Below are 69,734 nucleotides of genomic sequence, written 5' to 3' on the forward strand. Positions count from 1 at the left end.
AAATAAGTCGACGGTCTGTATCAAGGAGCCATAATGATGGACATTACCGCACGTTGGTCATATCCATCATTATTATTGGTTCTTTGTACGTCCTGCAGTATTTTTGAATGTTTGACAGACTTTTATGAGAGTTGATACGTAGCGCTGGTAGTAATGGAAATTACCTCAATTGTAATTGGTCATTTCCATAGCCACCAGTTCCATGTACACCTCAATGTGAATTGGAACTTAAAAAGTATTGGCTTTGCAAATATAGGGAGGACGTGTACCACGGAACTTCAGCAATAGACGTTACCATATCTTGGTCATGTCCAATGCTGCTTGTTCCTTGTATGTCCTGTAACAAACTTGAATGTTTGACTAGCTTCCGTGAAAGCTGATACATAACGCTGGTAGTAATGCAACTGCTCTTAATAACTATTGGTCGAATCCGTCGTTGCCGGTTCCTTTTGCGCAGAGTGCGTTGTGGATTTCCAGTAAGTAATCAAATAGATGCAAAACTTTAATCAACTTTCACCAGAACATGTTGTGGCTTACTCGTAAACTAAACAATTTTATAGGATAAGGTCTGGGGTTCAATCCCTGGTAGCTTAACATAAAACAAAAAAAATTTCAGTAGCAAGCCACAGCTTGTTCTTTTTTTTATCAAAAATACACTGGCAAGATTTTTTTATGACGGAACGACACATTGGGCAACCATCACAGTCCTTCACACAACAGTTGCAAACAACAAAATGACCACATGGATATAGAACCTGCGTGATGACATTTGTGTAACAAATTTTACACAGCTTTTCGTCTTTCACTTCGGCCAGATGATCTGCTGGAGAACGTAGGAATATTCGTCGCCAATGCTCTCTTACTGCCCGCAGATGTTCCTCGCTATTACCCTTCATTCTCGCATTTCTGTTAATACCACAAAACTGATTTACCGTTCAGCAATGCAGGGCCACTATATAAAGCCAATAACCTTTCACGCCTTTCGCTGTCCCGGCAACCCTGTTCAAGCCAGGGAACAGACCAGGGAAACCCCAGCTCCGACTGGGCCATGATTCTCGCACTCGGACGCCGGCGTAAGGCTTCCATCACGTGCTCCCAACTATAGAACTGTAAAGCTTGTGAATTTTTTTTCTTCGGCCACGTTGTCTGGCCATTACACAGCGCGTCTTCATCTACAATATCGAAAGCTTAGTTGTAATACGGTATTTACTCTTTTACTGCCAATCTAACCTTCTTTAGATGCATTTCTATATTTGTTCTGTTTCTTCTGCTGAATCGTATTTATAAAACTTTCCCCTTCTGCTCCATCAAATACGGACACTGCGGTCTTAAGGCAGCATGAATCTCCCAAGGGTCTTCATTTTCTCTCCAGCAATCTCTTCCCATGCCACAGTAAAACAGCGTGTCAGTATACAATAGTTTATAAAGTAAAAACCCGCTGCAGCCATTTCTTGTGGATGTTGATGTGGACTGCTTGGCCAACGAGCAAAAGTAGCGAAGCGGCTTTCATAGGATTGCATTTTTGGGCAGTAAACCTTGGTAATGATGTCCTTGCTGTACACCTCGAATCCAGCAAATTCCTCCTCACTAGCCTCTCCATCATAAACGTCTGCGTCCGCTTCGGTGTCACTACAGCTGGTAACTTCACTTTCTGATCTCGACATTTTACAATCCGGAAAATAAATTTTATGTGTTGCAACCGGTGTACCCTTTATGTTCCGTGCACTAATAGTTCCAAGACAATAACTACACGTAATTAAGTCCTCATAACCAGTACATTCAAAGCCAGCCTTAGCCAGTTCCAAAGGGGTCCAAGATGAACACCCCCATTCAAGGAACGATAATATACGATTGTACAAGTCCATCAGCTAGTAATTAACTTTCCGTCAGTTCCTATTTTGGCTATAAATACCACCGTTGCATTCAAGCTTTCATGTTCAAACACGTTTCTCTATTTAACACATATTTACCCTATTTTTACGAATTTTTCTAGGTCATTAGGAATTTTTTCAGAATTTTCTAAATTATTTTTGAAAAACGGGACGTCATCCCGGGACGCTCTTATCAGCGTCCCACATCTAAAAGCCGGTCGAGACAGGCATATTACTACTCTTGCCAACAATCCAGGCGTTTTCAGTGCTTGTGAACCAGGTGGAAACTTACCCAGCAATGCTAAGGAAACATGTCCGCTTTATGACGGAAGAGTGTACTACTGTGGAATTCTTTACTACATGGACAGAAGAAACAAGAATAACAAAATCCCGATTACCCGAAGCTGCATTATGCCGATTTATGCTACCCCTCCCGGTTTTACAGTTGCACAATCCTTATTTTGTAATACTATCAAGGACGTCAATGCCGACAGACGCTACGCCTGCATCTGCCGTGGGTCGTATTGCAATAATTTCAGCCTAGCAGCGATTGGCATTGGCATTGGCATTGGCATTGGCATTTTGACAACACGAATTTACCAGACAATCAGGTGCACCAGTTATGGGTTTCAATCGTTACGAGTAGCCTCTGATTACAAACTGGTTTGAAAATATTTGTTTAATAGATAATTGCTTTGATAAATACATTATGGCTGCGTGCACGGGTGACATTTTTGGGTCCGCACGGGTGTTGGCTGCGTGCACTGAGTGTGGAAACGAGTGTTGGCTGCGTGCACGGGAAATTACTAATTGAATTGTTTAGTTTAAATTTAATTGTATATTTTAGTTATAAATTTTTTACATAATTGCTACTTAGGGAAACCTACTCACTTAACCCACAATTTCTCAACGAAAATACCTACCGCAAGTGCTGCAAAAGTTGCTGTACATAGCAAGTACAGAGTACTATGTTACGAGTTAATATCTATACTTGTTAGTGCATTACCATGAAGTACTTGAAAGTCACCGTAAGAAGAGTCGAAGAATCTCTGTAGTGTTTTTTTCCCATGAAGATTTTCCATGCCATTCCTGTGTAATATAGCCACGTAAGAATTTCTGTAATACTGCCAAGGCTACTGCGTTCCTTTTCGGGATGGATCCTGGAACGGCCACTTTTGAGCAGGGTCTGATGCGAAATTGCGGACACACTTGGTGGCCGCTTATGAAGCATGCAACGGACACCATTCCCACTTGCATCAAGCCGCGTTGAAAACCTCTGAGTCGTAAAAAAAAGTATCTGTAACTATTTCTATGAGTAGATTATGATGGCACATGAAAAATATGTCAGAAACCGGTCGAAAAACCTGCTGTGGTGGAATAAGACCTGGAAAATTATAAATGTTACGACTAAAATTCGAAATCATAAAAATTGAAGTAGCCGTGCACACAGCTAACACCCGTGCGGATCCAAGAAGGTCACCCGTGCACACAGCCAACACCCACTCCTCGCACGCAGACAACACCCGTGCAAGCACCCGCGCACTCAGCCAACACCCTTGCTTCCCCGTGCACGCAGCATCGATTTATAAATACTGTATCCTGTTGTTATGAAAGGCCTATCAGTTGCCTGATGGTTATTCGCGCACTTTTATAATTTTAAAACTGATTACCGAATATGATCGTATATATGTCTTTTAAGATTTATTATGTATTATTCTGCTTTCGTTTTCAGTTTTGTTATCATTACTGTGAGTCCATAACTCATAAATAATTACCAATAATAATCTGTGATCGAGTGGTCACTGTGACTGCATTTCTAAATCGGGTGCGGGAAACAGTTTTTTTTACAAACGTTTTGCGTAAGTTAAAACGATAACCGAATTAAAACAGTTTTTTTATAAAAGCTTGGTATATTATATCATCCAGATTTCACTGATACGTCGTAAACTTCAATTCCATCGAGAGGCTGACATGGTGGTAATACATATTCTGTAAACAGAAAAAGCCGATACCAGCTGGATCTTCACTATCGCCCGTTATGCCAAGCAGTGGGTCAGGCAGTACAGGCAGTGCTTCGAACAGTGCGGACGACCCAGCTCCACAATCCGTTGCTGGTAACAAGGAATCTGGAGACAGAGTGGTGGCTAGTGGACAAAGCCCCACCTCAGCCGGCAAAGGTGATTCGACAAATGGGAGCATCAATGCTGGGACTGGATCAAAAGGCATGTCATTCGCTGTGATCCGTCATACTAAAACAAAGTCACATACGAACACTATGACTTTTCGTAGAGGGTGGACCAAACATGATTGTTATTATCGCCGCTGTTGTGGTTGCGATATGTTACAGTCATTCTACTTTGATCTTGGTTTGCACTGCAATTTTATAACTTTAACAGGCCGTTTTGCTGCTAATCGGAGGTATCGTGCTCTATAAGCACAACCATCACAGACGACGTCGTCCGGAAGACGAGGATGAGGATGAGGATGACGAGCAGTCGCAGAGATGACAAGGAGGTTGTGGACGAAATTCGGTTGGACCCCGTTTCATGAACCGGTGTGTGTGCAGTGTGCACCGGCGCACGATATCGGTAATGCGAGTAAAACGCACATCCCGAATCCCGATAGTGCCCATGGGCTGTAAACTTCTAAAAATAGATCAACCATCAGGAAAAGAATCGCTAGTAAGGGTACGAGTATAGGTGAGGATATCTTCGAAGTAAGCTTTTGTGCTCCATTTCGGCTGCATGGCAGTTATACCTGTTAATAAGTTGGTTTGCAGTACGTACATACGCAGTATTATATAGATACGTCTAACAATTGTAAGGCTATTGTTCTCTAAAGTGAAAAATTTACGAACAACTACAATGGTAATGATAGTGAACTGTTTCCTTATTTTGCATGCTTATAAGATAATTGTTTCCTGTTTGTGAACAGGAGATTTTGTAACAATTATTAGTTTGTTTCTGTTTTGCATCGGTTCTGTTTGCTCAAAATTCAGATTTCTAATCTAAAAAATTCTTGTTCAAAATAACCAAAGAACATTTCCACGGGTATATTCTAATTTGCGAGTTATGTACTCAGTGAATTTTGGATTGTACGATGATAGAATGCTTTAACGATACTCGTGCAACTGCACTCCATTGCACTAAAGATATCGAATCCGTATCGAATTTCTGCAAGCGACTGTTACATCAATCACGTCCAAAACGAGCATTTTGAAACTGTCAGTAGCCTGAACAATTCACATACGACTTCGCAGGTTCCATTCGAGGACAGAAGATAACGACCGTTCTGGTCACCAAATCCATTTAGGAACTCCATGTTTTCATGACTGATTTTCGTGTATTGAAAATTCGCAAATCGGCGCCCGTAAAGTTGTTTAACACACTGCCACCCTTGTGAGAATTCGACGTTGTAGAACCGCTGCACAGAAATCCGATGATCCAGCTGCTGACCGCCAGTAAAACAACCGTTTTCTGTGACATAATCTTCGGATATTGATGCGGGTAAACGGTGGCAGCAAAGCGATTAGCCGCCAGGAATAGCAGGAACAAAGCGAACGCCGCCAGGAACGGTGGCAAAAAAGCAGTTAGCCGTTTTCCATGGCGGTGGGTATTGTGAGACTATAATGACCTTCTGCTGTATTAAAAATCTTAAGGCCAGTGGTCACTTAAAAGCTTGTTACCATGGATGCCATAGAGCTAACGTGGGGTGGTGTGTTACCACGGTCATAATACAAAGTATGCTCCCTCGTACTGTAACGTTTTTTTGCGTACGACCCTTCTTTTTTATTTCGACTGTCTACTGTACATTGTACAATAAGTAAATTATGCAAGTGCATAGCCGCATAGGTAAACATCAAAACATCCACATAAAAGTTAAGCCCCATATTAGAAAGAAGGAAAACCGGCCTCTGGACAAAATGCAAAGTCATTTTTGCCCAAAATGTATCCATTTCTTCAAAAATCGCAAAACGGTGCGACGAGAGTCCATTATCTGAAGGGATACTGCACTTTAACGATATGTTAACAATATCACCCTTATAATTTTCGGTTTTCTAAATTCTTAATTTAACAGTCTTCGTTCTATCACAGCTGCAAAGTAATTGCAACACAGTAATTGCTAATAGTCGTAAGCCAATACTGTAGTTATCCGTCCTCCGCTTGTATGGTTATACGAATACTAAACATCTCTAGCCAGGTGTTCGGCCTCTCCTCATTGTCCCGCCTCATTTCAGCTCCTACTAATCCGATTTTCCTGCTTCAAAATATTTAGAATCCTCTCAGGGCAGCGGGTGTTGTGAAACTAATAACCTTTTGCTGTCTTAAGAATCCTGTGGCTAGAAGTCACTCAAAAACTTGTTACCATGGATGCCATAAGGCTAAAATGGGCTGGTCTCTTACCACGGTCACACTGTACTTACTATACTCTCTCGTACTGTAACAAGACACAGCTTGTTAGAGTACGAGCTTTTTGTCCTTTATTTGATACAGTAAAGTGAGTTGCAACTGCAGTCTTAGGAAAAAGTAATAAAATGGCGCTGCATTTACTGGGGTGGTAGACTGGTAGTAAACACCAAAAACACTCAAATTTGACAGTTAAGCTCATATTATTAGAAGGGCGGAAAAGAATTCCTTGGGGAAGCTGCAAAATACCATTTCTGTTTAAAATTAAACTTTTCTCCGCAGTCACAAATTGATCCGGTACAGATGCAGCAAAATAATGCATAGTAATGCATAAGAACGCATAATAATGCATAAGAAAAGGCAAAAGCAAACCAAATGCTAATAAGTAGTCGTAAGCCAATATTCATCCGTGCTCAGCTTGTACCGTACATCCTCATCAGCGTTAACATGACCGAGGACATGTAGGTACTGGCATCTACACGGCTGGGCCACTCTGTTCCGCTTTCAGAAGGCGGTTTCGGATTCGGAGTCTTGGGAAGCTAGTGCCCCGGCCTTTCTGGCCCCGGCTAGGGGCCGGTTTATATTTCGAAGCACCCATTATTAACTAATAAGTCTAATTTCGATATCTGAACACATTAAGTTCGAACCAGGCGTCTGCTGGCGGTGCGAGGCTGTGTTGCTCAGTGGAAAGAATTACCAAAACAAGACCTCCTAACTACTGACTCGCGAAAAATTCGGAAAGCAGGGCACAAGGTAATTGTTAAAAGCATCGAAAAGGGAGAGGCGACATTCCACTCTAACATCTCAGGTGAAGCACGGTTGCGAGTGCGAAGGACAACAGAGCCTAGCTGGGAGCAATCTAGGAGCACTCCCGGCTACTTCTCCCGGTAATTGTTTCACTGATTCCGCTTTCAGACTTGCTGCCGGGTTTCGTCTCGGAACAAAGATAATTTATTACAGTCCACATCGCTGTATGTTACAACGATACTTTCAAGCAATCCAGATCAAAATGCTTATTCACAACTCGCCGCTATGAGGGATCTAACGACTGTTCTGGTATGAAAAAAGGTCACAAATCAACTAAGCATGATTACTTACGTTTACCAGAAACGAGAAACACCAGTTGTCTGTGTGGCTGGATCGCAGGCCCAATGTAATTGGGGTCGTACCTTACGAAGAACGAATAGTTAAATCAGGTTTGGAAACCGAACGGGCAGCTTCATGATCATGCGCGAACACAAGGGCCATATCGCCCATCGCACTGATGTATGGACACGCGGGAGCAGCAGCAGTGCAGGCTGCCCAAAGTAAAGCTGAGAAATAGTACCAAACAGGACTGAAGAGCAAGTCTACCACTACTTCCGTTGTGTAGTTATAGCCCACGCGTTGAAGATACGGTACAGTTGAATTTGGCTAACCATAAAAAAAAGAAAGTATGTACTTACGAGAAACATACACAATCATATCATTCTGTATTTAATCACAACGTATTTTAAATAATCTCACAAGTTTATTACACTCTTACGTGCACCCTTTTTTTAGGATGCGAATGATTTTTCATGCATTACAATGTATTGACCCTTATACGGGCATTTAACTTACAGTTGATTTTACTGATTCCTGTGCCGGTTGATGTGGATACATAAGGTGACCATGACCTATGGCAAGTGCTTGCTGCGATCAGTATTCGTCATCACAGCAATGACCTTCCGGTCGTTCAGTGTTGTTGTATCATCACTTTCCAACTTTTGCGTGATTTGTATTTTTCTGGTTCTAAGTACCGGTACAACCGTCACGACCCTACCTTGACAGAAGTTTAGGGGCGTACCTCAAAATTTCCGGGAATACAGTAGACTCTTACTCTTTATCGCCAATCTGCATAATCAGTCCGCGCTGTTGAATGAATGTTTCTACCCGGTACATACAGTAACTGTACTTGTCAGCTTCGAAGTTCGTTTATTACTAGGTGTAGTATTATGGTGGACTTGCCAAAAAAGGATCGGATCTTTTTTTTATATTAGGTTATCTTTATTCTTTTAGATTGGGTTACGGTATCTTTATTACTAATAATTTTGCTTACTGTCTGCGCAGGCGATCCAGGACTAGACTGCTGGTTCTGTACCACCGACAACACTAATACCAATACAGAACCAGACTTGTCAGAGCTTGCCACAAATCGAGCCATTTTCAGTGCTTGCGGACCTGGAATCTTAACAACGAGCGCATTACGGAGCTGTCCACTCTATGACTTACTACTGTGGAACCTTATTACTGTGGAATTTTCTACTACCCTAACAAGAAAAATAAATATAACATAAGATACCGATTTCCAGACGCTGCGTTCAGATTTTTTCTTCTCGTGGCTATCCCGTCTTTACAGCTGCACAACCTCTGTTCTGTCATATTCGGGAAGACGATGCGGGTTTAACATACACAAGTGTACGCTATTCCTGCATCTGCAGCGGGTCTTATATTGCAATACTTTCTCTCTAACAGCAACTGGCACTGCCGTCAGCAACGCGGATCTAACAAACAATGAGGTATATCATGCATAAGTGTGCTCAACAATTTATCGGTGTTTCTCAGTAAGTTTGAATTGACACCTACATATAAACAATTTTGCTTTATGGATAATTTCTATCCAGAGCTCATATCCATCAACTGCTTGCCTGATTAGTATCGCCATTTTTTATTTTGCTTTTCTACCCGGTTGCGTGTCTTCTTAAAAGCGAATGAAAATTTACTGGTGTCTTAGTCTGGAGTCGCTTTCAGTCATATTATTATTACGGTCGTCATGCTAAACTTTAGAATCGAGTCCCTTTCGTACATTCCGAATGCCTTATAACGTCTTTCGCAAAACATGTACCTGCCGTGCCAAGTAGCTTTTGCAAATGCCTTCGCAATACCTTACGAAATGCCTTTCGTACCTTCTTACGCTTGGTGCAGAAAACAATTTTTTACAAAATGATCAAGTCAAAAATTGCCACTAAACAGTAATTTTCTATCTGAATTTTGTCCTCATTTTACCTCATTATATTTATTATTGATAAGTAGATCCCAACGATCGATCGAAAGTATATATGACGTGGCGGTAACACTTTTATGTACAGAAGAGCCCAGTACCAACTGGATCTTCCTTCTCACCAAACAATGTTATTATGCCAGGCAGTGTGGCAGGCAGTGTATCAGGCAGTGCGGATAACCCGGCTCTACAATCAGTTACTGCCCCTGCATGGTAATGAAGAATCTGGAGATGGAGTGGCGGCTAGTGGACAAGGCCTTGCCTCAGTCAGCAAAGGTGGGGCGACAAATGAGAGCAGTAATGCTGCGGCTGGATCAAAAGGTAAGCACGTTTCGATGTGATCTGTTATGCTCACACAAAGTCACATGTAAACATCGTGACCTTTCGCAGAGAGTGGTCCAAACATGCTCATTACAATCTCCGCTGTTGTTGTTGCGGTACGTATGTTACCGTTGTGCGACAGATCTTGGTTTGCACTGCATTTATGAATTTAACGGGCCATTTTGCTGCTAATCGGAGGTATCGTGCTCTATAAACACAACCATCATAACAGATGACGTCGTCCGGAAGACGAAGAAGAATATTAAAATGAAAAACAATCACAGAGATAACCTTCTAAGGTTGTACAAACATCTGGTTGGACCCATTCCTGCATTTTTGTGCGTGTACCGGTGTATAAAATGGTAATAAGAAGCACATGCCCAGTTTTTACGGAACGTTACATGAAATGATGATAACGGCTCCAGAAGTTTTGATTTTAGCTTAGAAACCATTTGATGAGTCACTCACTGTTGGTCGCTCACTTTTGGTGTGAAATACATAACACGTAGAGTGGAGAAGCTACTACTAGGTTGAACTACCAGCATTCTTTTACATCCTTGGAAGGCCACTGTGTGAAGGTGGTTCGTTTTCAGATCAGATGAGCTGTTTTGATTCTACTCGTACTCAGTGGCCCCATATTTTCGCTCGAATCTCCTGTACAGTTTACATAATATTATTAGTACAATTGTACATACAGAGTGCGTGCCGTAAAGCTCTCCGAAGCTTGCAGTCCGATTTGCCGTGTCTTGTTTTATATCAACCGTTTGAACAAGCTGTTGGTTTACTGAAATTAGGTGGATGTTAACAAGATCACTAGGTCGAGCCGAGCGATAGTCGCTGGGAACTGAGCGCATCTCAAATACTACTGAGAAATAATGTTGGCCAATGGTTTTGAATGTGCGCATCAGTTAAATTCCGTCTGCTATACGGTGCGAAAATGCTGGTTGTGTGTAATTGGGCATGTGTTTTACTACACGGTTTGTGTCCACCCACTGTCAGTCTCAGCAAGTTTTTGGTAACGTTCTCGCACCATAAAGCCTAAAAACTTCTCAGTTTAATAGTGGTCCCAAAACCAAAAAGAAAAATGCGGTCAAATTTCCGGAAAATGCCAGTGTTTACCTGAACATCTCTTGGTGATGAGATGTGCAGTGATAAGACATGTTTTTATAGTAATGTTATAACAAACATGGGTGCGATTGATGGCCATGGCCGTGATTTAAATCAAACAAATATTTTGTGCACAACTTCTGTCGAATGCAGCATAGTACATTCCATGCAAATCTGCCGTACTGATAAACCAGAGACGACGGGAAATACGGCTGTACGAGTGCCAATGAAAAGCTACATTCATCTGTAAATTCCAGGAGTCCATCGCGACTGAGCCTGTCGAGGAGGGTAAAAGCAGTCCAGAAAAATAAAGTTTACAACATGCAGTTTTGTTCAACACTCACGACATTACTTTGCTTCAGACGCGCATCAAGCGGAAGCTTGTGGAGCTGCCTTTACTAAACCGCATATTGCAGTGCCGGTGTAGCACGTTGCGTAGCAAAAACTAACTGGTAAGCAACACATTGCAGTATACTTCTGAGAAAAAGCAGTGAAATGAACATGTTTTGCTTCAAGACCAGGCGGTGTATGCAGTGTAGCATATACGGTGTAATCTCGCACGTATCCATATTGTTAAAAGTACAAACCGTGCTTTGAGATTAAAATATTAACAATGCATTTTATACGTAAGCTACGTAACTACTTACTAGTACTAAATTACAATACGTACCTGTTTGCAGCCAGTTACATTAAAGGCTACAGGTATGTTTTAATCTCTGAATTTTACCACGATATACCTTCTTTTTAATTTTTGGTTTGGATGGTGATGATTATTCATACTGTGTCCAATGGCCCTTTCTCAAGCACTAAAATTACGGTTATTTCTACTTATACCGGTGGTGGTGGATGTGAATAGGCAAGGTAACCGTATGTCATATTAAATGCTCACTGCTCAAGGTTAGTAATCGTTATCACAATTACAGTCACAATAGTTACTGTACTTTACGACCATTTGGTCGTTCAGTGTTGCCGGCGGGCGGTGGCGGTACTTATTAGCAGCTCTTGCACGATCAAATAACGTTCGGCGGTTTTCAGTGCGATTAAGTGAGTTTACGAATAAACCCAGGAACATTCCGAGAATAAACTCTCGCCGATATGCGTAGTCAGTCAAGAGCCAAAGTCAAACGAATTAGTTAAAATAATTGCACCCTCCGACCTCCATGCTCGTTTATGTGTGTTTTCTGGCATTTCCTCTGTCTGAATTCGGTCGATAACAGTTGCGGTAAGGAAGCGGTTTTACTTTACCCGCTAATTTTCCAAACAGGCGCTTCAGGACTAGACTGCTGGTTCTGCACGACTGACAACACTAACAACGAGCCGGAGCTGTCAAAGCTTGCCAACAATTCCACCATTTTTAATGCCTGTGAACCTGGAACCTTACCCAGCACCGCAGTAGAGCATTGTCCACTCGATGACCTTCGTTACCCTTTCATGTGTGGAATATTCTACTATCCGGACATGAGAAACAAGAATAACAAAATACCGATTTCCCGACGCTGCATTCAAAAGACTTATTCTGCCACTCCCGCCTTTACAGCTGCACAACCGTTATTCTGTTACACTTGGTTGAATGCTGGCCCGGAGGGCACACGCTACTCCTGTATCTGCAGCGGGGATTACTGCAATAATTTCCCTCTAGCAGCGATCGGAATCGCCGTTGACAACACAAATTTATCAGATTCTCAGGTATTACGATTTTTTTAAATTCGTGGCCACTTTAAAACACCGTTATCATTCTTTGCCAGCTGCATATTAGCAACCGACAGCCGATTAGCCGGCTGTGCAGTTATAACGACCCACTGAAAGAAAAATACCTTTCGACTTGGCGCCACAGTAAACGACAAAGTCTCAAATCGTACGGTTACGCACGGACTACGGTTTCACCCGACGATTCTACGGCTACCGTACTGTTACGGCATGAATAACCGAAGTGACCGCACCATACACGGTTTACCCTATTTAAACTGTTTTCGGCTTACGGTTACTCACGGAAAATTCTTGACCTTGGTCGCTTTTTATATAGTCCCTTCGGTTTGCACCTACCAAAAAGCGTTCAAATTCCCAAATAAAATTAAGAAAAGTCGGAACTGGCGCAACGGTTCCATTGTTCTCGCTCAGGGATAATAATTGTGCGCCCCTTCCTCTTACCTACGAGCATGCGATGACCCGGATTAAACATTATAAAAAGATACAGTACTCACTCGCTCATGACTGTACAGTGTACAGATAGAAGTTCAGTACTGCAATACTGTAACGAGAGTAATCGAATGACCGCCTTGTTTACAGTGTTGTTGGTTTTCCTTACTGTTCATTGGTTGTTGTTCTCACCGTGTAACTGAGTGATTCATCCTTCTTTTTCTCTACACTTTTACCGGGTAAATGTCTAAGAGAATGGAACACACTTTCATTTTGAGAATCCTCTGAATGGATGCTTGCCACGCTTGCCTAGCTTGTAACCCGCTTGTCCTGCTTGTACGCTTGTTAATTAAATGCCTGAAAACGACGTTGCTTTGTTTGACTCCTCGGGATGATGCACCCATCATCCCGCTCGTCATTGTCACTGTAAAACCACTTCCGATTCACTGCTGAGCTTACGCCCGGCAGTGCCGACATTTCCATCAACAGCCGACACAACATCGTGGTACGGTCAACACGCCAACCCACTAGAACGCCGGCACAACCGCCCGCGTTACATGGCGCTCCTGGGTTAAAACCAGCCCGGAAGCTTCACATCGCAACCATTCCCACCATCCCCACTCGCTCCACCGACTCTCCTTGTAGCCGGATCAAGGCAGCCAAGCGCCTGAATTGCCCGGCCCACAGACGCACTCCAAAGAGGAGCGTTCGCCCATTCCATACCGGACCGGAAATCCCGTCCTACCTGCAGCATTACAAGATTCCACGACTGCAGTTAGGTGAGTAACGATAATATTATTCTGTTATGTCGAGGTTTCTCTTTCTCTACTGTATCTTAACTGAATGCAAGTACTGCACTTACATACGCACCAATTACCAGTCGTTTTCTTTCTGTGCAAGCACTGCAATCTACGTGCGTAATTAATTACAGTTCATCTTGATTAACCGTGTAATGGCGACTTGACTGGCGCAGATAGCCACATAGGTAGTACACCTTCGCTGTTTTCTCTGCCAGAGCATCTCACTCCAGTAGTTTTTCGAGAACGTTATTGAATTTGCCGGCACGGCACCACAGTTTGGTTCTCTGTAATCTGTCCCTTACACTACGTCTGTCACATTTGCTTTGTCTTGCAACTTTCACATTCCAGTAGTCTATCGTTTTGGCGCCGATTTGCACTCAGATCAAACCCATTAGCTGTCACGCTCCGCGTACGCAATGGAATCTTTAAAGCAAGACCTTAATACTGCATTCACTCGGATTGCAGTACGTGACATTTGTCGAAATCTCAATGTGCAAATCTCTGCAAAAGACACCAAGGCCAAAATGATAAACGCGCTCGCTGCACATATGTTTGTAAACCACATTACTGTGGATCAGCTCCAGCGCTCCCGGTCTCCGTCTGCTGATGAGTCAGCTGCGCCGGCTGTGAACACTGTACAGAGCAACGCCGCATCGGCCACACGTTTGCACACTCAGAGAGACAGCCTACAAGCACAGGCGACTGCAGCGCGTACTGAAGGCGCTCAATGCAGTTCCAGACCGCACGTCTCACAGTACCCTTCACATATTCCAGATTTCGATCTGGACACAGTCGACGCAAGTACAGGCAACTTCCGAGACATCCGATCACTATATCGCCGCATAGGTGAATCGCTGCCAGAACACTTGCTTGAGGATCTCGACAATTTGTTGAACCTCTCGCATGCTGAATCAGTCAGCCAGTTCCGTCAGCAAGCAGGGCGCACACAAGCCGGTACACACAGACTTTCCCGCGCAGCATCGCCCGCTATTGTACATGGTGGGCCTAATGCACGCATTCGTTCACCAGACGTCCAAGTGCACGAGCGGTATACAGCACAACCATCCGCTCACACTGATGAACCGGCAGCACACAACGCCTTCGCACAGACAGGACGCACCGATCAGAACAATCTTGTCGATATCTTGCGCAGTTTGCGACTGGACAACAATTCCAAGTTGAATGTCAAAGACTTTAAAATTGAGATTTTTAATAATAAGCCGGAATATACAATCACGGCCTTTTTTTCAGCAGTTTGAACGGGCAGCAGACACTCTTAGCTGGGACAACGACCGTAAAGTTAAAATGCTACCCAACTATCTCGGTGAAGCACCACGCCGTTACTTTGAAGGTTTATGGCCTGTTAACAAATCATACTCGTATGATCAGTGGAAATCAGTTTTAGTTGAGCGCTTTCTACCAGAAGATTACGAAATGATTAAACGACTTGAGTTATCGAAAAAAGTTTTCAAGAAAGGCATGGACATCAACCAGTTTTTGGACGAAATGCAAATACTTTTTCAGGACATTGATGCACTCATGCCTGAAAAGTATAAAATCGCGGAAATAAATCGTGCGTTCTCTGATGTCCCTGAGTACCGAAAGTTTCTGGCTATCACAAAAACCAGCACGGTTAGTGATATCCGATCCGTACTTACGAAACTCGCTGTTGTAGATCGCCCTGACGCTAGCGGGTCTGAATCCAACCCGATCGAAGTTAAACATTACAGTGAACGTGGTACACCGCAGCAGTACAGCACTACCCAGCGCTCCCGTTCACCCGGTCCCTACCGATCGCGTAGTCCGCCCTTTTATCGGGGCAGTGCAGAGCGTCCTAGTCAGTATGGTGACCGTAGCCGCTATCGCCAATCAAGCAGCGATCGCCCGGTTGACCGCGACAGGCGCCGGTCTGATGACTCTCGTGACCGTTTCCGCTCGCGCAGCCGTGATCACACTGATACACGTTATCGTCACCACGCATACAGCGCCACCTCTGACCGATACCGCTCGGGTAGCCGCAGTCGGGATGACGCCCGGTACAGTACACCCGGCCGCACCGGCTATCGTTCACCAAGCGCCGATCGCTTTGGTCAGCGTGGGCGAAACTCCGATCCCCGCCCGCCGTATGGTGATCGATATGCACGTGAGCACCGCGATGCACGATCAGACCGCCCCAGTGGTCGCGAGCGCCGGTCATCCCGTGATGACCCGAAGCGCATACCGCCCAAGTTTATTGACTTCGACAGTTACCGGTTGGACAACGGCAAGATCTTTTGCCCGAAATGTCATGATTTTGCTCATTCGTACAAAGAGTGCCCAAAGGCTGCTGCCGACGATAAGTTTCGCATAGAACGTATCTGCCCCCAAGATGTCAAGAGCAAAGTACAGCGCGATTACGATGACTATGTGCAGTATCGCCTTTCGAAAGAGGGCAATGCGTTCTGGGCTACCGCTCAGGGAAAAGAATGAGGCCTTACGATGTCGGAGGTCCGTACGGCCGTAGCTATCAACCTCCCAAATTTTACTCGCAAGCTGAAATTCACACCTTTGACGTACAAATGCACACAGATACAATACCTATGCTGCCCAGCACGGTCAGCCCGTACGCCGGCCTCCCAATGCCTCAAACTGTCAGTCCAGCTTACATACTCATGAATATCAATGGGCACAAGTTGAAAGTACTAATTGACACTGGTGCCGGTACTAGCATAATGTCTGAACCCGTCGCGGCGCGTCTAAAGCTACAGTTCCGGAGGTTTGTAAAAGGTGCACCCGAATTACAATTCGCGACCATCTCTGATCGATTTACCGCACGTGAATCGTATTTCGCCGAAATCACAATTAGTCTTAGCGATCGCAAAATCAGACACTTAATCTTTATCGTTTGTGATATACCGTACGATATGATCATTTTGGGTAATGATTTCCTTAAAGAACATGACATATGGATAAGCAGCCGCAACGGTGTATTGTGTTTCGAAAACGTTTCGCCAACTCGTAAAGTACACAAGTTGCTGTCCCGCGAGCCTATAATATCAGACGTACAGGATATGATGGTGGCTGATACACTAATCCCGCGCACGCGTTTTGTTCAGCAGCACCGTTTAGACGTCTGTAAAGAACGAACTGCTGACACAACATTAAACCGCCCACTTCCCACACTTGTCGAGCTGCCGCGTTCACGGCCATCATCGCCGCTGGCATCTCTGTCTGGTTGTACCGCGCAGTCAATAGCACACAGCACTGCGCCAGGTACTGTACTGTCCAGCATGCCAACAGGGTCACTTCCGCCCTCAGCCGTCCCTCTACTCGTCGACAGTACAGTACAAACATGCAATACTGTGCAGTGCAGATCGGCCAGCACACAAACAGACTTCATCCTGGAACCCCTTTCCGTTACTGAGTGTGAACGAGCACCGGTCACACATTCACACATACCCTTATACAAAATGCAGATTCCCTCCATTCTCTGTCCTGCAGGCTCGGTAACGCAGCACCAACCGATATGCTTCCGGTTGATAACAATTACAGTACCGAAGTCTGGTCGACAGCCAGTGCACCCACTGCACCGGACACTGCTATACAGTCCCTATTAATAACATTTATATGGAAAGACAGTTTTATATGTTTCGGATGAGTGATTCACAAAAAACCGCATCCGATACACAGGTTTGCATGTCGGTTCATGCAAATCGCTTTCAGCGCTGACTGATAACGCCTGGATAGTTATAATTTTATCTCGTTCAGCATGAATATTGTCGTGATTCGGCAAATTTCATTCGAAAAATACTAAAATAATTTTAGCTAGCAAATTCACCTTAAGCTTCTACAGCTTCCCATAAACTTACAAGATTAATTAATCTTGTTGAAGATGTACGAGCATCATTTGCACGAGTTAATGTGTATACGTAGAAGCTAAGTCAATTGCGATACTTCGACCCTATTACTAAAAAAATTTGTATTACACCCTGAAAGATTGGGCATTCTTGTTTTTTATGCGTAGTAATCCGTAATTGATTACGGAATGTGCGCTTAACACTGTAATTATGCATAAGCGCAAATCACCTTATTTTTTTCCCTGCATGCTAGCCAGAAGCTTAGCCAAAGATGTAATTATAATATATTTTATTGCATTCCAAAAAACTCCCGGTAGTAATGGTAGCGCCAAATTAAGTATTACTTAAATTAATCTCCTTCAGACTCAGAGAGAGAGAGAGAGACAGAGTGCGCACAATAACAGCGATATCGCTAGCTGATTTATTTTTGTAGCAGCTAAATTATTAAAATTTACAGAGTATACTTACTTTGTAAATTGTAACAAGGCACTGTAAGTAATAATTATTACGTAATAAGGCACTGTAAGTGTGACAGTCGGCAGATGAAATTTTTCATTAGCGCCGCGAAATGCTAATCGATAACGTTAATTACTGAACATTGTACTACTTTGTACTTCTTATAATTATGCATCCATTGAAACGGTCCGCTTTTGTATGCAGTACTTCAAACTAACACAATCAATCCAACAGAAATGCCTGATTATCTGATAGTTTGCCGGTGGTAAAGCTAAATTCATCTATATTCATCTACACAATAAACCTCTCTATAATATAACAACATATACATTGTTCATATTATACATAAAGATAAAAGAACACCGCGCAAGTTGTAATTCATTTATTTTATTATTTAGGCATGTTTCTACTTGTACTGTATATTCATTAATCGTTATGGTCAATCAACAGAAGACATTCAACGGTTCATAGCTGAAAACGCAATGTCATAGCAAAGGGGCACGTACGCGTACATCACTGATGTCAAAAAAAGTCTCTTATCAGGATTCACACAGAGTGACATCCCAACGGCTGCGTGTATCATACAGTTCCATTGCGGGTGCAGCACTTGTTAGTTGTTAGTGAATGCGCTCGACAAAACTTGATGTTTCAGTCGAGCGCAATCTTCGTACCGCGCTGCACCAACACGGAAATTCTTGATTTCCCTTTGTTTTCCAATGCTACTAATTATCCGGCAGGCGGCAAGGAATTTAACTGATGGTATTTATTGGGATGCATGTAAACTGACAGCATCCGTGTCTATCCTTGACTCTTTCAGGCAAAAATTATTTACACCGCCTGGCCAGTGCAGCAGTACGTATCTTATTACAAATTAATACCTATTTCTTTGTTTTGGGAAGTAGCAATTGCGAATCGTTGTACTAAAAACTGCGCACAATGTACCGGTATTCTCTAACTGCATGACAATCGAACTGGATGCTCAGTGCTATCAAACGAAATTGGTGTGGATGGTTGGGTGACATATAGAAACTGGCAGTTGTCCACCGAGGAGGAAAAATGCATTTTTCAGAAAAGATATGCAAAGCGGGATTACTGACATGTTCGTTGCCAACTTGCCGGTATAATTTCGAAAACTTTTCCATACACTCATCCCCAACAACTACTGAATCTAAACCGTCAGTAAATTCATGTTGATTAAATACGAAAAATGGCTACGTACACAAAACGGTCTTCAAATAACTAATTAGTATTCCAATACAAAGTACAGAAATTTAGGAGACAGACGCAAAGAGTTTCAAGAGAAAAAAGCAGTATTTTTACCTAGATATTTTTGCCGGGTTACGACAGAATAATTCCAGGACAAATTTTGTCTTTTTCAAGACAAAAAAACACTGATTTAAGGGTGATTGTGATCCATACGTTTTCCATCTGAGTAAACGTCTAAATCAATGTACCGATATTACTATGATTCATATGTTGCTTATTGATGGGGAGTCAGTCAATGTTCAGCCGCCACCTCCGGACGCAGAATGCGAGTATTACGGCACCGCAAGTACCACATCAACTCCCCTCTCGTCGTGCGTTGACCCCGCAGCACATGCACTATGCTGCTTATGTCCAGTTGTCGCACCAGTCAACGCTGCTCGCTATGTTCAGCCGTCCACGCTGCTGTCGCATGCAGCCTCTCCGTTCGCAGCCACTCCGACAGAATCGTCGACCGCAACCAGCGAGCACCGCACGTTGCCCGTCCGTTCGGCGTCCTCCTTGACGGCTGATCAGCACACCCCGTCGATGCCCCAGCAGCTGCCTGTTGATCCCCTACCGTTTTCCTCTCAGTACGAGTCTGACACACTCCCAGTCTGTCCCCCGGCGTTTCCCAGCACACCCATATCCGACGTAGCGCCTGTGACATGGTACCGTTCTGGTATACGGCTACAGTCTACAACTGTCTTACCCCCTAAGCACGGCACCGTTCTCAATGTCACCGCACCCGACTCGTACAGTGGCGACGTTATGATCACCGGTAACAAAACGCTGCTGACGAATTCTCTAGTAGCCGTCCCTAATTCACTGACAACCGCTCGCGATGGTTGCCTGTCAGTCATGATTACAAACTTTTCTGATAAGCCAGTACGGCTCAAGAAAGGTGTGATAGTCGGATACATGGAACCTGTCGATACCATTATAGAAGTACCTGTACACAATGTGGAAACCGCGCAGATGACCGATGCCGATCGTACAGAGCTGAACAGTCACATCCGCGCAATGAAGTTTAGCAACCGTTTAAGTACCGAACAGCGCAACACTCTTGTTCGAATGCTCGTAAAATATCACCGCATATTTCCAAACAAAAATCGTCCCCTCGGTGAATGTGGCAAAGTGCAACACGAGATCGATACCGGCCATCATCAGCCGATAAAGAAATTACCGTATCGTACATCTTATGCACAACGCATACAGATACAAACTCAGATACAAGAAATGCTCGATCAGAATATCATCCGCCCCTCAACTTCGCCTTGGGCGTGTCCTGTCGTATTAGTCCGTCGAAAAGACCCTCAGGCTAGTGCCAGATTTTGCTGCGACTTCCGTGCACTCAACGCTATCACCGGCCGACCCATGTGGCCACTGCCACGGGTGGACGATGCTATTTCGTGTTTTGGGACGTCAAAATTCTTTTCCAGTCTTGACTTTAACTCGGGATTCTGGCAAATACCCCTTGCCGACAACGCCATACCTAAGGCGTCGTTCGTCACCCAAGACGGGCAGTACGAATTCCTTCGTATGCCGTTCGGGTTGAACGGAGCTCCCGCCACCTTCCAGCGCGCTATGGACAGCGTCCTAGCACACCTCAAATGGCAAGGTGTAATATGTTATATTGATGACGTACTTGTGGGTGGAGAAACTTTTGAGGCTCACTGCAAACTGCTTGAGCAAGTACTGCACGCAGTCAGCTCCGCTGGCTTTACGATCTCTCCCAAGAAATGTGAGTTCGGGTTTAACGAAATTAAATTCTTAGGGCACATAATCGGCGCGTCAGGAATAAAACCCGATCCCGCAAAGGTCAGCGCAGTCGCAAATTTTCCCACGCCTAAAACGGCTCGCGACATCAAATCGTTTGTTGGCGCTCTAGGATATTACCGTCAATTTATTCATAATTTTTCGACTGTCTCTGCCCCGTTAATTAAGCTTACGCGAAAAGATGTGCCGTTTAAATGGAAATCTGAACAACAAGTATCGTTTGATGCACTCAAACGTTGTCTCGTCACTGCACCGCTTTTAAAACCTTTCGATCACCGTCTGAAAACGCAAATTAAGACTGACGCCTCCGGCGTCGGTGTCGGTGCCATCCTAGAACAGGAGCATGCCGACGGATGGCATGTTGTGGCGTATGCAAGCAAAATGCTTGACAAACACCAAATGAACTACCCTACCTCCGAAAAAGAGCTGTACGCAATTGTGTTCGCTATCAAGAAGTTCAAACATTACTTGGCTGGTCAGCACTTTGTCGTCATAAGTGACCATGCAGCACTACAGTATCTGTTAAACTTAAAAGAGCCACAAGGTCGCCTAAACCGCTGGGCCTTGTTACTGCAAGAGTATGATTTCAAGATACAGTACCGCAAGGGTAGACTGCATCAGGACGCCGACCTGCTTAGCCGCAACCCTTTCGAGCCGACAAGCACTGTCGACGACTGCGATATCCCGTTGTATAGTGTTCAGCCGCTCAGTAGTCAACAGTACTTGTTTGAACAGCAGAATGCAGATGAATTTTGCAGTCACATAAAGAAACTGCTGTCTAACACTGAGTACTACGCAGCCGCACGCCGCAATACTCGTAAGATGGCACATAACTTCCGTATTGTCGCCGGTATACTGTACAAGTTGCGGTTGAGAAAAGGAAAGCAGGCACTGCTAATTTGTTTACCGCGTAGCATGCGTGCCGAAGTACTCTATACATGTCACGATGCCCCATTCAGTGCTCACTGTGCATTCGCCCGCACCTGGCATTCTGTAGCACACCGTTATTACTGGCCCAATATGTTTCATTATGTCAAAAACTATTGCGAAGCATGCGAGCAATGCCAACGACGTCATTATGCTAACGTCCCTGCTTCCGGTTACCTAGAGCAGACGAAACAATATGACCTGTTACAGTCGTGGTCCATTGACCATCTCGGCCCCTTTCACCAATCTCCCCAAGGCAACGCGCACATTATCGTTGCAGTCGAAAACGTTTCCCGTTATGTCGTTACGCAAGCCGTTAAGACTACCGGAAAAGATGAAACCGCTCAGTTCATCATAAACCGCATTATTCTACCGTTTGGTCCACCTACGCACTTCACTTGCGATCGTGGTTCTGCATACACCAGCAAAGTTATTGAGAAAATTGCACAAATTCTGGATGTTAAAATGCACTTTACGACAGCGCATCATCCGCAGTCCAATGCACTGGCAGAGCGCATGATGCGTTTCCTCGCTGAGAAACTAACGATGTACGTTAATAAGGAGCAAAATAACTGGGAAAACTATCTCCCTTACATTACGTTTGCGTACAACACTACGAAGCACAGTACAACATTAGTCGAACCGTATTTCCTTATGTATGGAGTTAAACCCCGGCTCCTTGTTGATTCAATATACGCTAACGTTAGTGCCCAGCAAGAAACCAATACGACTCTACGCGAGTACATACAAGAAATGCGTACGAAATGGCAGCACGCCGTAGAATTTGCAAAAGTTTTGACCAACATCGCTCACGATCGCAATTCCCAGCATTACGATGCGCATAAGCAAGATATATGCTTTAAACCTGGTGATGCAGTTTACGTAAAAGATGAAGCCAGAGAAGTAGGACGAACTGAGAAGTTAGCTGATAAATATAAAGGTCCATACACAGTCATTGACGTAAACTCGGATGGTAACATCGAAATTAAGTGCGATAATCCCGGCACTCGAAAAAAACTCGTTGACACAGTACATGCTTCTAAGTTGAAGTCCTATAAAACATACGATCCCGATGTGCAATCTAGCCGGGAAGAGTACCTTAAGAGACTGAGACCGCGTAAATAACATGCACTGTTATTGTACTCGTATGTACTATATATATGTAGGTAATTATACTAGTATAGTTCTTGCTATGCACTAGCATTGGATGTCGTTTATTCTTATCAATCCAAAATAGTCGTTATCTTATTGTAGCAATGGACACTGACGCAAATGCCCAGGCTGAACAAGCAGCATCAGAGCCAGCACGGCAAAGTACTTCTACTGACTCGTCGCACCCACATCATGAAGAAGCTACTGATAATGAACGAGACGTTCTTCAAATGGATGGCTATGACGACGGTAGTTTTGATGCGCCTGAAGACCATCACACGCCTTTACCAACCGACGAGCTCGCACATGAGCTGCACACAGTCGCTCCACCACCACGTCGTGTTGTGTTGGAAGACGAAGACGTCGCGCATACAGAAGATGACACCGCGGACTACCACGGTCAATCCATGCAGTTCACTTCCGCCAACCGCAGTAAGCACCGTTTCCGTAATGGGCAACAGCAGCACGCACAGCGCCCTTCACACAGTAATATTGTTCAGCGCCAGCCGCCGAACGCTGCCGCGTCGCACGCGCCATCCCGCCCCGCTAAAGGCACACCCGCCAGACCACCACCAGATAATATCCGGTATTTCTATACCGGCCCCCGTCAGCGCGCCGATGACCCACAGAGTCAATTTGACAATCCTTACATCGGACAGCACGTCAAAACGTCAGACTACAATATACACATTAGAAATCTTAATCATGCCATTAGTACTGGTCAGTATGCTCGACCGCCTCGCACACAGGCCGAGCACAATATGCAAGTCGCTGAGCGCCGCCTCTTGGAAAGCACTTCCTCTTTTCTGACAAGTTTACGCGACAACGTTAATAATCTGAATGACAACAAGTACTGTTCGTTTCCTGTGCCCATGTGTACCGTCTTGAGACCCCACTATTTCCAATCTTGGCGTTTTGACAAGTTCAGCAGATCACCGTGGATCAAATACCCTTCTGACGACAACACATGGCGATACGAGCACCGCACAGGCTTTGTGTACCGCTATGATCGTAACAACAATCGTTTCGTACAAACCGAACAGTCTCCGCGTTACTTTAACCCTTATCGTTACTTCCCCATCGATCTCCCTTTCTGGCCAAGTGAAATCATGTGGGATGGTACGTATTCTCCTGAAGGCCGCAACGATGCACTCGATATGTGGCACGCGTATGACGACAACAGAGCACGCAAACTGAATGTACCCATTTGCAATCAAGTACTGCCATTTGTGGAACTACCGGACGTCGCTCTTGGTCAGCATATGAACCGAGATGTTGCATCAATCCTGGACAAGCGAGGAATTCCTAACTACAGCGAATCGGACATCTACCGGATGCCTCAGCCTACCGTGAGGGACCCAAATCAGCGGATCCGTGAGTTGGAGGACAAGCTGGCCTACTACGAAAGTCTCCATTAACCGGACCTTCTGCTCCCGCTGCCATCATCACCTTTAATAGTACACACCGTACCGTGGCGCCGCACCAGTCCCTTTCCCCTCCGGACACGCCATGCAAGCACAACCAGTATTTAACCGCATTTAACCATTTTCATTTTCCTTCTTAAATTTCCTTTCTTTTGTATTGTCTTGATGAGACAGGTATATCTCATCGCTACCGTGAGGGATGTAACGAGAGTAATCGAATGACCGCCTTGTTTACAGTGTTGTTGGTTTTCCTTACTGTTCATTGGTTGTTGTTCTCACCGTGTAACTGAGTGATTCATCCTTCTTTTTCTCTACACTTTTACCGGGTAAATGTCTAAGAGAATGGAACACACTTTCATTTTGAGAATCCTCTGAATGGATGCTTGCCACGCTTGCCTAGCTTGTAACCCGCTTGTCCTGCTTGTACGCTTGTTAATTAAATGCCTGAAAACGACGTTGCTTTGTTTGACTCCTCGGGATGATGCACCCATCATCCCGCTCGTCATTGTCACTGTAAAACCACTTCCGATTCACTGCTGAGCTTACGCCCGGCAGTGCCGACATTTCCATCAACAGCCGACACAACATCGTGGTACGGTCAACACGCCAACCCACTAGAACGCCGGCACAACCGCCCGCGTTACAATACTTACTCGGCAGCTGTGCAGCGGGCTAAAAAAATTTAATCATAACGGTGTTATAAAGCGACTGCGAACTAAAAAATCGTTGTACATTACGTACGTATACACCGTACCCATTTCTTAATGAAACCCAAACTGATTGCAATTATTTTGTGCAGTGGGTAAGTACAGTACCTACTTATTGGCTGCGCTATTTAACTTATTAGTTATTACCCAGTCGAAAATTCTTCTCAACAGAATACGTATGTAATGTACTCTACTTACTTATGACCTTATCTAATCACATTATTTTGTGTCCCACTGTGCAGTCGTTTTCGGTCCTACCGTCACGAAAGGATCTGTAATCGAATAGCTACTGTAAATACTGTACATTCCTTGAACGATCTCAACCATCCGGAGGCTGATATGGCGGTAAAGCCTTTTTGTACAGAGAAAACCAATACCAGCTGGATCTTCTCTATCGCCAAACAATGTCGCTGTGCCAGGAAGTGCGGGTAGCGCATCAGGCAGCACAGGCAGCGCAACGGGCACTGCAGGCAACACGGCTTTGCAATCCGTTGCTGGTAACAAGGAATCTGGAGACAGAGTGGCGGCTAGTGGACAAAGCCCCACCTCAGCCGGCAAAGGTGGTTCGACAAAAGGGAGCAGCAATGCTGCAACTGGATCAAAAGGCAGGTCATTTAATGTTATCTGTCACACTAACACAATGTCACATACAAACACTATGTATGACCTTTCGCAGAGGGTGGGCCAAACATGACTGTTATTATCGCCGCTGTTGTTGTTGCGGTATGTTACAGTTATGCTACGATGATTCTGGTTTACACTGACTTCAATTTTATGACTTTAACAGGCCATTTTGCTGCTAATCGGAGGTATCGTGCTCTATAAACACAACCATCATCATAGACGACGTCGTCCGGAAGACGAGGATGAGGATGAGGATGACGAGCAGTCGCAGAGATGACGAAAAGGTTGTGGATGAAATTTAGTTGGGCCCCGAATCTTTATGTGTGAACCGGTGCACGATATCGGTAATACTAGTAAAACGCACAACCCGATAGTACCCACTGAGCGTTATGCTTCTAGAAATACGAGTACTTAGTTTAACCACCAGGAAAGGAATCGGTAGTGAGGGTATAGGTGTGATCATTTCGAAGTAAGCTTTTGCGTTCTATTTCGGCAGCATGGCAGTTATAACTGTTAATAGGTTGGTCTTGCAATACATACGCAGTTTTGTTCGAATGTTATTGTCCTCTAAAGTGAAAGATTAATGAATTACTGGTGATAATGAACTGTTTGCTTATTTTGCATGCTTATAAGTCAGTATAAGACGACTGTGAACAGGTGTGTAAAGGCGGGACGCTCCGCGCTCCTGAGTAGCTATTCGCTGTTTCTGGAGATTTCCACACCGCACATTGCTGCGCTGTTTTGACGGATCTGCAGCACAGTTGCACTGCACTGGCTGTAGAATCCTTCCTAGTTAGTCTGGTGTTGCTGCGCCACGGTGCGCATTAGATTCGGCAATAAAGCCTCATCCGGGTTCACGCTGTTCGCTCTCGAGGCTACGCGTGGCGCCCATACGGCCCCGCGTTATAGGTGATTGTGTAATAATTATTATTAGCTTTTCTCTGTTTTGCATCGCTTCTGTTTGCTTGATTTCAAATCTCCACAAAATTCTTGTTCAAAATAGCCAAAGATTACTTTCACGGGTGTATTAAAATTTGCGAGTTATGTACTCGGAGGATTTTGGAATGAACGACCACATAATGTTTTTTCCAACTGCCTTAACGATACTCGTGTCGGTGCAGCTGCATTCCATTGCACTAAAGATATATATCGAATCGAATCGATATCGAATTTGCAGACGACTGTTACACCAATTCAGTCCGCAGACGACTGTTACACCAATCACTTCCAAAACGAGCATTTTGAAAATTGTCAGTAGGCTGAACAATTAAAAACAAAAGTTCGTTCACAATTCATCTGTCTAGTCAGTTCATATAAAGGCGCTTCGGGCTTCCGTTGTGCGATTGCGATAGCATGAAAGGTACTGCGTTAATCGTTGTCGCCCGGTGCGCAGGGGAAGCATGGAATCCCTATTCGGCGTCACGGCAGTTCTCGAGCCGGTCTCCGAGGGACGTCTTGGCGTCGTGAAGTGCACCAAACAGCAGAGTTTCGCCACAGCGATTTTATAATCCTTGTTCATGAGTATAATAACCATCTGCAGACATCGAATCGATACAGCATGCTTGTATAATGCAAATATATTACCATAATTATAAGAAACCCGTGCTTTATGGCTATAATCAACTTTTTAGAAATAATTTCTGCAGTAATTAACGGTGTTCCTAGCTCTGTTATGGTAAGTTTAGCCGATTTACGAAGTACAGGCTTTTCTAGCAGTATTTTTGATTATATACCCTTACTGGACTAACAGCATACGCGCACAGCCAGCAAAATCGCGACCACAACAGCACATCGGGATTTCCGTAATATATTTCAGGAAAGAACGGTAACAGCGTTGAACTGGGTAAAGCCGCAACGGTATACGACACGAAGGTGGCAAACAACATTTTGGCGACCATAATTCTGCGTTTTAGCCTCTTACTTTCCATCGGCGATATGGCCACTTTCGAAAGGTCACAATAGCGGCGATGCCACAAGAGAGCGCACTTGAGGCGCAGAAAGATGATGGCATACACAATACCAACCAACGTCAGCGGAATGTGGACACCAACGGCGATAGCACAAGTTAACGAGCGGACGTCTTCGGCAGTGCCGACTTCGCAGGTTCCAATCGAGGACAGAAGATAACGACCGTTTTGGTCACCGAATCCATTTAGGAACTCCGAGTTTTCATAATCCATTTTCGTGATATTGAGAATTCGCAAATCGGTGCCGGTAAGGTTGTATAAGAAGCTGCCACCCTTGTGAGAATTTGACGTTGTCGAACCGCTACACAAAAATCCGATGATCCAGCTGCTAAGCGCCAGTAAAACTACAGTTTTCTGTGACATAATCTTGGGATATTGATGCGGGTAAACGGTGGCGACAAAGCGATTAGCCGCCAGGAATAATAAAGACCAATGTCCAGCAAATAAGGTGCAGGCAAAGAGAAAGGTCATAGAATCACAGCTAGCAAACAAGGGCGTCCCAAAAAAGTGCATTGACAGTACTTTGACGGCCACAATGGGATATTGTAAACCGCATGTCAGGACTTCTTGAATTAAATGGTTAATGATGAGAATTCCGGTTCCTTTACGCAGTTTAGAACTTTTCAAAATCGCTGCTAAAATAGCTATAAATAACGTTGTGCCGATAATACATACTGTAAAGACGGAGATGAACCACGTGACCACAAGAATGGAGGATACTTCCACAACGTTGTAGCGCACATCGATGCGAGAGGTACGGTTGGGCATGTCGATCCTATGATAAAATTTTCACCAATACCATTAAACTGTATTGTGATTCTGCTTTGCGCAGGATCTTCAGGATATCCTTCTCGGTTATCCCATCAAATACTTAATCGATAAATGCGTTTTAATTTAGGAAGCACACAAAAGTAGCTACCAGTAAATATCCTTGGTGCTGATGTAATCAGCAGCGCATCGATTTATGAAACATAAAAGCATAGATAATACAGCAACACAATAGGCTTTTCAAACGGCAATCCAGATTAGTCGGTGACCTTTATAACTGATCGAGCAACAAATTCAGTATTTCATAGTTCGGTTGAAACTGAAAATTGTCAGCGTTAATGTGGTGGAATGCCATGTAACTGACAATTCCATGGGCACAAGATGTGAATCCGGTCCCACAGAAATGTTTTTGCTTATTGCAGCGAAAATGGTGAACCTGTTGTTTGCACAGTCCTTGGATAAGCAGGAGTGCTGGTGTGGGACCTTATAACGATCCCCAGTGTAATAATCTTTCGAATGGGATAAGCGCATTGGCATTTAGCATTCTGTATTACCCGGATTCGCGCTTACATGAATAGGCGCAGTTATGTGGTTTTCAGCTTTTCTAGTAGCCAACTTGGTCCAACACTCTCGTTTACTTTAGTATTGCAATTAAGTACGTAGTGTTTAAGCAGGCTAGTTACAGAGGCTACAAAATTCTGAGCATTTCCATGTGTACTGCTGATGGATTTCCACTTATAGAAATTTTGCATAATTAAAATGTCGTTTAACTTAACGAAGCAGTATTATTGGCCCTTTAATAGTTGCAAACCTCACTACAATGTACCGGTAGAGATATCGATATTGTCGTGTCTTCATAGGTGGTCATTGGTGTTCTGGAGCGCGAAACCATGACCATGACTGTTCAATGCCACCACTATTTTACCATATAATATAATGTTAACTACGATGTTATTTCATAGCTCTAACTAAGAAATAATCAAATTAATACTGCAGTGAAGAAATGCCATCGCTCTAAAAATAAAACCGGCACTATAGCTAGGCGGACAGACTTAAAGGCCGGTTAAATGCTCTAATGTGGAAAGTATTGCAATGGCAACTTCTAAGCTGCCCCTAGTGGGTTGGGTTAATCCACCCGTACCACGATAAAACGAGGTTCGATGGTTCGTCGGTAATTACCCAGATCTTAAGTAAATCACAATCTTACGTAACGCGCAAAAATCAGGAACATCATCATCAATTTAATCAGAATCAGAGCAAGTGCAAAAGCAAGGGCAAGAGCAAGAACATGTGGGAAAGTCAACCGTCTGCCGGTCGAGGCAGCGTGAGCACGTCTACTGATTTCACATCCAGAAAAGTCAGAACATCTCAGAATTCTTCACAACCGATAACATGGATTCACAATTCTACTGAGATAGGCGGTACATCTGTTTCCGGTTGAGTTGTTACCAATGACAATCTGTAGAACATGATTCTACGGCTACATCCCTCACAGTGGCGATAAGATATACGTGTCTTATCAAGATTCAAAGAAAAACGTAACGAAACGAATAAGGAAACAGGAAATTAGATCTACTATTAGTAAGGTGCTAGTCGTGGGGAATCGAAGGAGGGTTGGTGCTCCAGATGGAAAGTTGCTGCTCCCACGTGTTATTGAGTTACTTCTTCAACACTTCCGGGTATGTAATTCAGCGGTGCGGATGGCGGTACTGCTGTAGTCCATGCTGGCTTGGGCATTCCTGTCAGTGTTGTCCACGTTGGTGCTGGGGATAGGATGGCAGTGCGTTCTGGGGTCCCTCACAGTGGACTTTTGGGTGTAGTTAATGTTGCATTAGTGGCAGCTCCTGCAGGATTTACTGATGGTTTCCCTCACAGTTGACGTTGCAATTTCGTGAACTTCGTGTGCATGGTTGATGCAAGTACTTCCTTCCGGTGGTGGTAAGGTTACTAGTTAAACGGTACGAATGCGTACTTGTACTCGTAGTTTAAAATGCGGAAATCCAAAGAACTGATATTCTAAGTCGGCAACAAATATTGCGATCAGTTGGGAATACTCGTAGGTGTAGTGCAGTGCAAACTGCAAAATAGCGTAAGCAGTGTTACTTTTAGGAACGATCTTCCCGTCAGAGGTAAAATTTGTTACTATTAGTTGAATCCAATTTGGTTGGCGGTAGTTATTGTCGGTCCATCGGTTGCATTCAAAACATCCATGTCCGGTGGTTTCCAAGTTACTTTGGTTCGCAAACAACACTTCTAGTTAATGTAACATCCTGTGTGCATGTAGTCGGAGGAAGCGAAATGATTACCGGTGTGGTGTTCACTTAGGTTACTATGTAAGTACTCGTCTGCATTTGCGGTACTATGTACTCATCTGAGGTACCCGTTTATCGTACGTGTGATAGTCGTCGTGCTGTAGCACGACGTAACCACTTTGCACTGTCTTACTATATAGTGCATTATTTTCGTACTTTGCACTATTTTTACTGTAACAGTGTTATCCTTTGTTAATTCCACTGTGTGTACTGTATAGTGCATTGATTTAGTACTTTACACCATCAATTAACTCTATAGTGTTCTTCGTTCTTTGCTGTACACTGTGTACTCTAGCAGTGTTGTTATTTTTGTGCTTTGAACTGCGTTACTTATTTGTAGTGCGATTCTTTTATAACTCTGTACTACGTTGCTGGCGAATGGCACTTTCACCATTATTACTGATACTGGTATTTTCACCATGGTTAATGTTAATACTTTCATGTATAATTACTGTACTCATGTTACTGCTGACCGTTGGTTGTCATCGCGACCACAAGTCGAAGGAGAGCGTGATGAATAAGCTGTCTCCGTTGTAGACAATGCCGGTTGTTTACGCTTCCGTTTCTTCTTTTGCTTCCGGTTACTTTCTGCAGTACTAATTCCTTCCACTGTATTTGAAACTTCCCTGGCGCCGTTACTTGCTGTGGCGGCTGCGTTACTGTTATCACCGTTAGTAAGAGGCGCCGTGCTTACCATTTCACTGCTTAATGTATTGGGCAGAAGGGGATCTGCAGATACTTTAGAAGTTCCAACCTGTGTGCTGTCTCCAGAAGACTTATTACTTGTACTGCTTGTAGGCGATGTAGTCCGTTTAGGTTTTAGAAAACTGCTGTTCGGCGTGTGCGGTGCTAATAGCGGTTTCTTCATGTCAAACTCTTTTACTGGCAATACTGTACGATTAACAGTAGGAAAAGGTTTACCATTCATGAAAGCGGTGCCCAGCATAATAAAGTTACTTGGTAAATTGGGCAAAACATAAAATGTATGAAAATACTTTTGTGTAGCAAACCGAAATCTGATTACTATTGCATAAGCACCAGCTACTTTGATGTTCTTTCTCAAAAGTCCAATGTTGATTGCAAAATCAATAACAGTGTTTTGCTGTTTATAAACAGAACCGTTCATTTTTAATTCTTTAACAAGACTTTCACTTATGACACTGAAAGTGGAACTGCTGGCTACTTTGGCACTGATTTCTTTTCCGTTTATTTCAATAACAGTGTTTGTCGTATTACTAATAGGATGAAGGTGTAAACTAAATGACAATTTTTCTTTAGCCGGATACTTTACATCACTGATAACAGCACTGGCTGCTTCCGAAGAAAACGTAATGTGAGAGATTTTCGGAAATACAATGTCATCCTCGTATACTCAGGTAACGTTGTACAGGCGTAGAAAATCAGCATCCAGAATTACTTTATATTCCTTGTTTGCTATTTTTAAAGATCCACTGTCGGGAATCATAAAAAATCGATGGTAAAATGCTCTGTCATTTAACAGAAATTTAGTGGTCACTGCTGGACACTTACTTATTATTTCTCTATTGCCGGTGAAGTCAGTCAGATCCAGTTTGCATTTGGTGTTAAAAACTGAAAACGCTAAACCTGAATCTACTACCGCTGTTTCCGTAATCAAAACTATGCTGCTCGTTAGTACTGGCGATGGTACTAAAATATTTACTGTTGATGACGGTACTTGTTGATACTTTGAAATGCTGTTCATCATAGTTATTATTTACGTTGTTATTTTCACTAGAATCATCAGCATTTGCCAAATATTTCGTAAGATTTGATGGAGGTTTATAATATTCGCCATAAATTACTTTGTAGTCTTTACCAGTAAATGGCTTCATTCTATTTCCTCGAGGCGTTGACCAAAAGGAAATTTCTTTGCCTTTACGATTAATATACGAGTAATATCGGTTAGCAAATAAATACTCGTAATACTCTCGCTGTACACGTTCCAAGACATCTTTCGGACATATCTGCGCAATTTTATACAAATGTCGAGGTTTAAAACGTGTGCACTCGTTAAATGAATGTGAAAAGTGCAAACAATGCGGACAAAATAACTTTCCGTTTTCGAATCTATAGCTGTCAAATGCTATTCTTTCTTTAGGAATTTTAAGTTTACTTGCTGCTGTGCGATACTTTTTGTATTTTAAATACTGTGGGTAAGGATTCGCTCTAAATTCAGTATGCAGATTACCGTTGTCATCGATATTGAATGAACTCAAATACTCATAATTATTGCGCTTATTAATACTCCGTATATTTACTATTGCCGGTGGTGCACTTGGCTGTGTATGTGCTGCATTCGACTCTGCCTGCTCAGTGGCCAGCTGGCTGACCAAGTTTTCATGCATTACATGCTCAGCTTTTGACTCGTTCAGCTTGTCATATATTTCGGGAATACGCACTTCGTTCCTGCCTATTCCTGTCTGCGGAATAGAAGTACTGTCTGCATCCTGTGCTGACTTCAGCACAGGCCGTCGTTTCTTACGCGGCATGAGCGACGCTGTGAGTGTACTCTGGCTATCGCTATCACTGTTCGGAACTACGCATATCTATCTGTATACTGTTCTGGTCTACGCTGGCAGCGGACAACAGGTCGTCTATGTCCAGAGAGAAATACTTCGTAGTAACAGGACAAGGGAGAGACTGCGGATACTGTATAGACCTGGCTCGGAAACTCTTGGAGCGAAACGGATAATGGGTCTCAAGAATGTAAAGTGTTCAGTCTGATCGCTATAAGCAACCAAGAAAATTTTACTGCTAATGTTTCCCGAGCGCTTTTACTATGTACAAACTTAATGTAGGTCAGTCTCCTTATATTGTAGCACTCTAAATTATATTTCAGCACCAAAAATAATCTTCCGTTAAATTTACTTTTTTTTTGCAACTTTTTCCCATGCAAATTATGACAAAACAATCGGTAAATTAGTTGTAAATTTATCTGTACTTTATTACGAAACGTTAGCTGTATCGCCTCAAAAGGAAGGCAAAACAATAATTTACTGGTAATGCTAATACAATTCAAAGTGAGTTTAATGATCGAAATTCGTTTATTATTAACTCACTAAAATAACTGGACTGTCCGCGGTGGTGTCCGGTCGTTGGACTTCCGATGGACTGATTTAGGAGGAAATATGCCGGCTGGATACTTGTCCGAGGTTGATGTTGCGCAGAAGCCGGTTGTGTATTCTTCAAATTAGGTGCCGGTTATTGTGGTGGAAGTGTGGTTAGCAAGGTGGAAGAGGTACTGTTAATAAACCACAGCTAGATGGCAGAAGTATTGCTAGTTTTAGCGGATCCGGAAAGGGCGTTCGTTGGAATTCACTGGGTTAGATGGTCAGGACACCCAGGAGCGCCATGCAATGACAACTTCTAAGCTGCCCCTAGTGGGTTGGGTTAATCCACCCGTACCACGATAAAACGAGGTTCGATGGTTCGTCGGTAATTACCCAGATCTTAAGTAAATCACAATCTTACGTAACGCGCAAATTCAGGAACATCATCATCAATTTAATCAGAATCAGAGCAAGTGCAAGAGCAAGGGCAAGAGCAAGAACATGTGGGAAAGTCAACCGTCTGCCGGTCGAGGCAGCGTGAGCACGTCTACTGATTTCACATCCAGAAAAGTCAGAACATCTCAGAATTCTTCACAACCGATAACATGGATTCACAATTCTACTGAGATAGGCGGTGCTTCTGTTTCCGGTTGAGTTGTTACCAATGACAACCTGTAGAACATGATTCTACGGCTACAGTATTATGGGGGTTCCCTTTCATCGAAAGCATATCAATGCTTCCCGGACTGTGTTCCAGGCACTTAATCGAGGCAAAGTAAAAGTCACTTGAATTTGTTGGAAATATAGCACCGTCACGGTCAAATACATGCGACATCGGTTTGCGCCGAGGTGACTCCTTTGCCACACAGCACTTGACACTGTCGACGAAATTTTGGACTGGATAGGAAATAGACAAAAAATGTGATGGAGTAGTTGCTTAACTGAAGCAGGTCCACAAACCAGCTGACATGGCTCACTTCCTCATTGGTCAATGACAAGCTGCAGTATGGCGGCCGACTGGCCATTTTCAAGCATTCCAGGATGACATGCGGCAGCTGTGTCAGTGTGTACACGGTCAGACTGGCCAATACAAGGATGTTCGCGTTGCGCGTAGACGAGCGCTTGTTCACTGTTACCGTAACATTGGTGGATGTTTGATGCTTCCAGAGGACAATTATGAGAGCGGTGTTGAGGATGAGAAGCAACAGCCATTTAGCGAAAGACATTCCTGTCTGCAACAACGGCAAAATTTGTGACTGAACCACAACCGTTCGATTAAATTAGTTTTATAAAAGATAAACATTGCAAATACATTGGATTACGGGAACAAACGGAGAGTCTTTAGTACAGAATCCGTACACTGCGCTTACGTACCTGGGCGGTGATTTGCAGGTTGTACCAGCGGCTTAGAGACGGCGTTAGTGAATCCTGATAGCTCAGCGTTGAATCGTAGAAGTTCGTGTAATAGTAGTAGTAGGTGACCAGATGGGATAAGGAGAACAGGACCGCCAGGACCAGAATGCAGCATTCTTTTGCCAGTGTTTTCCGCCATGCATCGGCATCCGTTTGCCTCAGGGCAGCGGACAGCGGACGTGCCGTGACCAGCAATCGCTCAACGGAAAATATGACAAATGTCCTATCAGTGCAGAAAGCAATTTCGTACCAATGACTGATGTTCGTGCGGAAACATTGGAAGCGATAGTTTTTTTATGGTTCTTATGGAAGGAATACCGTATCAAGTATCTGTATAAGATGAATATCGCCGATGTTCACATATGTACTTCTAAACGTTTAACTGCGAAGTAAATGGGAGATCAAAAGGAGTTAGGCTTTCGGAAAATTAGAAATGCAAGCACAAATTACACGTAAATGCAATGTTATAACTTATATGATTGTTAGTGCAGAACAATACTTAATGTATGCTGCCTTACTTACCAGTCAACGACTTCTTTTGCTGTTCTGTACCAAAAACTTCCGAATCCTCTGTAAGCAGCAAGTACATCGACACTGGAATTACCGCCCAAGATAGAAGTGTTTGCTGCATTTACAAGATTTTCCGCTATGGCTGTGACATAATCAGGGAACAAGGACCACCTGTAAATAATGCATACATAAATAATAATATCTTTTTGGAATCGAATACTCGACGAATTCGTAGTGCACTTAGAATTTTAAAATAATGCTAGCAATATTTTCGTTCATCACTTTAAACCTGCATCTTAGCATAACAGATACGGGGCATAATCTTCTTGAGAATAATTAATATGAAATTATCATAGTGTACGAAAGTACCAGTCAAAGCTCAGTCCCGTTTATGACATATCAACCTAACCGTAGAGTATGCGCTTATTAGCAATCAATGATTATGTTAACGTAACGAGGTATCTGTGTGATCTGCTTTTGCGAAGCAACTTATGCAGATCACACGTCACGCACAGTATGCAGAGGTCCCCAAATCCGACACAGACAATATATACCGAAGTCGAAGTCAGACGACTTGTGTGATCTCTCAACTGTGCCGCAATTATCACAACACTTCCTGCGGTACCGCATAGTACAAGAAGAGGATAAACCACGAAATATCCATAAAGACCGGGACTGGAGTCGGCTGTTTCAATGGATCCCGTTCCGTTTTCATCCAAGCCCAACGCTCTATTCCAGGAACATTCACTAACAATCACGCTGCCGTTCCCCGCCATTTGTCAAAACATCAGTTGATGGAAGCTGTGGTGTAATTTCAAAATGCGAAACTGTTCGGCTGGCACGCCTGGTGACAGTTGACAAGCAATATGATGATGCTCGAAATAATGAGAAAAAAGGGCATTTGCGGTCGAACAAACCGTTTTGCTTTAAATTACGGAACGCTGTAGGAAGTAGGTAGAAAATGCGTCGGCTCGATTTACTGAAGAGCAGGTAGAATATCGCATAAAACTGAACGGTATATACCGGTATGCGGTCTGTAAACTGTTAATTCGTCTGCACTTGCAGGCATCTAATTTTGTCTACAAGGCTTATTTAATGGGTTTGAAAATGACTTATGAGGAATGACTAGTACAAATTACACTTAATGATATCATAAATACTGTCAAAAATGACGTTCATATGCAGCATTATTGCTTGCGGATGCTTTTTCGAGAAAGTCAACCGGTTTGTAACTACTTTCTGGCACTTGCGTCAATCGAGTCACCAACAACGTGCGCTATACGTCGTTTATCACAGCTTCCGCACGACCATTCTGAGCCATGGAGGTCACTGGTCAAGTTGTAAGGTGAAAATATTTTACCGAACAAATAGAGTAGCCCGGTACTGAGAACCGTAGACGGAGGGAATAAATTAAATAAAATTTTCCTGTCATGATTCTGTTGTTCGTTGGACCGGCATTGTATCACAAAACTCTACCACGCGCAGCAAATATCTACATACTTCAGTAAAAGGCGCACGGGATTACTGATGACACGTAAATTTTTCCGCCAGCGATAGTCGCTAAATATTATACTGTACAATCGGAAAATATGGTACCCCTTCTAGAACAATTAAAGCAACGGAGAAGTGGACGCAGGGTGTTGGTAAGAAACCTATGCAGCTACCGTATCTGTGGAAGTTCGAGGACTTCTGAACTACTAATTTTTATAAAACGTCATTTCCCGGTTAACCCTCAAACATTCACGCACTCATATTGAGGACTAATATTACTTGTATGTTGTCGCCGTTTTGCTCACTATACGAGTATTCGTATGTCCTGCGGCAACGATGACAATACACATCAAGCTTTAACTTCCATGACGTATAAAAGTTGCCGGATATGTACAATACAGTTATAACAAACTAAAATTCTTACCCAAGCACTGAGGTAATTTTTATTTTTTCCACAGTGCAGGACCATAAATACAAATATGTCAAGCGGTACCTCGAGAGAATCTTTCCGCTTTGGAAATCCTGACTAAACGCAGTGGTACTGCATTAAAGTCTGCAAAGCGACCATCTCGATGTGAAACTAATGATATAATGCATTTCGACGCAGCATGACATTTGTGTCGCGAATCAAGTTCTACAGTTCGGCATTTATTGTACACAGATATTTACTAGTCACTTATGATTTATCGAGATGGGGTTCACTGTTCAGCATATATTTTTTCTTCTAGGACCTCCCGTAACTCGCAGAAAACGCAGTTATAAAGGTATAAAGGTGATTTTTATTACGTTCACCGCTCCGCAAAAATATAGCGCCAATATGTTTAGAATGCTTTGCAATAAATCAGTAGTGCACCACCTAAAATGTTTTCGTTGTTTTACAAATCGGTTTTCTGTCTGCGTAAGACATAAAGTCTTTTTTTAGATACCGAGTGCAGTTTGTGTTATTTTGACATGATTTATTAAACTGCACCATATGTATTAAAGTAACAGAACATATACAGTAGGATGTAAAAGCGTTGACTTAGAACTTCGAAATCCATAAACAATGGCTTTTATCACACGATGCTAAAATTTACAAAATCGGCGCTCATTTACGGGGCTTCTGCAGTGACCAGTGCGTCCAACACCGATTGCTGATACGTTCGCAGCCACTCAATATTGGCTTTGATTTTGGTTATTGCCGACTCGAAGGCCAGCTTTTCCTCAATATTTGGTCCGAGGCTGGCATAGAAAGCTTCGACCTGGAAAATGTTTTATTGTAAGTACGTATCGGTTGGGAAATTTATGACGAAACTGTACTGACATAAAATCTGCAGAAACGTGATAATTACTTGTGTGAAAGACCTAACCATGGAAAAATATATACTAGCCATGACCTAACGATTGGCTTACCTCTGCGAGCTGTGCTGGTGTGTCGAACTTGGTGCAGACACTAGTGACCATATCGTTCCTCGACAAACTAATAAAATTAAACGCATGGTCAAGGCTAATGTATAGACAGCACGCTGATTTTAAACCCAGCCTTTATTTGTCAGTGTTTACCTTTTAGAGAAGGCATTCCAGTTTTCTCTCAAGAATTTCCAGGCAGTTTCTGTTCCCAGGAAAAATTTAACCAAATACCGGAATACGTATGCCTGATCTTGTGAACGAATGATGGTTGTGTCCAAAGATAAATTCAATAATCTGTAAATCAGACGGCGTATCCCGTATTTGGTTATTTCGACGACGCCAAATGTACCACGAGAAAATATTAATAGATGGATTATTTGACCCATGTTCGGTCCTTGATATTCTATCGCAAATCAGTTAGCTGTAGAAGTAAAAGGTGCTTTCTTACTTTTCACAGAGAATAATAGCAGTTGAAGCAAGAAGCAAGCAGGCGTTTTAATAGTGACCTTTATCGCTTTTTAGTTTTTAGAATGATCTTTACCGTTCAATCATCGCTTGCTGCCGACTGCAGGCCAATCCGCGCAGCACGGCCAACTTGACATTATGCACTTCGGCAGCACGGTACTGTTGCAGCATAAAATCGAAATCCGTATCGTTGGTAGCGTTGTTGCGCATACCGTAGCAGAAAACTTGATCGCGCAAATGGGGATCCACTCTGCACAGCCCACGATCTCAGTTAATGTACAGAGTAATACGAATAAATCCGGTTGCACAGAGAATCGGTTCTTACGGTTTGTTAGCGGGATCGGCCTGCCATTTGACAAACTCCTGTCTTGCATGCTCCTCACACCCTTGATGTTCGTAGTAGCACGACTGCTCCACAAATAAACGATTTAGCATTCTAAAAACAAAATAGACACGTTTGCCGATCAAAACCTAAGAAATCCGAAAGGCTGTTTTTTAAGAGAATCTTTTTAGTTGTGGAGTAACTGTAAGCGGTTTGCCGAATCGAAGCTAGTAGAATTTTGCTGATCTACATCATTATTCCGCTTGCGTGGAAGAAAGGAATAGAATAAATCAATTTTAATTAACGGAAAGCTCTTTTGTAACATCACGTACAGTTCTTGGTAGTCTTCGTGCTCTTCATCACGCCACACAGTGCTGGTATTCCAGAAGTCAGCGCTATAATGATGCTGAAAGAGAGCCGATGTGTAGTTTTTGAATGCCTCCTGCGTGCCCATCATTATGTCCAGATACTGTAGATTATCCAAAGCAGCGTACCACGGTGCATACGCATTTTCTCGTTGCATATAAGACGATAAAATCTTAAAGGGCACGGTGTAATTTAAAGCACCCTTCCTGAAAAGCGTCGACAGCTGAATTCTTGAATCCTGTCACAATATGCGTTCGCTACGAAGATTTTGCAATAAATTGTACCTGGCGAGGTTAAAACTGTCGTCAATCAACTGGGTGCGACTGTATACGCTGATGACCTAATCAACGTAGAGCGGTAAGTGATGATAATGATTATCGCGCCTATTTTGTTTTTACACATGTTCGTTTGCATAACTTTACCTGATGGTTGGTTTTCAACTGCTCCGTCAGCTTATCCCAGTTGTCGCTGTCGTAGTTAACTCGGTAATAACCATAGTGCTCCACATTGGCCAAGATCCAGCTGATATTCTCACCGGTTAAGGTGTGTTCAGCTATAAGAAAATTCTTGTAAGGAATAGCATTTGATTTATACGTATCAGCAACAAGTTTTACCGGACATAGTATGCCCAATACGCGTCTTGGTTTGCTCAAAACTTTTCTGTGCTAAGGAACTCACACGCCCTTGACCTTTAGCTTAATGCAGAATTTCAAACAGATTTTTACTACTGGTGAACTACTAAAGACACTAACATAAAAAAACAACTACGTAAACGAAGTAATCTGGAATAAATAATTGTTGAGGTTGCTTGCGAAAAATCATTAAATTTTTACAGTTTTCTCGTTTGTGTCGCTCGTACCGGTTTTGTTTTCCAGCCAGAGCTTAGGTCGAATCAACTGAACCCGATTCTCCTCGGTAATAGCATCCAAGCTGGTCACATAGCTGATCGGCACATGCCATATCTGCCGGGTGGCATTCTCCGAACTGTTACCCAACAAGAAGCGCTCCTGACTGAGGGACAACGTATTGCCATTGCGCCGAATAGTAACCAAGGGGAAACCGCTGGTGGTGATCCACTTGTCGAAGCGCTCGGTAATGTTAGCAAAATGTGGTTTACCAACTAAATGGTCAGTCAGAGCGCGCAATAAATCCGGATAAGTGGTGATGCTGTCGTTTCTCATACGGTGGAGATACGATTTCAAGGCAGCATAAAGATCACTGGTGCCCATTACACCTTCCATCATACGAATAACCGCTCCGCCCTGATGTAAGTAAAATACCATTTATTAAACAGCAGGTCATAAGTTCATGTTTAGTTAAACTTGCTTAGAATTCATTTGCAATTTATTTAGCAAAATACTGGCTATTAATTTTATGGATGTACCTTTTGATAGGTAATGCGACCGAACATGTCGGAAATCTCAGCCTGCGTGTTGACTTCACGGAACAGTGGAATGGAAGATTCGTAAGAATCGGTGTCGTACGCGACTCGTGTGTCTGTCGCAGTGAAGAGTGTTGGCTATAAATGAAGTGAAAAGTCTTATTTAACCAGCGCAGAAGGACGTTATGGCGCAAAGAACTTACGATATTCCATTCCGGTTTGGCATGATGAGTTAGCGGATATTCCATAAACGTGGCAAAGCCTTCGTTGAGGAAACTCTCCGACCACCATGAGCAGGTTACTGCGTTACCAAACCACTGAAACAAGTAATCGTTCAATTTTACAGTTACCTCTTTTCGTGGCAACAACTACGTAGTTTCTTTTAAAGTTGTATGCTGCATTACCAGTTCCTGTTTGTCTGGTATCAGTTATTAGCGTTTTCTGCCACAGATCACCATTTGATGACTAAAAATTGTCGTGTGGTTTAAATGTTTTGCCAATGTTGGTTGTCTGCAATTTTGTGACCTTAGTGTGTTTACTACTGTAATTCACAACCTGCTCAACAACTACTGTAATTCGGGGTTGTACTGGAGAATTCATACTTAACACAGTTAAAACTCTTCAGTATTTGTGCGCTACAACAATAAGCAATTCCCTATGTAATTGTATTTACAGTGCAGCATGATAAGGCGTAATTCCCCGACTGATTAGACAGTCAACCACAGTTAAATATTTAGCGCCGGCTGTCTGCAATAACCGTTTTTCCTGTAAAGGTTTGCTTACCATGTGAGCCAGTTCGTGGGCCACAATGCGGACAATCTGCTTCTTATCTTCTGCTGATGTAATGCCCACACGATGCAGCATGTACACTTCACGGTAAATGATCAAACCCCAGTTTTCCATAGCACCGGCTACAAGAGAATGTGACATTTATTTCAGTTTTGAGGAATTTCTGTAATAAACCGTGGTAAAATTACCATCGAAATCCGGAACGGCAGCCATATCTAAAAACAAAAGTTCAACAGGCGTGTTTTGCCAAAAACACACATTACCAGATTAAGCATTTACAAACAGGGTTGCCCTCTTACCAAGTTTGGAGTTGTAGTCCTTATACGGCATATCGAAGAGATCGCGTCCAACAAATGTGGTCATATTGACACCGGTGCGCAGAGCTAAGCTGGCATCTTCTATTGCATCCGGCCGTGAAATAACGCCAAACTACGATATACTTTGTGTTTAAATGAAAATAAAATAATCTTTTAATACAGATATGTTATTTTTTCGAAAGTTTTTTGTTCAAACTAGTTGACCGGAGGTGGTACGCGTATCTTTAAGTTGAAGATGTACTTAAGTAGACACCATATTAAAAACTTGTTTGTCCAGAAAATTGGCTCACATCAACGCCATCCTCCATGGCAGTGTTGTTTCGTGCGAAATCACTGACAATAAACGCCAACAGGTACGTTGGCATTCTGACAGTCCGTTCAAAGGTCGTCTCGGTCCAGCCGTCCACCAGATGCGTGGTGTTGGTAATGCGACGCACACTGTACGTTCCGGTGTGTCGGCTGTCATGCTTAATGGTGATGTCGAAGGTGGCGCGGAACGACGGTTCATCGAAACATGGGAACGCTCGACGTGCTTTGTACGGTTGGAACTGGGTAGTTGCCAACCACCTAAACATATTAAAAGATTAAACCCTTAACAGACAGTTATTTCGGACCGACGATAGGTTTCTTGGTTAAATAAAAATTTATTACTAATTATATTTTTTGGAAAACATCATGCGCTTTATTGAGAATCACAAACATACTCGCTATATACGAGTATATATACTGTAGTATAATTCATTTTTTACCAATTACAATAAGCATTTTTTAAACCATAAACAGGACCCGAACAGATAAACCATTTGCTGTTAAGTAACTATAATAATTATTCTATCTGTTTGTTCGATAGGCTTCAAAATATTTAGCTGCTATAATGTTTATTCTTTTTTCTCGCACTGACCGCTTTTCGCCGTTGATCTCGTAGAAGCTGCGATAGAATCCCTGATTTTCTCCGACAATTTGCCCTTCATATTCCATCATGAGCGTATATTTTCCGCCACGAACCAGCCGCTCATCGGCACGCATAATAACCAAATGCCGCACGGGATCATAGACAATCTGCCGCTGCAGCGGCACCGTGTGGGTGGCATTCTGCAGGTGTTTAACGCGGATATCTATATCCCAGCTGTGCAGCACGAGGAGATCCGTCTCGGCGACACACTCAAACTCCACGCTGACCGTGCCCCGCGTGGTGAACGCATTGGGCCGGTCGGCTTCGGCATCCGTGTAGGGCAGGAAGACCTGCAGATTGAGATCGTAATGGCTGGGAATGAGATCGCTGGGCAGACGGTAATTGGGCCAGATTGTCTGCGGCGGAGATGTGGGCGGGACTATCACGGGAGTGGAGGCGTTTATCCCTGTCGCATAAAAAAAATTGACGTACAGGAACGATTTACTGCGATATACTTCATATATCAGTATACCAAATACAAAACGAGATTTAGATTTATCATTCAATAACACTTAATTCAACTTTTAAAACGATGGTTGTTAAACGGTTTTATATTGTGTATATGTCTCTTTTCCAGTTTTCAGTTGTATGTACATTAGCAGATATTTTTTCTTGCTTAGTTTATTAGATTTTTAATATATAGTCTTTAATAATTCTATATTTAACAGCTTTTTCACTCGCTGCTTGCTTATAGAATACAATTACGTAAAGTTAATTTAAACAGGTGGAGATAAGATTTAAACAGGTGGAGTTAATTTAAACAGGTACATTTTGTAATCAAAGTTACGCAAGGAAATTAGTGCCAATACATTTCTTGAAAATGTAATCACGCAGAGCAACAAAATTATTTTTGAAATGTCTTGACATTATTATGTACTTACGGTTTATTTGGTTTTGAAGATCAAGAATATCCTCATTCTGCTGTACAAAAAACACCGACAACACGATAATCACAGCAACCGCACTGACTAATACCAGCGTCAACAAGAAAAGGGCAAACGGACTGCAGCGGACACCGCGACGTCGCTTGGTGGACTCGCTGCTGTCCACTTCTAAGGTGAAGTTGGCCTTTGGCATTTTGATGTGTTATTCCCAAAATGCCAGGCGAGCGGCGGAACAAAATTGGACAACTATTGTGACAGAACGCAAAATGGTTATTGATTCTTATTAGTGTAACGATACTTGAAAATGCTGCGATATGTTTTGAACAATTGCACTTTGATAACATAATTACACGGTGGAATACGTGCGAGTCACGCAGAATTTACCGGTGTTGTCTTATCAGTCAAAGATGAACAGACGAACCCATCTTCAACAGCAGTACCTAATTACTGATTATCTTAACATTTTACCGCGTGGCTGCTTATCTGCTTTCCTTAAAATATATCGCTTGTCCGGCATTATGTATCGGATCTATTATTAAATTTTCAATTGGTTTTATCGCATTGCTTTGAAGCTTGATTGTTCCCAAGCATGTAGTGTACGTAGGATGGTTTTTTATCGTTGAAATATGACGCAAAATTATGCCGAATTATCGATAATATTACAGTAACTCTGCATAACGCGTATGAGGTCATAAGTCAGTAATACAGGCCACCGTAATGTGTATTGTACAGTGTTGTACTTGTAGCACAACGTATTCATATACCTAGGTAATTATTTTATCCGGCGTTCTCGTGAAAATCGTTTTCCGGATGTATGAAAGCAACTCCTCCCAGTACGTACTTCAAGGGCCACAAGTCACATCTTGAACTTTTTAGCTCAATAAAATGATAATTTTTCTTTATTTTACAGCGGAGTGTGCAAAAAATAATGTTATGACGTATAAGAAGTTTGTAGGCACCTCACACAAGTTCTATAATGGTGGAGGTCAATTACATTTGGGTAAGCGTTACGCGTCAAGTAACGGGAAAACGCGTAAAAAATGTGACGTAACAGCGCTTAACCAAGCAAACATTCTGATTCGCAGTCACAAAATCTGGGATGGGTTTTCAGCTTACTTGTCCGCGTAAGCGTTGCGCTTCGACGTCGAAGCGCAACCAATACCCAAACTCCGAGTAACTCGTAACTCTCCTGCACAGATTAACAAAATTTGTGTGTGTTTGGACCAAAAGTAAATCCAACGACCCAGAGTAACAATCGAAAACTCATAATTAACTTTTTTGACGTAATACCACATTTACCACATTACAGCATTAAAAATGAGTTTTTCAGTTCCACTACGGTGTTCAATTTCTTTCTTGGCACGGAAGCGTACTCGACTCACGATTGGACGATTGTTTTTCTGCTGAGTCATGGCTGATTTTTTACGCGGTTCTCCATTACCCGTCGCGCAACAGTTACCCAAATGTAATTGACCTCCACCAATATGTCACTACGGTCAGCACGTCCGGGTAACATTAACACCGTTTACATAAAAGAACGCATTACAACCATTGCAGTAATTATTGCAGCATGTAGCCCGGCGATTGCGGGGGCAAGTGGCTTGCGAACACGGTTCTACGTAGCACTGATTGGGATATGTCCCCGGCGGACAGCGGCTCTCGGACGGGCAACTCGGATTGGTCGGGACGTTTGGGTCACGGGAATAGCAGCGGTCCGTAACGTCGCGACCGTTGAAATTCCACACGGCGGTGCAGTCACATGCCGCTGTACACCGAGCGCTGGGGAAGTTGAGACAGTAGGTAGCCCTCGGATTGCATGGATCGCTGGAGCATCGCGGCGACCACGGACACGTCCCTGCAAGTATTCCGATGAATCTCACATAAGTTTATTTAACAAATACGAAGATAGTCAGGTATTTCACTTCGGAAATTATTCGGCTTGCGTTTTGATTTGTTTTGCTTTATGTGACGTTGTGGGAAAACATTTTCTTCTTGTGGCCTTTATATTTACAACGGCCTTCAACAAGAGTTGTGCGCGATACTGTAATACATATATTAGAAGAACTGAGGATTTTCGTACCTGAGAAGCTTCCGGTAGCGGATTTCCGGCACTGCACAGGGTCAGAAATTAAAATCAGTGTCCACGCTAACGCCGTAAATGTACATGTGTGTGCTCCGAACATTGTGTTAAAAGTACTCGAAATTCTAAAGTGTCGATATGTTAATATGCTTCCCAAAAGCCTAAAAAATAACCTGCATTAACTAGTGTCATACAAAGTATTAAATAGTGCTTCTATGCGTTTATATACCGTCGCGAGGAAGTACTGATGTTTGCAGCGAGTGACTTTATCTCCTTAAGGGCAGGTAAAACCTGTGCTGTTCGACAGCATATACAGATAATGCTTGGAAAAAACCAGATGTCGTGATGATTTATTGTCTAAGGAATTAATTTTAATCAATCGAAACGAGTCAATAATTATTTTACTGTCGATACGCTATGCTGATCCGCATATTTTAACTTTTCAATTCCGAAAAAGCAGTATGACGCATGTCTCTCATTACGTGGAACTGCGAATGTTACTCCTTGCATTACATATTGAATCTTCAAGGGTGCAAAACGTGGCTTTCTCCAGTTGCATGCTGTTTTCTGATGTTACGTCTGGGAATTCTGAAAAGTTTTGAGCATAGATGTTAAATACAAAGCTTATTAAGAAACTGGAAATGAGTAAACTTACCGAGTACATAGCGCCCAAACGTAAATCATTAGTCATTCAAATTTTTTCAGTTTCGTCATTACCCGGCATTAATTTTGTACTATAGACGTGATCGGCATACTTAATTAAAAAGTACAAAGCTTTTGCAAGAATATCTTTTGGTGTAGTGGATTATGAAGTTTCTGTGCAGTAATTCGTTACCACGTACACTGGTTGCAGCTGAAGTTGCAAAATATGAAAACGCAAACTTAGGAATGATTTATAGGGCAGATTAGAAATAGCAGAATTTTGAAACTTTTGCCTACTTGTGCTTACTTAAGGGTGACTAATACAATACATTTGTATCTGTACAATATTAATGTCGCCATAGTACATTTGACGTTACATTAAAAAGTGATCGTTTTTGAAAAAATGCTCTGAGTGTGCACGTGTAGCATATGCGATGCGTATTGTCCTACACCAGTGTATGTTGCTGGTACCGGCAACATAATTACGCTTTGAAATAATATTCTCAATATACAGTACAAAAGGATGCCTGGATCTGACAGCCCTCGAGCAATAACAGCGCTAACAGAAAGCCGGGATATTAAAGCAACAGAACTGAATACAGACACCTTAGGACGACTTAAAGCGCCCGGGGTCCGGATATTATCGAACAACTTGGGTACACACGTGCAAAAACCACTAAAGTAAAAAACATGATTACCATCGTCACTTATACTGCACATCCACCGGTCCGCAACATAGATGTTAAAAATGGTGGCGTTGTGCATTCTCCTCCTGTTCACCGGCATCGTCCAACTCGTCCACACTCTCCCGGCTCCCAATGTACAGTACGGCCGCAGCGATGGGAAGAAGGGGTCATCAGTCCCAAAATCCTGCTGATCACCATGTTTGATAAGGAAGCTGATATCTGGCTGAAATCGGACTACAAAATAACCGCGGTGAATGTGACCATGCCAGGATTAGCGTCGCGCTATCCCGCGGTCAACTGCGATGCCGCCGGGAATATCTGTCACATCACCACCGACGAAGGGGAGATCAACGCCGCCCTCACCCTTACCGCGCTAGTGGATTCAACGTTTTTTGACTTCAAAAAGACGTATTTTTTCATTACCGGCATTGCCGGCATCAACCCGGATGTGGCGTCACTGGGATCGGCGACCTTTGCCAAATACGCCGTGCAAGTGGATTTGAACTATGAATTTTTTCATGGAGATTATCCTGCGGACTGGCCGGTGGGGTACGTACCCCTGGGCGCCAAGAAACCCAACGTGATGCCGGTGTGGTTCTACGGTACCGAATTGTACGAGTTAAACGAGGCGTTACGGGACCGTGCAGTGGCCGCTGCGGCCACAGCCAAACTGACCGATCACGACAGTATTAAAAAGTACCGTCAGCAGTGGCGGCAGCGGGTGGCCCAGCAGCCGCCCGGGGTGGTGAAGTGCGACACTGCCACCGCGAATATTTATTGGAAGGGAAAAGTGCTGGGGGATTATTTCGCCAATTATACGACAATTGTTACCGAGGGGCGGGGCCGGTACTGTACCACACAGCAGGAGGACAATGCGTCGCTGGGAGCGTTGATTCGGGGAGCGGCGCGTGGGGTGCTGGATTTCGGGAGGATTATCATCTTGCGAACGGGAGCGGATTTTGATCGGCCGGCGCCGGGGATGACGGCCGTTGAGCAGTTGCTGGGCGAACGAGGTTCGCATGGCGGCTCCATGGCGCTGACCAATATGTTGTTGGCTGGGAAGCCGGTGGTGGATGATATTATCAGGAACTGGGATAAGGTGTTTGCAAGGGGAATAACTGCCAAGAACTACTTGGGTGATGTGTTTAATACGCTTAATGACCCTAAACCAGGTAACGTGGCGCGCAGTAAATTGCTCTATTGATTACTGAATAAGAAAAAATATAGTAAAGCTTTCGAAATTAATTAAAAAATTAAATAGATTGAAAGACTAATTTAAACCACGGTTATGTATTGGAAAATTCGCTTGTTGTAAACAAAGTACTGTAACCTACCGGCATCGTTTTGCATTGCAGATTCGAAATTCATAAAGGGATACGAAGGCTAACAAATCGACGGAACTGGATACCAAAATGCTCAACAAACTCCAATTACACAACTGGGAATTGTTGATGGGTAGCTGCATGCAGCTTTCTCAAGGAACATTTACCGAATGCACGCATTTTAAATTTTCTCCTTTGGACTCTGTCGTATAATTTAGTTTAAAGATTTACGTACCCCGAACCTTAACCTTGTCCGAAAACTTGCCATAGCTCGATGTGTTTAATTTTGAAGTGTACGGTTGTAGCGGTAATGCAGGCTTTTTCGATGAGGTGAAAGTGAGTCGTACCGTGAAACAGATGGAACACCAATAATAATTATTTTATGACCACATTTATTGCTTTAATTTTGCAGAGTGCCGGTATCAGTAAAATAATTGAAACACTATGACAACGCCCAATTTGCGGCAGCCACTAAATTTTGGAATTATTTTCGAACTGCGCAGTATTACGAATTGTTTTCGGTAGTCACTCTATTCTTTTATTCAGATATTTGTTAATTTTTTCAGTCTCCAGAAGTTTATTTATGGTCAGTGATAAAATCTTATGATCGTAAATTCCCCCTTTTGTCCGTATGAGATACACAGCTTAATCTAGCATTTATGGGCTGCAGTCATATATCCATGCACATACTTATATGTGCGAACTTTTAAGCACAGCATCCTCCACTGCCGCGTATCTATACGATATATTACTACAAAGTAAATTAATTAAAAAGTCTGACTGCATGGTGCAGGCGTTTTCTGTGCGCCTGAAACCGAATTTGCGATCATATCGAATATGCATTACACTTCATTTGCGAGTACATACCTATTACACACAAAATCACCCGAAAAACATTGTAAATGTGAGCGGAAGTGGGTGAATCAGGCGGGTATATTCGTGGAAGCTGCTACGTGAGCGTGGTTTACTGTAATTGGTAATTAACGTGCATGCGCTAATGCACGTCATATATTTTGATATGATCAGAAATCTGGACGGTATACTGTATACTCCGATATAAAAACCTTGCGAGCACCACTTATTTGATAATTTATGACAAATGTACCGTTAATTTCAGATCTCATTACGTGACGTGTGTTTATAAAAATATATATCAAAATATACATTATTTCATTTATATGCAATTTCTAACGTAATTTTTATATTCGCGGATCGAGAACTTATAAACAATATGCCTACATTACGCGTAGAAGAAGCACTTTTTCCGTTATTATTCCTCGCCGCAACACTGGCCGGCTTCGCGCTGGCCGACAACGGTATCGCCTGGAACGGCAACAACTGGGCACTGGGCTGTGATTTCAGCGGGCGTGATCTGAGCCACGCCCGCATGGCGGGCGAACAATGCGGCGGACACTGTGCCAACACGCCGGGTTGTACGCATTTTGTATGGAATAACCACGAAAGCGGTACGTGCTGGTTAAAGTACGGTGAGGTGGCGAAGTCGTGGGCCTTCAAGACGGGAGATAATTCCATGACCTGCGGAGTGACTGCTAAAGATGGATGTGATGCGCGGTGTAATTGTGGCGGATTTTACGTCAATGGGCAATGTGTGTGTTATTACTGTAAAGGGCGAAGATGAACTGGCGGAGCTGCCTTAAATTATTGTGATTAACACATGTTAACGTACCATGTTATTAACACTAATGGTACGTTAACATGTTGTAGTTATTGGGCAGTATTATCTTGTGCAGAATATCTGCTGCCATTTTTATCACTGACTTTATGTAAGCTGCACATTTCTGCTGTCAGATTCAGGCGCCGATTTCTTTGTTACGGTATCATTCGCTTTCTTCCGCCATATATAGCAACTACGTAAATAAGATGCAACAAACGTTACGGTTTTCGTCGTCGCGAGTCGAACCACACTAAAATTATCCATAGTTTTCATAATATCGCATTATCAGGTTTGCACATATGTCACCTACGGCGCGTTTCGTACGCCTAAGCAAAAAAGCCGAACGCTATGTTTTGTAACTTTTGTTACTATATTCACCGTTAGTAAGGTCATGTGGTTGCGACTGTGGCGGTCAGTGCAGTCATCGACGTAACGGCACGATGTGCTCTGCATACTTATGCCTATGACCGGACCGGCACAGTAGACATCTAAACAGTGGACACACGCAGACATACTGCAGCCGCGGGTGTCACCGGTCATCTGAATCTGTGCAGAGCTCCTGTTTGGCATCGGAAAATTTTGACCATGCCTACGCCCATGCACACCAGACTTCCTGTTTGTGACGACGGATACCCTAGAACAGTATACCAGGTTTAGTTTTGGTAGCAAATTTGTTATATCTAAAAAATCCACCCCTTGAAAACAATAAAATATGAGTGGAAGGAAGTCTAAGAACCAGCCGCGGGCGCATCCGTAGAAGCCGGTACATGAGCGCGGACTATTATAACCATCATTAACCAGTGGCAAAGTGCGTACGCGATCAGAAATCAGAGTGGACGAAAAATCTACGAATATGCTGCGAACGTAGTTATTAAACTGGCCAGCACTAAATAAACAGCTCGTTCAGCATTAACACTTTACAGCTTAAATTTTCAAATTTGCAGTATCTGTACAGATACATGTGTATCTGTATCTGACACTGTCATCGCCTGGAACGGCAACAACTTCGGCTGGACGGCTGGACCGGTAACTGGGCACTGGGTTGTGATTTTAATGGCGGGCATGATCGGCGTAATCTGAGTCACGCCCGTATGGAGGAAATTGTGCCAACACGACGGGTTGTACGCATTTCGTGTGGAATAGACAGGAAGGCGGTACGTGCGGTTGAAGTATGGTGAGGGGAAGAAATCGGAGGCCTGCAAGACGTGGGATAATTCGATGTCCTGTGGCGTGATATCGCTAAGGATGCGTGTGATGAGCAATGTGATTGCGGGGGATCGTACGACAACGGACGATGCGTGTGTAACTGGTGTGAGAGGCGGAATGGAATGTGTAATTGGCGAATGTTTCAAGTAATTTTCTGCCCTTATTAGGTGTTTGCTTTACCATGTTGAATTACTACATATGATGCATTTCACCACATTATTGATACATTACATTGATACATATGGTATTATAACTGTATGCATACTATTTATTGCCATTTTTCGTCACTGTTTTCGTTTCTCGTATTATACCAGAAACGAAAATAATGACGATACATTACATTGTACAGCCCACTAAAAATGTGTACGAGTTGTATACATTTTCACTGGCCCGGTTGTTTGTTTTGGTATGATTCGTCTTTCTGACATAATAATACGAGGACGTAGATTAACATATTAACAGAACGTAGAATGAGAGCTAGGCGTTATTTTGTACGCCGTGATAATTTTCTCGCATGCTGAAATATGTCGCCACTTTGTATGGATTTTGCAAAAAAATTAATACATTGTAGGCATCTACAGATACATGTACAGTACACTACTCGTAGGTTACCGATACCGATAAATGCCATTGTGCCGATGTACCCTAGGTATTGTCAGCATTATCCTTCGACCAGTTTAACGTCACCGATTAGCTTTTTGTTTATTTGCTCCAAAGGAGAATTGTAGAAACATGCACTGTTGACATTTTAAAAAACAATAATGTTCTACTCGACTTGCAAATACCGCAAAAAATTACAGAAACCGTCATTTCTTTTATACTACCCTAGCTCTTTACAGTGGCTATATGCTGAGTAGGCATATTGGTGCTGCACGTGCATCTAATCTATGCCCCTGCACTGACTGCACCATCGCAAAAAAATCCGTTGAAAAGTAGTTAAACAAATATCCTGCTTGTAAGAACTACACAGCACATCCCTGGATGGGCTTTAAGATGTCCCAACAAATACAGCTGCTGCTTCAGCAAATGCAAAAAGACTAAAGTTTTTATTTACAGGAATACCGGTCCATCTGTCAATCTTCTTGTCAAATCGTTTGCTTCTCGTACTTGCTACACGGATTGTAAATTCACCGGCTTATGTAAGATGTACTACATGTGTATAATGTGCTACATGCATGTACTTACATGCTATGCAGTTTGATAAAACTAAACTCGCATGGCCGAGTCGTTATAGTTGCGAAAAAGTATTACTTCCGGGCATTCTGTCAACCGCATCCTGTATTGGTCCAGCGTGTGAGTAATTTGCCCGGGAGGTCAGGCTGCCCATATGGACCATCTTGACGCTGGTCTGATTAATTATAATTTAATTATATTTTATAATTAATGGATCGCATTATGATCTGATGGCTGCTTAACGAAAACCGCTCACGGCCAATTTTATATAATCACACCGGGTATATATCCACAACGCCAACCGAAACCCGGCATTTTTCCATCCGATCACTACGGGTTTATCGTCAAACCCGGCATTTTTTGCTTAGTATCACATTCAGCAAAAAATGCGGGCGGTGTTCGCGGTATTGGTTGTATTGGGATGCCTGGCCACGGTATTGTCGGCACCGGCGCCGGCCCGTCGACCCGCCGTAAAATACGGTCGCAGTGACGGGAAAAAGGACGTCCTGGCGCCCAAAGTGATGATTGTCACCATGTTCTCCCCGGAAACCAACGTCTGGTTGGCGTCCAAGTACAAGCTGACCGCCATCAACGTCACCGTCCTGGGCTTCTCCTCGCGCTTCCCCGCCGTCGGCTGCAACGCCGCCGGCTCCGTCTGCGTGATGACCACCGACGAGGGCGAGATCAACGCCGCCAGTACCCTGTCAGCGTTGACCTTTTCCCCCTTCTTCAACCTGAAGAAGACGTACTTTTTCATCACCGGCATTGCCGGCATCAACCCCAAGCTGGGCTCCATTGGATCGGTGACCTTTGCGCGATACGCCATCCAGGTGGATCTCTTCCATGAGTTCGACGCCCGCGAACTGCCGAAAGACTGGCCGAACGGGTTTGTGGCGCTGGGCGCCCGGTACCCGAATGAGTACCCGGGGAAATTCTATGGAACGGAGGTGTATGAGTTGAACGAGGCGTTGCTGGATAAACTGTTCACCGTGGCGTCCAAGGCCAAGCTGCAGGATAGCCCGACCGCCCGCGGGTACCGTGCCAACTACAAAACCCGCCCGGCCATCCAGCCGCCCATGTTTGTCAAATGCGACACGGCGACGAGCGATATATACTGGGGCGGGACCCCCTTGGCCGAGACCTTCGACAATTTCACCCGCGTTGTCACAAACGGCACCGGCCGGTACTGCACCACCCAGCAGGAGGATAACGGGACGCTGGGCGCCCTCCTGCGGGCGGCCATGGCAGGGTTGGTGGATTTCGGGCGAATTATCATCATGCGCACCGCGTCGGATTTCGACCGGCCGCAACCGGGCGGCAATTCCGTGGATCTGTATTTGCATAAGCATCATTCCGGCGGATACGAACTGTCCATTGCCAATCTGGTGAACGCCGGCGGTCCAGTGGTGGACGAGATCACCAAGAACTGGGATAAAGTGTACGCCAACGGGATTAAAGCCAAGAATTTCCTCGGGGATGTGTGGAATGACCTCAGCAGTGAGGTCAAGGCCACCTGGGGACCGTCCGCACCGGAATCGAAGCTCCGGCGGAAACGGGCGCTCGCCGTAAAATTCGCCAGAAAATAATATGGTAGAAGGATGTATTTGCCGGTGAGAAAAGTCGTAAAATTGTCGATTATTTTTGCAGTTAATTAATTCATTGAGTTGTTCTGCCGCATTCTGTGAGAACCGGTTCTGCAGATTTTATTACTTATAATTCCGATAGAATGCATTGCCAGTGATTGATTAATTTCACAAATTTTGGCACAATAATTACGTCTTCGCCGATTTACTATGGCATTTTTTTCTGTATAAAATTTAAAATTTCTCCGGAAGGATTCACAGTGTCAAAACCAAATAAACCGTCGCAGTGGCACAATCAAAGGTGTGAACTAACTGGTATAAAGCCAGTCTTAAAGGTCAACAGATTAATAAACAAAAGCTATTTCTTTTGCGCTTTGTTGCTCTTCTTCTTGCCTTTCGGTGCGTTGTTAACGCCCAGCTCATCTTCCAATAACAGCCGGCGTTTCTTATTTATGGGCATTTTCGCATACCACGCCTGTTTAAAAAGGAAATGTGAATCCAACAATGCAATACATAAAAGTGGTAAATTCCAGACAAAAAATTATACATTCATACCGATTTGTCAATTTTTAGGGTGCCTCACAAATTATTACTTTTGGCAAATGATTTTTGACCATGGATTTTAGCAGTATGCTACAAGTACTCGAACATAACATTAACAACAATTTAGCGGCAATTTTGTCAACACTCTGTACTCCCAGATTCCATCAGGCAGAAAATGTATTGAGCCAAAACTCACAAAAGCCTTGCATAAACTTTTCCAGCAATAGCCGCAATTAAAGAAAATTTCGAAAATAAAAAAATTATAAAATAAAACAGTAACAACAGTAGTAAATATTCAGTGAAAAGAAATACCAGTTCGCCAATTTAGAAAAGATTCAAGGTGCAATCCACGACTTTAAATCTGGATATGATATATATAATATACGTTTCAAATGTATATGAAACGTGCAAAAAAGAGTAAATTTTGTCTTAACTTCGAGCACAAAAAATACTCCCAAACTGATACTGTATTACAGTGAGTTCAATAATCTTCATAAAGTAGAAAAACATCTACATTACCTCAAACTGCTCCAACGGCTTTCCCGCAAACAGTCTGGCTTGTGCGCACAAGGGAATAAAACGGTCAACTGTGACGGAGTGCGGATTGAAACGGCGCTCCTGATCGCCGGAAGCGAATCCGCCCGCCGGTGTCATCCAGCTGATGACAGATTTCGCCAGCGAGACGAGCTGTGTGGTGGAGAAATACTCGCTGATTTTGGCCACGGTCGGCAGCAGATGCGGATCCAGGGATAAATAGTTATAGCCCGTTTCCTGGGCCAGAGTGCGATTGAGGATTTCTAAAAGATAAACATGCAAAGCCGCAAGTACAATTAATTGCATTTTGCAGTATCTTTGGATTTATTTTAGGAAAGCACAGTCTTTTTTTAAAAACCAACAAAGAACGTATTTTGCAATGAAACGGTAGTGTACTGGCTGCATAGCAGTAGATCCATGCCAAATCCAAATTAACCGGAACGACAATACTTTAGGATAAATATTTTTAGATTTTATTTAACAAAACTATTATATTGATACATTCTGATAATGTGTGCTGCTGCATATACCAACGCGGGCGTGAAAATCCGGGAGCGGAACAGGGACTATTTTATTGAACACGGAATTCGCGGCTTTCACTTCGCAATCCGAAGGGCTGCTGCTCAGTCCCAGAATCAAAATGCGCTCTTTCAGTGGCAGCTTTTTCATTGTCTTCAGCAATTCTTTTTTCAGTGCTGCAAATAGCAAACCGAAATCTGTAAGTGCAATTGCGTTGCGTCTGAATTTTTATTGGTGCTGATATCCGGCGGAAATAAGCATATGTAGTTATGTACTGCAGTAAATAAGCGGTATTTCCACCCGACCGTAAACCGAAGGCATCGTAGTATCATGGCTGCAAACAAATGCGGAGTGGCGAATTGATATGTGCTTTCCGAATAAAACCTCATTTCATGAATCTTTAAATAATTGCTTATAATTTTTTTGCAAAAGCATAAGACAGTCTTCATTAAACAGCGCGCAGTAAACAACCGCACGGAAACTACCTTAACCAAAACAAGCGGAAGCTTTCTCCAGTGAAAAAAAGCAACAAATTATATGGAAAAAATTATTTTATATCCAGGTAATATTTCGTGGTTACCACGGACAATTTGCTACCGAACACTTTCTTACACCTTTATATTCCAGCTTGAACTGCTTGGGTCCCTTTTCCCCACCAAATACTCCGCCCACTCAATACACAACACGGATGGCTGGAACAATTTGGCCATCTTGAAGATCAGATGCACCAGCATCACGATCCCGGGTTTGCCGCGATACCGACTCTTAATATAACTCAGATCCAGATTAAACCGGCAAGCACCCAGCGCCGTACACACCGCCCGTGACAGCAGATGCTTGCCGTTATGCGGCGGTCCCACCAGCAAGAGCGACTTCACCACCGGCATCCGTTCCCGCACCGCGCTCTCCGCCGTGTTGAGGATACAGTAGTGGCGCAGAATGTTGCGGATCTCGGCGGCCTGGGGCATCAGGGGCTGGTCAAAGTCGTAGTGGTTGGTGCGCAGTTCTTGGCCGATGTAACGGGCGCTCCCGTAGTAGTCGGTGAAGGAGGCCGGCATGGTGGGCACCATGATGCCCTGCATCGCCAGCTCCTCGACGATGGACTCGGTGGTACGGTTGGGGGTGAGGTCTTTCTCTTTCTTTTCCTTCTTACCCTTTTGCCTTTCTTTCCTGTATGAAAACATCCGCGGTTATAATTTTCCGAGTGTGCTGCCAATGTATCATTCCACGCTATGTTGACCTCTCTCCGAATTAAGACAATTAATTAAATTAAAAATTAAATTAAAAAGATAAAATTAAAAAAATTAAACAAAAATTACTTAAGTTAAATCGATGCAAAAAGGTCTAAAGACGTTACCGTATGGAACATTTACACAACGGGCAGTCTGCATCTGTATATGACCAATAATTTCAAGTACATACGACTTCCAAATGCAGAAGAAATTTTAACCAAAACAAAAAGTCTTCGTTTTGCGTTCAGCGTACATATACTTTGCACATTCTGCTGTGATCAATATCTCATATAATGTCCATTATGTCAACATACCTTTTTTCTTCTTTTTCGGTTTTTGCCCGTCAATGGCTAACTTAAGATAATCCAATTCAGTGCGCATATTTTTATCCACTTCCAGTCGGATTTCATTTTTAAGTTCCACCCGCTTGTCAGCCTTTACAATGTCGGTATCGAATTCCTGGTTAGCGTTGTTGTCGTCCGAGCGACGCTCCCAAAAATCATGGAACACCACCATGGACTCGGTGAGATCTTTAATGAAAGCCGACTGGGCAATCATCGGCGTCCAGCCTTCGTCTTCCTCGCCTGGCATCGTATAAAAATCATGCTGAGGCAATTAATAAATATTCAGTGAAAAGCTAAATTTCTAGCAGCAACTACAAAAGCCAATGGAAGACTAATTTAAACGGTAGAAATTACTACAGATTATATAGAACCAGTAGCACAGATTATTCTAAGTAAAACATTTTTAATAAATAACAGTTCTAAATCAATAAACGTTTTAGAATAATTTAAAGCCCTACTGACCTTTGCCCTTTCCCTTGCCCTTCTTATTATCTTTTCCTTTCTTTTCCTCTGGCTTTTTCTTCTCCTTCTTCGCGTCCTTTCCGTCTTTTTTTTCTCTTTACCACCCTTTCCCTTCCCCTTCTTCCCACCGCCTTCGGCCGCCAGTCTGGCCTCTTCCAGCGCCGCTGCTTCGGCTTCTTCGCGTTGTCGGCGCAGCTTATCTAATTCCATGGCTAACTGCTGGGGATTCTTCTTCACGAACAGCGACGCCGAGCCACCTTCTTCTTCCGTCGGATAATCCGGAAATGAACCGGTAGCATCACGATATTCCAGAAACCACTGACGAATTTGTAATTCCATATTGCTAACTATACCTGCAAAACATAAGGAATTTGTAAGGTACAGTTCACTGTAAAGTCCAAGTCATCATCCAAAGCATTCAATTTTAATATAATTTCGGTTTTCCCGAAAACGGTTGGGCAAACCGAAATTTTGGCATCTCCAAAAAGCTAAACGGTTGTTCCTGATTCCGCTAATTATAGATTGTGATCAACCTTTAAGAAAAATTTTCGCTAGAACTCAAACTGAAGACATAGAGACTGAAACCTAGTTTTAAGTAAAGGTGCACCACAAAACGCCACAAACAAACAATTTTAAAAAAATCTAAAATCACTTTCTCACTTTTCAAATTAATATTGCTACAATCGTAGTTCGAAGGCACAACTGTGCGCCGGGTGTTCAGTGCGAAACTTAAAACTGGAACACATTTACAAATTAGCCTTAACATTTAATAGTAGAAGAGATATGTTTTAATACTCATATGTATTTTGCTTATCAAAAAATATTCAAACATATTACAACGTTTAACCCACCAAAGTCAGCTACCAGAAGGAGTGCGAATATCAACTTGAAAATTAGCACTTCTTAACCAAATAATTCAATCAAGAAAAACTGATTTTTTGAGAATTTTTGTGACCATAGGTCAAGCAGGGCGATAGCCTGCCAAACTGACAGGGATGGGCATCCTGCCATTTGGCAGGTAACACGCGGAAATTTATAAATAATTATGGGAGGGTCGCACTGGGGCAGGCAAACACCTCAACGAAAGGCCTTGAAAAACTCTTCAATTACCAAACAGTGTTGTGGTCATCGAGTTGACCAGTGGTCAGTAATAATAAAAATTGTTAAAAAAACTGGATTTTTGGGCCGCCGCTTGTTAATACAGATACAGTGTTCATGCTTTTCCGTAAAAAAACGATATAAAACTATCCTCAGTTGGATAAAAACAACAAATGCATCCTTACAAGCGCATATGCGGTGTTTGTCGCTTATGTCCGCGTTATACTGCATGTTGACTAATCTTCGTTGTTGCCGCTTACTGTTTTAGCCGACTTTTGGTAACTTTTTAGTGAATAGAGGTTATAGAGGGTACTCTACAAACTGTCTCAACCATCACTAAGCAATTCATAAGCCGGTAGCCACATCGATAACTACCCGCACGGCATCACCAACGTCCTACAGTATACGGTATATGCCGCACCGGCACTGAAAATCTATACCCGCATAGTCATTTCCGCAATTATCCGTTGTAGCTGGGTAACTCAATAAAGCCTATTCGTGACTGAACGCAGAAATGCTGTACAATTTCAAAACGGCTAGGTATCTGAACAACATCCATGAAATACGTTTACATATCAGTTCAAATCTTATTATTTCTTCTAACCCTGGAGTACGCATAGTGTGCTTTATAATCGTTTCTCGAATCTAAATCTGAATTTTAACATTGTACTGCAAAGCTTTGGTGCCAGCAAACGGAAACCCTTTTTGGTCCATAATTCGCGTTAGTTCTTGTTTTTTGCAGTTTATTTCGTGAATAATTTTTCAAATATTCCCCCCAAAAAAAGCAATTTTTGAAAATTTTCGAGCTTACTGACCACTGGTCATTTCTATGACCATCGAAATAACAGCATTTGTAGCACTTATTTTGCTCGATTTTTTGATTGCATGTGTGGCTTTCCATTAAAGCTTTGAGATTTTATATCGAGTTAATAATTTTATTGTTAAAATAGCACCATGCCCATCCCTGTCAAACTTGGCAGGTAATTTTAAAATCACTGTGCTTGTCCGCTGTCCAGTTATTTTTCATGTCATTTAATGATTTTGCAATAAGAGCCGCTAAGTTGGCCCGAATAATTTATCTTGGAATTATCTAACGCTGGGAGGCTCCAGGAGCAACCAAGACCTTCGCGAACCCAAAATTCCGGATTTTGGTCACCTTTGGTCACCTGGTGCATGCCCAGGCCACATTGTATTTGACAGTGCGATTTTTTAAAATGATGCTCAACATCTCTACTGTGAAATAAAACTAAAGAATGTGAGCTATCTGGGTTACGGGCTCTTGAAGAAAAAGAGTTCCCCACCCTGCCATTTGACAGGGATGGTCGGGAACGGGTTAAAACGACGAAAACTCTACCTGGCCCTTCAGTGTCGCGAAGCTGCTCTTTTATAATGGACAACTGTTTCTGATAGTGAGCCTCATTCTTGCGCTGCAGCAGCCGGCGTGACTCAGCAATTTCCTCTACTTTATCGCCGATACCACTGCGATCCACCAAATCCGGTCCGATAATGTTCAAAATCTCCAGCTCCTTGCGGCGGTATTTCTTCGTCAACTGGCGGATTTTAGTAGCTTTCCAAAACTACCAGAGAAGCTCACTAAGTTACCCACAAAACAGTGCTCAAAAAACGACAAAATCAGGGGAAAAACGAGCCAGAAGATGCATTATTCCGTTATAACAGTAAAAGAAACCTATTTTTACCGAAATTTTATAATTATGCGCTCCATAAAATTTGTTTCAAAAAACGGTACGAAACTATATTAAAAATTTACTTTAGTTACTCATATTAAAGGCATGATTAAATTTCAAGAACCTGAAGCAGTATATAGGTTTTTATTTTTTAACCGTTATACTACGAAGTCATCATACAAACTGCATTTCCTGAAGCCCGGAAGTCGAACATTTTATTTTGACTAGTCTATAATCCTTACTGGTTTAAGCTTGCCAAGCTTTGCTGTTTGAAGAGAGCGGTGCTTTCGATTCAACAAAAGCGAAAGCAGACACATGAAAAGTGTTCGTCTGATAATAAACAAACAAAAAAATATCAGGAACTTACTAGAATAGCAAAGTCTGGTTAGTTACTGATTACGTACACACTACATATTAAATAATAATAAAAAAATAAATAATAACAGAGTATAAAATTGTGGAAAATCATCTAAAACAAAGCGGCAATGTTTACGTCCTGGTTCTCACCATTTGAATTCGCAGTGCTGCATCCTTCTGTTGCTGTGTGAAATGTTCCGGCAGCCGGCGATTCTCGTCGCTGATCCGCGCCTCGTCTTTCTTGGCGCGTATCTTCTCCGCCACCGTCAGCCAGGCCTGTCGCGATCGCTCCAGCTGCAGTAGAATACCGGCCGCATCTGCAGCCGGAAACTCCGCTGCCCGGGCGCCCCGCTTCCGGACCAAGATGCTCTCGCGTTTCTCCTGGAATTTCCGCAGTAAAGCTTCCCGTTCCTGCAGGACTTCATGGCGGTCGTGAATTAAATAACGTGGCACGGGAATGTCCAAATCCATCATGGTGTAACCCAGCTCCTGGGCGTAAGTGTACAGGAACTGGAAGTCCGATTGCTCCAGGTTGACCATTTCGAATTTCAGCTCCTGCAGACGACCAATTAATGATCCTGAATAAGGAAGCAGAAATACGTCAGATATGTACATTGCAGGGTACAACAATGTGTTTCGGAATGGGCTGCAATGATCAGCTGAAGCATTGCTATTGCTAATAAAAACGATTTTAGCAGAAAATACTTCAATATGCGCTATCAAAAATACAGCACAACGTGTCCAAATGTAGTGTAAGGGTTAAGACAAAAATACAAAAAACTGCAATACCCGAAGAGCAGAAAAATCCAGATATAACAGGTAGAAGTATACATATTATTTTTTCTTTCAAAATTCAGAAAGCAATTTCGTGTAACGCCGCACCCTATACTGTAATTATACAAAAAGAATTCGAAGGTTTTGCATAACAACATTTAGAGAGTTTAATCATATCGGAAGGTAAACCTAGGGTGCAGAATTTATGCAAAATTTATTTTTATGTAATCGTATTATTTATGTGAATAGGTATTTGCACACAAATTTCTATTGCTAAAAAACAAACATTACTGAAAAAGAACGACTGAAGAATACCAAAAACGTGTACTCTGGCCTCTGACTATCCAGTAAATTTTGGGTCAATGCACTTTTACGCATCTTAAAAAACGTTAAATTATTTCTTTTATCAATACTTGCTTTGCGAGTAAAACGCATTAAAAATACCATGAAAATTGGCTTCATGTTTTGCTTTTCTTGACATCACCAAAGAAACCGAATAAAACATACGTAACAGATCTAATTAAGCGGACTTAATGGAGTAATTACCAACAACTTGGCGGAGAAACTGGCGCTTTTGTGGATGCACAATCTGATCCAGACATGTTTCGAATTTGCGAAAAATCTGGATGTAGCGCAGATATAGTCCGGCCAGCACCTCGAAGATCAACCGAGGCTCCTGTGGGTAAACCGCAAACATTTAGCGCTGCGCAATCCACCCTTACCAACATTATTCCGTAACCTACGTGGACGCGGCGGACAGCACACCTCTTTCTTCATACGCTGGTAGAGATCCGCCAAATCTTCGCTTAGCAAAGCATCCAGCTCCAGATGGGCCTGCCGCCATATCTCCCGATAATACCTGCAAAACAGCACAGGAATATGTAATATTATTTAAAAAAAACCAATATGATATTTTTATTTGATTTTGTGCAATACTACTTCCCAAAAAATGGACTCACACGTGAGACATCCTCTTGATTTAGCGGCGATAACGAGCGGATGAACTGCCAAATTGTCACCGGATCAACTTGTAAATATCTCGCACCAACGATGTAAGTACTCAATAATTTCCGTAGTACATTAAAAATATGGATGGAATCATAATGTATACTGTAATTACGGTGCAATCATTGCAAAACACACCAGAACCGGATGTTCGGCTTACGTATTTTGTTAACATTTTTCGGATTGTACGAGCACTGTTTCTATGGAGAAAATACAAGATGTGACTAGTCACTACACCAACAACATACAATAATAACGACCGGTCGAAATGCGCATTCAGTTTCGTTTTTAATCTTTGTTGTTCGCTTCGAAGCTCACAAATTAATGCAACAGACATTACACTAGTGCAAATAGCACATTACACTGATTACAGGAATGAGAATCGTAGTCACTTGTCCGAAAAAATTAATTATATTCACGAAATGTCAGCTAAAATTTAGAAGCAGGCGGATTAACTTCCGCTAGAAGTAATTTGAATTTTTAGTAATAATTCATAATTTAATACATTTAAAATCACAATGAACAAATACAAACCACAAAAGTAATAATTCTCACAAGATTACAAGAATTAAAAAACTCGAGTGGTATTTCATTTAAACATGGCCAGACTAGCCTTAACCTTCTCCATTTCGCTTAGGAAGGCGTAGAATTTAGGAATGGTCATTTCCACTTGTACGGTTTGCGAGGAATTTGCCGAGGAATCTGCGGCGGATCCAGATGATGTTGGAATTCCCGTTTCCACGTTCATCTTCACTTGCACGAAGGTCTGTCCGACTTGCGCCGCTTCACTGGATGATGTGGTCACACCGATACGCCATTCTAATTAAATCATGAGGGATAGTTATGGTTCGCAATAATAATTGTGACTCAAACCAGTCAAGTGAAACGTATGAGAAGCAAAATTAACGCACCAACATCCTTCAATCCATTGAAAACAATAGGCGATTGACTGGGCTTCGACTGCACTTCAGGCATGTTTCAGATAAACCAAGGCAATGAACGTAAATCACAGCTGAGCCGAGATCTTAGATGCAGTAAAATCGTGTACGTCAAGAAAAGCAAGTTAAGCAACAAAAGAAAGAAACGATAACTAAAAACACTCAAAAAAAATTAAAATGGAAGCTATTTTCGCTCTCGTGAACGGTGAAAATCGAAAAAGAAATCTGCCTCCTTGTTTTTCGTCGGTGGATCCCAGTCCATGTAATCCCAACTGTTGGAAATGGTACTGCTCTAAGCACGCATTAGCGCCAAATTCCATTGCTGCACTGGAAATGGTACGACTGTTTGGCTACGTCTACGATTTCCTCAATCACTCAGTGCACTGCCAGAACTCGCAAAATTGTTTCACAGTTTTAAGTGGTTCCCGACCGGTTCTTTGCATTAATTACGCTAGAATCAGTGGTTTCTCTTTCTTTCTCTGAGCAATTGATTGTTTTATCTTTGAAGCATGGCTCCTCATCAAGATGGCACCAGGCAGGGTGATGAAAGTCCCGTGCAAATGGTCCAGCTGACTCCGCTGGTGCGTAGACAGCCGTCATCAGTGCCTGCTTCAGGTGGATTTTTACCCGCATTTATTACGATTTTAGGTCGTACTGCAAATCATCAAGCAGTGTGAGGAACAGCGAACCCTTGGGGAACATGCGGAGGGATTTCTTTGCGGCTTGCTCGAGGAAGGAGGAAACTAGAATTGACATATGCGTATCCGTCTCTCAAAGGCGAAGGAAATGAACAAGAAGCGGAAGGTATTAACAGAATCTGGATCCATTTTGTTTAACTATTGTTTTTTCCTAAATTTTGTAGATAAATAAAAATTTTTGAGACGCAAAGGTCGACTTACCACGATTTCACTATAACAACTTCAAGCTGAGCACCAAACCCTGGTTGCCTAGTTGTTTGTGATTCACTATCTACACTAGCAGCCACTGAGGACCTACAAACGTGGAAGTCAAGCAGTGCCCTGTATTGCCTGCTTTATCCGCGGCATGTTGTACGTGTACAGAGATATGCCAGTGCACCACATCATGATTGCGCAATAAAATTCGTGACGGTGAAGATTTGACGCTGGCCCATAGACACATATGCTATAACTCAAATTTTCAAAAATTCATAACTTTGTTAATTTTCGCGTTAATGTTTTTTGAATATGCTTTAAAAATACAGAATAATATATACTAGTAGGCATAACAAATGTTTTTTCGATTTTATTTTAGGGTTGCGCACTATGTGCCTACGTAATTAGCATGGCTGTCTATGGAGAAGTCATTTAATTTGATTTAAAGATTTCTCGTAGGCGGCTATGTTAACCACGTATGCTCTCAGTGCCAAACCTTAAGACGGAAACAGAAAAAAAATCGTTTTGCCTAATAGTAGATATTATTCTATATTTTTAAAGCATACTCACAAAACATTAACGCGAAAATTAACAAAGTTATGAATTTTGAAAATTTAAGTTATAGCATATGTGTCTATGGGCCAGCGTCAAATCTTCACCGTCACGAATTTTATTGCGCAATCATGATGTGGTGCACTGGCATATCTCTGTACACGTTGTACAGGGAACTCAAATGTACAACATGCCGCGGATGTACAACATGTACAACATGTCAAATGTACAACTTGCCGCGGTTTTATTGCCGATTAATTTTTTGTGAAGTGCAAAGGCAGCTCAGCAGCAACAGTCAGAAAGAAGCTTTTACCGTTTACGCCATTCAGAAATGAGTGCATTGAACGTTTGCGGCACAACTGAAGAGTAAAGCTCTGGTTTGTCTGAAAAATTCTCCCAGATGAAGTACGAGTTCGTATTGATCGAAGATTCAAAGCTCAATTAATGTTCTTGCTGTTTCTAAGTTTCAATCGAAATCCGTGTTTAATCAGTATTTTTTGCAGATTACAGTGAAGAAATGACCAGGCGTTTGCGTCAAGTGAATGTTGATAACTTGGTTGTTGGATGGTACAAGAGCGCTGTATTTGGATCTTTTTAAATCGGGATGTCTTCGAATCTCAGCATTCATATCAGTCAGCTGTCGAGGAATCAGTTGTGTTAATTTATGGTAAGACCGGACGATTGAAAAGCGAAGAATCGGTTTTTGATTAATCATTTCCACTCCACAGATCCGGTGCGCACTGCACAAGGATTATTAACCCTAAAAGCTTACCGCTTGGGCGCTGAAGTGATGCGAGTGGTTAAAAAAGACGGCCTGGAATTTTCCATGGATAGGTAAATAATCTTAAGTACAGTAAACAATCTTAAGTACAGTAAACAGTACTAGTAAACAGTACAGTACAATAATCTTAAGTACAGTAAACAGTACTGCAGATTGTTCAAGTATAGCTGAAAAATTAGCTTTTAAATAGTTAACATTTATTTATTTACTGTGTTTTCAGAGTTGACATTAATTTAGAACTCTCGGCTTTTAATGTTTCGCAGAACATTTTTATTTCTGACTTCGCTATTTCTGCTAGTGGAATTTATACGAATACTCTACTTTCCAATTTTTAACATATGTAAATAGACAATATATCCATCCTTATTTTTCGGTACGAGTACGTTTCTTCGGATTTTTTCGTCATGGCCATGTCATATGGATTAACATGTCAGCATGTTTCCTTATATAGTGTGCGCCGATCGAAGCTGACTGTGGATAGTTTATTTGAGGAGATCCCGATTCAGATAAAGAATAGCCATTTTGTTAACGCAGCGCTTAGTGAACTGGACTTAATCGCTCCTTCTCCAAACAAGCGTCCTTTCTTGGATCTTTCCACAAAGTATGCAGTTTTATCCCTACGAGCACGGAAAATTTACATGACGGTTGAATTTTCCATTTTTCTGTAGTGTTCTTTTGGAGAAGAACGTCAGCCTGCTGCTGGAAAGTGTCGATAAGCTGCTACAGGAAAATCAGAAATTAAGCCTGCACCAAAAACGCACACTGCGAATGGAGCAGGACCGGCGGCGAATTATTGCACGCAAGGTAGACTTTATAGTGTGATCAGTGATTTACTCCCTTAATTGCTTGCTTTGCACATGCCACAATCCCTGCAGTTTTCGTCATAGGCAGTTTAGTAAATCGGGCATTTTTCATTAGGTCGGTGCGAAATCTTTTACCGTGGTGTTTGTTTTTTTGTAGAATCAACAGCGACTAGCCAAAGGTGAGCAGCCGTTGACGGAAGACGAAATCAATCAAATGTTCCGCTCCCTGCCGGAGCCGCCGCGTGCCGACATCGTCCTGGCATCGGCCCAAGTGGGGCAGTACTGCGAGCGCATTGGACAGTTCTCATCGCAGAGTCTGAGCAAGATGCAGATTGCCGAAGCTCTGCAGGGCAAACTCAAGGACAGCTCCGCCGCTTTCTTATCGGCTCTCCATAAAGAAGCGCAGCCGCAGTAGAAATGATACGCGAACTGGATATTCCGAGTCCGATTGGTTGTAATTGTTTGATGTTTCGTAATATTTATTAGTTCTTTTTATGCAGCACTTAGAATGTATCATCGTGTACCAGATTTCATGTTATCTGAATGATAAAAATAAAGAAATTACAGTTACTGTGTATTAAAATTTAAGTGAAAAGATAATAAGTCCGTCAAGTTACACCGAAAAGATAGTTAAGTTGGTCACCTTACGGGTAGCGAGTGGTGCTGTCATCTCCGTTTAAGTAATAATTCAGGGTAGCAGTAACACCGCGTAAGCAGTGTTTACACAGTGCACATGCATTCGACCTGGATCGGGGAAAATTTTAAATTCACGAAAATTACGTAATGTTTTATTTAAACTGGTTCGATCGATTTTTTACCGACAAGTTTGAGCGTAGTGCATATGAATACGCGGCTTCATATGCACTACGGTTTGAGCGGGCCGTAGCGGCAGGAAGAAAGAATTAAGTGCCAGAGAGTTGTGAGCTAGACAGCTTACCATACTTAGTGAGTCAAACGAGTAGTGATTCACTAGTGAAACGACCAGACCGGACCACGTGACCAGAGCACTTTTCAATGCTGAACCACTTTTGTGCCGTTCGGCTTCTCACAAACTTCCGCTTTCCAGAACATTTTCTGCAAGTTGCAGCAAGTTTATTTGTATTCAGCTGGTTCGGTGTGTACAGAGATATGCCAGTGCACCACATCATGATTGCGCAATAAAATTCGTGACGGTGAAGATTTGACGCTGGCCCATAGACACATATGCTATAACTCAAATTTTCAAAATTCATAACTTTGTTAATTTTCGCGTTAATGTTTTGAATATGCTTTAAAAATACAGAATAATATATACTAGTAGGCATAACAAATGTTTTTTCGATTTTATTTTAGGGTTGCGCACTATGTGCCTACGTAATTAGCATGGCTGTCTATGGAGAAGTCATTTAATTTGATTTAAAGATTTCTCGTAGGCGGCTATGTTAACCACGTATGCTCTCAGTGCCAAACCTTAAGACGGAAACAGAAAAAAAATCGTTTTGCCTAATAGTAGATATTATTCTATATTTTTAAAGCATACTCACAAAACATTAACGCGAAAATTAACAAAGTTATGAATTTTTGAAAATTTAAGTTATAGCATATGTGTCTATGGGCCAGCGTCAAATCTTCACCGTCACGAATTTTATTGCGCAATCATGATGTGGTGCACTGGCATATCTCTGTACACGTTCGGTCTCTACTGAGTCTACTCTACTCAACTCATCTGCTGTATTCTGTTTTTTTTTCGTGACGAACTTGCTGTGACATGATACTTGGCAGTGGTATGCCGTGCTGGTGATACTCGCCAGAATCATTTTGTTTTACTCGTAAAGACGATTATCGGGAAAACAGAGAAAACTGAAACCTGAGAAGGCCCAATAACCTGTTTATGTAACCGTGCAGAGTACCGTCTGCAAAGCACTGTCAATGGCTCCTCACTCGCACCATCACGAGCAGCCCGTGGTGAATGGCGCCGAGGACTCCGAAGATGACATTGAATCCATTGTGTCTGGCACGCCCAGTCCCGACCGGGAAGTAATGACGGTAGAGCGTTTGCACAAACTGCACTTCCCGCCTATCCATCCCTCCGGTCCTTGGCGGCGTGCTTTCAACTTCCAGCGCAACGAGGCCGTCTTCTACCAGCTCGATGATTTCGCGCCCGGCCTGCCGGTGGTAACCCGTTGTCTACGACTAAAGGATCTGCCCAACGTGGGCGTCCAACCGGAGATGTATCTGCGGGAAATCAAGGAGGGCCCTCTGCATCCCTTGTGGATCCCTTATTTCCTGGATGAAGGCTGGTTCGTGCGCGGCTGGAAGGACATCAATACACTGGCGGATTTCCTCGAGTACGGCGATATGCCCAAGGTGCGGGAACAGGAGGAGGCCTGGGAGTCGCTCATGGAAGCGGAGGATGGGAGTTGGATTGGTAAGGAGAACTGAGAAATTAGTCGTTGGGGTTTTCGTTATGGGTTTTTGGTGTGTTCCTTTGGTGATGGCTTTGTACGTTTTTTTGTGTTGATAGGTGGGTGATTTTCTACGTTTAGTTTTTTGCATTTAGTTGGCTGCATATCGTTTTATGTTCACAACAGAGCTGTTGTTAAAGTTACTGTAATGACACTGCATTCCAGTGATTTCGACTTGGAATTATCAGTTAACGCT

General features: G+C 42.9%; 11 protein-coding genes across 13 annotated transcripts in view; 7 read left to right on the forward strand and 4 right to left on the reverse strand.

Annotated features, from left to right (window-relative positions):
- Positions 1-11,406: 11,406 nt before the first annotated feature.
- LOC129595383 (uncharacterized) lies at positions 11,407-25,880 on the forward strand. Its single transcript, XM_055492379.1, has 3 exons — positions 11,407-11,588; positions 11,992-12,413; positions 25,551-25,880. The coding sequence occupies exons 1-3, from the start codon at positions 11,516-11,518 to the stop codon at positions 25,878-25,880; spliced, it is 825 nt and encodes a 274-aa protein (XP_055348354.1). The 5' UTR covers positions 11,407-11,515.
- Positions 13,014-25,084, forward strand: LOC129595362 (uncharacterized). The gene is made up of 2 exons (XM_055492349.1): positions 13,014-13,642; positions 23,158-25,084. Exon 2 carries the CDS (start codon positions 23,160-23,162, stop codon positions 24,471-24,473), a length of 1,314 nt encoding a protein of 437 aa, XP_055348324.1. The 5' UTR covers positions 13,014-13,642; positions 23,158-23,159; the 3' UTR covers positions 24,474-25,084.
- LOC129595364 (probable splicing factor, arginine/serine-rich 7) lies at positions 14,784-16,323 on the forward strand. The gene has a single exon (XM_055492350.1). The coding sequence runs from the start codon at positions 14,846-14,848 to the stop codon at positions 16,130-16,132; it is 1,287 nt and encodes a 428-aa protein (XP_055348325.1). The 5' UTR covers positions 14,784-14,845; the 3' UTR covers positions 16,133-16,323.
- A 3,944-nt stretch (positions 25,881-29,824) lies between the features above and the next one.
- Positions 29,825-36,867, reverse strand: LOC129595382 (uncharacterized). Of its 2 annotated transcripts, none has more exons than XM_055492376.1 (5): positions 36,365-36,867; positions 35,864-36,022; positions 35,303-35,564; positions 33,938-35,160; positions 29,825-30,622 (listed from the first exon to the last, which is right to left on the reverse strand). In XM_055492376.1, the coding sequence occupies exons 1-4, from the start codon at positions 36,625-36,627 to the stop codon at positions 34,747-34,749; spliced, it is 1,098 nt and encodes a 365-aa protein (XP_055348351.1). In that variant the 5' UTR covers positions 36,628-36,867; the 3' UTR covers positions 29,825-30,622; positions 33,938-34,746. The 2 variants fall into 2 exon arrangements, with proteins under 2 accessions (XP_055348351.1, XP_055348352.1); XM_055492377.1 differs by having other exon boundaries at positions 36,477-36,572.
- A 1,289-nt stretch (positions 36,868-38,156) lies between these two features.
- On the reverse strand, positions 38,157-44,508 carry LOC129595355 (aminopeptidase N-like). The gene is made up of 17 exons (XM_055492340.1): positions 44,205-44,508; positions 43,273-43,729; positions 42,662-42,938; positions 42,354-42,483; positions 42,243-42,269; positions 42,049-42,176; positions 41,469-41,582; positions 41,269-41,403; positions 40,744-41,146; positions 40,307-40,437; positions 40,169-40,224; positions 39,851-40,090; positions 39,522-39,632; positions 39,273-39,446; positions 38,885-39,025; positions 38,735-38,801; positions 38,157-38,583 (listed from the first exon to the last, which is right to left on the reverse strand). The coding sequence occupies exons 1-17, from the start codon at positions 44,398-44,400 to the stop codon at positions 38,434-38,436; spliced, it is 2,937 nt and encodes a 978-aa protein (XP_055348315.1). The 5' UTR covers positions 44,401-44,508; the 3' UTR covers positions 38,157-38,433.
- A 3,089-nt stretch (positions 44,509-47,597) lies between these two features.
- Positions 47,598-49,347, forward strand: LOC129595356 (uncharacterized). Its single transcript, XM_055492342.1, has 2 exons — positions 47,598-48,787; positions 48,971-49,347. The coding sequence occupies exons 1-2, from the start codon at positions 47,620-47,622 to the stop codon at positions 49,000-49,002; spliced, it is 1,200 nt and encodes a 399-aa protein (XP_055348317.1). The 5' UTR covers positions 47,598-47,619; the 3' UTR covers positions 49,003-49,347.
- Positions 49,348-52,881: 3,534 nt separating this feature from the next.
- On the forward strand, positions 52,882-54,874 carry LOC129595377 (uncharacterized). Its single transcript, XM_055492372.1, has one exon. It carries the CDS (start codon positions 53,378-53,380, stop codon positions 54,575-54,577), a length of 1,200 nt encoding a protein of 399 aa, XP_055348347.1. The 5' UTR covers positions 52,882-53,377; the 3' UTR covers positions 54,578-54,874.
- On the reverse strand, positions 54,680-63,265 carry LOC129595378 (dynein regulatory complex protein 11-like). The gene is given in 13 exon segments (XM_055492373.1): positions 54,680-55,049; positions 55,637-55,914; positions 56,182-56,346; positions 56,785-56,826; positions 56,829-57,340; positions 57,713-57,986; positions 58,209-58,302; positions 58,305-58,561; positions 60,661-60,883; positions 61,499-61,926; positions 62,669-62,798; positions 62,888-62,981; positions 63,082-63,265. Coding segments are annotated over 13 exon segments (2,625 nt in total). The 5' UTR covers positions 63,093-63,265; the 3' UTR covers positions 54,680-54,932.
- A 149-nt stretch (positions 63,266-63,414) lies between these two features.
- LOC129595376 (COMM domain-containing protein 7-like) lies at positions 63,415-64,291 on the reverse strand. Its single transcript, XM_055492371.1, has 2 exons — positions 64,039-64,291; positions 63,415-63,946 (listed from the first exon to the last, which is right to left on the reverse strand). Exons 1-2 carry the CDS (start codon positions 64,100-64,102, stop codon positions 63,717-63,719), a joined length of 294 nt encoding a protein of 97 aa, XP_055348346.1. The 5' UTR covers positions 64,103-64,291; the 3' UTR covers positions 63,415-63,716.
- Positions 64,292-64,456: 165 nt separating this feature from the next.
- On the forward strand, positions 64,457-67,655 carry LOC129595375 (eukaryotic translation initiation factor 3 subunit H-like). Its single transcript, XM_055492370.1, is given in 9 exon segments — positions 64,457-64,646; positions 64,714-64,797; positions 64,800-64,869; positions 66,014-66,097; positions 66,100-66,177; positions 66,239-66,344; positions 66,743-66,892; positions 66,960-67,095; positions 67,252-67,655. Coding segments are annotated over 9 exon segments (1,038 nt in total). The 5' UTR covers positions 64,457-64,574; the 3' UTR covers positions 67,510-67,655.
- Positions 67,656-68,471: 816 nt separating this feature from the next.
- Positions 68,472-69,734, forward strand: part of LOC129595328 (uncharacterized) — a 6,646-nt gene continuing 5,383 nt past the window's right edge. For both annotated transcript variants that reach the window (XM_055492300.1, XM_055492299.1), the window contains exon 1: positions 68,472-69,501. In XM_055492300.1, the coding sequence (XP_055348275.1) occupies positions 69,003-69,501 (499 nt within the window). In that variant the 5' untranslated portion in view covers positions 68,472-69,002. The remainder of the gene's footprint in view (positions 69,502-69,734) is intronic.

This window comes from Paramacrobiotus metropolitanus, unplaced genomic scaffold (assembly GCF_019649055.1).
Source record: "Paramacrobiotus metropolitanus isolate TYO unplaced genomic scaffold, Prichtersi_v1.0 Parri_scaffold0000077, whole genome shotgun sequence".
In the NCBI taxonomy this organism is placed as follows: Eukaryota; Metazoa; Tardigrada; class Eutardigrada; order Parachela; family Macrobiotidae; genus Paramacrobiotus; species Paramacrobiotus metropolitanus.

What these genes read in the sequence shown, in the direction of transcription:
- LOC129595383 (XM_055492379.1), top strand. Translation starts at nt 11,516, where the DNA reads ATGGCCCTTTCTCAAGCACTAAAATTACGGTTATTTCTACTTATACCG. An exon ending in GGTGGATGTGAATAGGCAAG is followed by an intron (nt 11,589 to 11,991) that starts GTAACCGTATGT and finishes TTTTCCAAACAG; the next exon opens with GCGCTTCAGGACTAGACTGC. An exon ending in CAAATTTATCAGATTCTCAG is followed by an intron (nt 12,414 to 25,550) that starts GTATTACGATTT and finishes CTTTTTGTACAG; the next exon opens with AGAAAACCAATACCAGCTGG.
- LOC129595364 (XM_055492350.1), top strand. Translation starts at nt 14,846, where the DNA reads ATGTCAAAGACTTTAAAATTGAGATTTTTAATAATAAGCCGGAATATA.
- LOC129595362 (XM_055492349.1), top strand. Translation starts at nt 23,160, where the DNA reads ATGGACACTGACGCAAATGCCCAGGCTGAACAAGCAGCATCAGAGCCA.
- LOC129595382 (XM_055492376.1), bottom strand. Translation starts at nt 36,627, where the DNA reads ATGGCGGGGAACGGCAGCGTGATTGTTAGTGAATGTTCCTGGAATAGA. An exon ending in TTTGGGGACCTCTGCATACT is followed by an intron (nt 36,023 to 36,364) that starts GTGCGTGACGTG and finishes CATTATTTACAG; the next exon opens with GTGGTCCTTGTTCCCTGATT. An exon ending in ACCTGCAAATCACCGCCCAG is followed by an intron (nt 35,161 to 35,302) that starts GTACGTAAGCGC and finishes CCGTTGTTGCAG; the next exon opens with ACAGGAATGTCTTTCGCTAA.
- LOC129595355 (XM_055492340.1), bottom strand. Translation starts at nt 44,400, where the DNA reads ATGCCAAAGGCCAACTTCACCTTAGAAGTGGACAGCAGCGAGTCCACC. An exon ending in CACGAAGACTACCAAGAACT is followed by an intron (nt 39,633 to 39,850) that starts GTACGTGATGTT and finishes TTTTGTTTTTAG; the next exon opens with AATGCTAAATCGTTTATTTG. An exon ending in CAGCAAGCGATGATTGAACG is followed by an intron (nt 39,026 to 39,272) that starts GTAAAGATCATT and finishes TCTGATTTACAG; the next exon opens with ATTATTGAATTTATCTTTGG.
- LOC129595356 (XM_055492342.1), top strand. Translation starts at nt 47,620, where the DNA reads ATGATTACCATCGTCACTTATACTGCACATCCACCGGTCCGCAACATA. An exon ending in GCTTAATGACCCTAAACCAG is followed by an intron (nt 48,788 to 48,970) that starts GTAACGTGGCGC and finishes TTTGCATTGCAG; the next exon opens with ATTCGAAATTCATAAAGGGA.
- LOC129595377 (XM_055492372.1), top strand. Translation starts at nt 53,378, where the DNA reads ATGCGGGCGGTGTTCGCGGTATTGGTTGTATTGGGATGCCTGGCCACG.
- LOC129595376 (XM_055492371.1), bottom strand. Translation starts at nt 64,102, where the DNA reads ATGCCTGAAGTGCAGTCGAAGCCCAGTCAATCGCCTATTGTTTTCAAT. An exon ending in CAATGGATTGAAGGATGTTG is followed by an intron (nt 63,947 to 64,038) that starts GTGCGTTAATTT and finishes TGATTTAATTAG; the next exon opens with AATGGCGTATCGGTGTGACC.